Genomic DNA, 72,089 nt, shown 5'->3' on the forward strand with positions numbered 1-72,089 from the left:
AAAACTTATGTCTTGGTAAAAAAATATTTTTTGACCCTTGTATTCCAATGGTTTTTTGTCTTCTCTAATTTTATTCCTTGCCCTCTCCAGTATATTTTCTCTTGTCGTGTTTCTCAGAAATTTTACTAAAATGAATCTTGGTTTTTGTTGTGACTGTGGTTTCGGAGCTAGTGTTCTGTGTGCCCTTTCTATTTCCATTCCTTCCTGTATTTCTGGCATTTCCAGGACCCTTGGGATCCATTCTTTTATAAATTCTTTCATATTTGTGCCTTCTTCATCTTCCTTTAGGCCCACTATCTTTATATTGTTTAGCCAAGAGCTTTCTTTAGGCAGTCCTTGTACCTCTTCTTCGGTGCACCTCTCTCTCGGTGGCCAGTGGAGAGCTCGCCATATAACACGATCTTGGGAAGGCGATGGTCCTCCATTCTGGAGACATGACCTACCCAGCGCAGTTTGATCTTCAGCAGCATGGATTCGATGCTGTCGGCCTCTGCCATCTCGAGAACTTCGATGTTGGAGATGAAGTCGCTCCAATGAATGTTGAGGATGGAGTGGAGACAACACCGGTGGAAGCGTTCTAGGAGCCGTAGATGATGCCGGTAAAGGACCCATGATTCGGAGCCAAACAGGAGTGTGAGTATGACAACGGCTCTGTAATCTTTGTGATGTTTTTCAGTTGGTTGTTTTTCCAGACTCTTTTGTGTAGTCTTCTAAAGGCGCTATTTGACTTGGCGAGTCTGTTGTCTATCTCGTTGTCGATCCTTGCATCCGATGAAATGGTGCAGCCGAGATGGGTAAACTGGCTGACCGTTTTGAGTTTTGTGTGCCCGATGGAGATGTGGGGGTGCTGGTAGTCATGGTGGGGAGCTGGTTGATGGAGGACCTCAGTTTTCTTCAAGCTGACTTCCAGGCCAAACATTTTGGCAGTTTCCGCAAAACAGGACGTCAAGCGCTGAAGAGCTGGCTCTGAATGGGCAACTAAAGCTGCATCGTCTGCAAAGAGTAGTTCACGTACAAGTTGCTCTTGTGTCTTGGTGTGAGCTTGCAGGCACTTCAGATTGAAGAGACTGCCATCCGTGCGGTACCGGATGTAAACAGCGTCTTCATTGTTGAGGTCTTTCATGGCTTGGTTCAGCATCATGCTGAAGATTGAAAAGAGGGTTGGTGCGAGAACACAGCCTTGCTTCATGCCATTGTTAATGGAGAAGGGTTCAGAGAGCTCATTGCTGTATCTGACTCGACCTTGTTGGTTTTCGTGCAGTTGGATAACCATGTTGAGGAACTTTGGGGGCATCCGAGGCGCTCTAGTATTTGCCAAAACCCTTTCCTACTCACGGTGTCGAAGGCTTTGGTGAGGCCAACAAAGGTGATGTAGAGTCCTTTGTTTTGTTCTCTGCACTTTTCTTGGAGCTGTCAGTAGTTCCTCTGTTCGCCTACTATAGTTTTCCATTATGTCCATCTTCTGAGCTAACAGCTCTTGTGACTCTTTAACTTTTTTGTCACTGTCTTCCAATTTTCTTCTTAAGTCATTCACTTCCATTTCTACAGCCATTTCTTGTTCTTCCACATTTTCTAATCTTTTCCCTATTTCTGTCATGACCGGCTCTATTCTACTCACTTTTTCTTCTGTACTTTTCATTTTTCTTTTTATTTCACTAAATTCTAATGTTTTAATTTGTTCTTGAAAATGTTTTTTTCATGTACTGTCCATCCATTTTACCTTCTATTCCTCTGTGCAGAGCTTGGTCTTCTTCTTCCTCTTCTTCTGTGTCTGCACCTGTCTTTGTGTCTTCTACTTCTCTTGCTTGTATCTGTGTCTCTTCTGACTTTCTTGTTGAGTTGCTTGTCTCACTTTGCTGGGCTTCTTCTTGCTTGGCTTCTTGCTGTTGGTCCTCTTCTTCTGGGCTAGTTATCTTTTGGGCCTCCTGTTGCTGTTCTTCTTTCCTATCACTCCCTTTCCTGTCATTTTCCTCTTCTTCCAGCTGAGAGCCCTGGTGTCAGGCATCCCTCAGCTGGATGCACTGAGTTTGCCTGCTCCTCAGCTGGGCCCCCCTCCCGTCGGTGTTTTCTTTTTCCTTAGTGAGCGCACTGCGTGCTTTTGTTTGGCTCAGAGAACCATTTTTGCAGTCCAGTGATCAGGAGGTCGCGACTGTGGGGTCGTCACCAACCTTGGGGAGCGGGCTCTTCTCCACAATGTCTCCCTGTTTCTTCATGCAGGTAAGGCCTTCTCTTTTCTCTTCCCGGCGTCTTTCTTCTTTTTTCCCCATTGTTTTTACTTTTTCCTTCTTGGGTGCCATTTGCTTTCTTTTCTCCACATCTTTTATTTGTTGTTTTGTGTTTCTTGAACTTTGTAATTTCTTCTTTTCTGGAGAGGGCTGGTATTCTCCTACCGGCCACTACTCCATCACGTGACTCCTTGATGGTGGCTATCTTGAAACCCATGGGGACGATGGACTGTTTCGAAGATGTCTGTAAGGACCTCTGTCAGTTGGTCTACCGAGTCCTTCAGTACCCAACCGGGTATGTTATCTGGTCCCTCTGCCTTGTGTGGTTGTACCATGGATAGGTTTCTCCTCATGTCAGCCGGGGTTATGCAGGAGGCTCGTTCATCAAGGGCACACGGAGCTTTCTTCAGCGTCGGCCTGTTCTTCTTGTCAAACCATGCACAGAGGTTCAGTCTGTCCAGAAGGGAGGTGCCATTGTCTTTGACTCTTAGGGTTGACTTTTGCTCTGTTATGGCTTTGATCTCCTGTCACATTTCTGGTATCGCTTATTCCCGTTTTGCCTTCCCCATTGTATGAGAGAGTTCTGTCCTGCCTGATCATAGTGCATCTTGTCTCCTGTCCTGAAGACAGCATCATGAAGTCTGAGAAATGCCCTGACCACTGCATCAGGACAAACTACTGCAGAATGGATCTAATTACACAATTGAAACATCACTTTTTTTATGCACTAACTGCAATTGTAAATTTTTTTTTCATACTGTGAACCACACTGACCAAAATACACATAAACATTTCCCTCTTGAATATAGTGTCATTTTCTCCACTTTCTTCCCCCTCCCTTCTTCCCACCTCCCTCCCCACACACTCAACGTTCAACATATATGATACATTAAACCCATTAAACAATGTCATCACACAATGAAAATAAACAAGAAAATTGTGGCATCGACTTTTACACATTTCGTCATCTTCTCATTCTGTCAATTTAGGCGGTGGAATATTATGTGGTAGGACTTCTCTGTTGTGTTCCATGTACGGTTCCCAAATTTGTTCGAATACTGTGATGTTATTTCTTAAATTATATGGTTTTTTTTCCAATGGAATACATTTATTCATTTATATGTACCATTGCTGTACTCTCAGGCTCTCTTCTGATTTCCAGGTTGACATAATACATTTTTTTGCTACAGCTAAGGCTATCATAATAAATCTTTTTTGTGCTCCATCCAAATCGAGGCCAAATTCTTTATTTATATTACTTAGAAGAAAGATCTCTGGGTTTTTTGGTATGTTGCTTTTTGTGATTTTATTTAATATCTGGTTTAGATCTTCCCAAAACTTTCCTACTTTCTCACATGCCCAAATTGCATGTACTGTTGTTCCCATTTTCTCCTTACAGCAAAAACATCTATCTGATACTGTTGGGTCCCATTTATTTAACTTTTGGGGCGTGGTATATAGCCTGTGTAACCAATTATATTGTATCATGCGTAACCTCATGCATATTATTCTAATTGAATTTTGTAGCTGTGTGCATTACCTATGTTGATTTCAATGGATTTTTTATATTCCTGGGCTAATTGCCTACTTCAGCAATTCAGTAAACTTTCCATGATTTTCATACTTTTTTTTAAACATAACTATAGATAAGGTGGATGTGATTTATCAGGATTTTCAAATCTGCTCTTTCTTTTCTCTTTAACCTTCCCCCCCCCCCACCCCTGCCAGAGGCTCTTTAACATTTCCTCCCCGCTAGAGGGCTCTCCCTCTACCTTTTCTCCTCAGCCCCTCCCCAGTTTCTCTCCTCTATCCACACCCATGATTATTTCCCCTTGATATTCTCAATATCACCTTCCCTTTTCAGACAGGATAAAGGGTCCTCATGTGCGCAATGTTTCGGTCCGCAGAAGTTGCCCAACCTGCAGAGCCCCTCCAGATTCTCATGGTTGAAAAACGATTGTTGGATGCAGGACAGAGGGGAAAATGGGTGCAACTGGCTCCAATCGCGGAAAGAGGGACTTTTATTCGTGCAAGTCATGGATGTAATACCGTCTGGCAATGACAAGGTCAAAGGCTCTAGAACTAGAGACCCAGGATCAGTTGTTGAGGCAAGTAAACGACCCCAGGACTGTCATTTGAGGAAGTTCTCTTTGTACAGCTGCTCCTTGTATGAACCCTTAATCAACATCATGAAAGCCTGTTGAACAAGAAAATCTGCAGACACTGCAATTGCAGTTCAATACATACAAGTGCTGGAGAAACTCACCAGGCCACACAGTGCTCTTTATGTAGCAGACGGCTACAAAACCAATGTTTTGGCCTTAAGCCTTTTGAGGTCGAACAAAAAACAGACAGACACTTGAATAAAATGGTGGGAAGGAGCACAGGCAAGACAACAGACAATAGACAATAGGAGCTGGAGTAGGGCATTTGGCCCGTCGGGCCAGCACCGCCATTTTAGATCATGGCTGATCATTACCATCAGTACCCCTTTCCAGCCTTATCCCCATAACCCTTAACTCCGTTACCACAAGAGTCTTATCTAACTCTCTTTTGAACATAGTCAGCGAATCCGCCTCTACCACCCTCTGTGGCAGAGCATTCCACAGATTCACACTTCTCTGGGTAAAAAAATGCTTTCTCATCTCCGTCCTAAAGGGCCTACCCTGTATTCTTAAACTATGCCCTCTAGTCCTCATCTCCATCATCATTGGGAACAAGTAATCAGACTTCACCTTGTCTATCCCCCTGATGATTTTGTATACCTCAATCATGTCCCCCCTCATCCTTCTAAACTCCAATGGATACAAGTCCAGTTTTTCTAGCCTTGCTGCATATGACAACCCTGCCATCCCTGGAACTAACCTTGTAAATCTGCGCTGCACACCCTCTATAGCTAGTATGTCCTTCCTCAAGTTTGGAGACCAGAACTGGACACAATACTCCAGGTGGGGTCTCACCAGGGCCCTGTATAACTGCAGAAGGGCGTCTCTGTTCTGATACTCCAATCCCCTTTTTATGAAAGCCAACATTCCATTTGACTTCTTCACAGCTTTCTGAACCTGCATGTTAGCCTTCAGTGACCGGTGAACAAGTACACCCAGATCCATTTGCACTTCCCCACTCCCTAGCTTGTCTCCATTTAAATAATACTCAGCTTTCCTATTACTTCCCCCAAAATGAATAACCTCACATTTGTTCACATTGAAATTCATCTTCCATTTAGCCACCCACTCCTCCAGCCTGTCCAAGTCCCTCTGCATTTTCCTTACATCCTCCTCACACCCCACACCGCCACCCAGTTTAGTGTCATCTGCAAATTTGCTCATGTTATTTATAATCCCCTCATCCAAATCATTAACATAAATTACAAACAACTGAGGACCCAACACCGATCCCTGAGGCACTCCACTCGTCACATCCTGCCATTCTGAAAAAGACCCATTTACTCCAACCCTTTGTTTCCTATCTCTTAACCAATTTCCTATCCATGTCAGCACCTTACCTCCAATACCATGCTCCCTGATCTTGCCCACTAGACTCCCGTGCGGTACCTTATCAAAGGCCTTCTGGAAGTCCAAATACACCACATCCACTGGCTCTCCCGAGTCCACCCTCTTTGTCACATCCTCAAAAAATTCCAGAAGGTTAGTCAAGCATGACTTACCCTTAAGGAATCCATGCTGACTAGCCCTTATACTATTATTACTGACTAAGTGTTCCGCTATTTCTCCTTTTATGATGGACTCCAATATCTTCCCCACCACTGATGTCAGGCTAACCGGTCTATAATTTCCCGTTTTCTCCCTCCTTTCTTAAAAAGCGGCACCACATCAGCCACTCTCCAATCCTCAGGGACCTCCCCGGAATCTATGGAACTTTGGAAAATGTCGACCAGTGCCTCCACAATTTCCATAGCCACCTCTTTAAGCACCCTAGGATGCAGCCCATCAGGCCCTGGGGATTTATCAGCCCTCAGTCCCAACAATTTACTCATATCCTCCTGCTTCTGGATCCGGATATCCATTAGATCCCCTACCTCCCCAGTAAAGTTCCCCAAGTCTCTTGGTACCGCATGACCACTACCCCCTAACTGACTATAACCTATATCCTCCTTGGTGAAGACAGTTGCAAAGTATTTGTTAAATTCCTCTGCCATCTCCTTGCTTCCGGTAATAATTTCACCCTTGCCCATTTTCAAAGGGCCAATTTTAGACCGAACCAATTTCTTCCTCTTCACATACTTAAAAAAGCTTTTGCTATCCTCCGCAATATTATCTGCTAATTTCCTCTCGTACTTCATTTTCCCGTCTCTTATGGCTTTCTTAGTTACCCTCTGATGTTCTTTGAAGGTTTCCCAATCCTCTAATTTCCCACTCCGCTTCGCTATCTTATAATTACTCCCTTTAGACTTGATAATGCACTTGATTTCCTTAGTTAGCCAGGGCTGCCATTTGCATCTCCTAGAGCCTTTCCTCCACTTTGGAATAAATTTGTCCTGAATCCTGTGAAAAATGTCCATAAAAACCTGCCATTTTTCCCCAGTTGTCCTCCCAACTAGTGTATCTTCCCATTTTATTTTGGATAGCTCCTCCCTCATAGCTGCAAAATTCCCTTTATTTAACTGAAGTACAGATGCTTCCGACTTCCTTTCCATTTCCCTTTCTAATTGCAGCTTAAAAGTAACCATACCATGGTCACTATTCTCTAATGGCTCTCCTACATCAAGGTCACTTATTAAGTCTGCATCGCTGCACAGCACCCAGTCCAGAATCGACTTCCCCCTGGTAGGTTCCTCCACTAGCTGTTCCAAGAAAGTATCTCGTAGACATTCTATAAACTCGCTCTCTTGTGTTCCTGCCCCCGTCTGATCATCCCAGTCCACCTTCATGTTGAAGTTCCCCATAACTACCGTATTGCTACCACTTTGACATGCCACTCTTAATTCCTGATTTATACAGAGGTGGCTATGAGTGGGAGGGCAGATAGATTTTTAAAAAGCTGGGTAAATCAGTGGGATGGGGTGGTTAACTGGAAAATGAATATTAGGTGTTGTTCCTCCAATTTGCAAGAGATGCTCTATGTGCGAATGGGGCAAGGAATTGAAATGGTTGACCCTTGTAGCAGAGCAAAGGTGCTCAACTGAACGATCTTCCAGCCTGCGTCCAGTCTCCGCAATCTAGAGGAAGCCACAATGGGAGCACCAGATGCAGTAGGAGGCCCCTGCAGACTCACATGTGAAACGTGGCTTCACTTGAAAGAACGGTTAGGGGCCCCAAATGTGGTAAGGGAGGAGGTGTGGGAGCAAGTGGAGAATAATGGCTGTGCTGCCGGAGCCACTGGACGGCAGCGCTGCCACTAGGGCAGACCTAGGGGGAACGAGGAGCGGAGATACAGCACTCCCGCAGGGTCTAACCACCCAGTCAGCTCCACACAGGCTTTGAACGTAGCTGAGAGTAGTTTTGTTTAAAATCCCGCAACCGTGTGGCTCCAGAAGCGAATCTATGGATACTCATTGACTCTGTGGGGGGGGGGGGGGGACTCTCGTTTGCTTCTCTTTCTCGGACTGAAAGAGGCGCTTCAGGAAATTTCTGCCGTTGGCGAATCTGTCGGCCTTACAGCAGGTAAAAGCAATTTCATGTAATATGACAGTTTTATTACAATGGCAATAAATTGAATCTTGAATCTGCGGCCACAGGGGTAGGTCCCAAAGGGTGATCAGTGTAACTTCCAACTGGTTACAGGAGCTAGCCATGTCCAAACTGGCAACCCACATTCCAGTCTGCTCAGCGTTAACACACCTTTTCAGCACCAGCGATTGGGAACAGGGTTTGAATCCTGAGCTGTCTGTAACGAGTTTGTACGTTCTCCCCATGTCTCCCACCATTCAAAACGGACTGGGGTGGGGGGGTGTAAGTTAATTGGGTGTAAATGTGGCGGCATTGACTCATGGGCCGAAATTTAAATTTAGAATCCCCTGCATGTTTGTGAAGAATGTGAGGCATATACCAGTCCTTCCTTGAAAACATTTTATTTCTTAACCCCACCCCAACCCCAACCCTGTGGTGAAAGATGTACCCTGGAGCAAACACAATGAAAAGATTCCAAGAGATTCAATAGCAAAAAAGCAATGGCTTTCATAATCATTTGTTGAGAAATTTCGGCTCTTGTTCTTGAACCAGCCGCGGCGTAGACTCAGCTCTTCTATTCAAACCCACTGAAATAAAAAATGTCAAAAGATCAGGGAACAGCAACATCAAGCGGCAGAGGCTTGGGATGGAGCAATCTCGCACACACCCATAGACAGACCCCCCCCCACAGCTACACACCCATAGACACACCCCCTTCCCCCTCCCATGAACACAACCAGAGACACACAACCTCTCTCTCCCCCCCCCCCCCCCACAGAGACATGCAGACACCCAAAGAGGCACACACACAAACCCAAAGACACACACAGACACGGGGAGAGGAGGTGGCTCTGTGAATCCAGCAAAGGAGATGGAGGATTAGGGTTGGAAAGGAATGTAGAGCGGGGGGGGGGGGGGGGGGGGGAGGGGCAAATGAAAACCAGAGAAGTTGATGTCATCTGTCACTGGGTTAATTTACCTCTGCAAATTGCCCTCCTGGCATATGGGTGAAGGGGTTGGTGGATGAGCATGAGGAGAGATGAAGGGCCTGATTCTGTAGTGTTCCTCTCTGTGACTCCCCACATAAAATAATTTCAGGAGTTACAGCAGTGCAGAAATATTAGCGAGTGTGAGTGTGGAGGGAGTGAACTTCAAGGATGCAGGCGGAAATCGACAGTTTCTGAGTGCCCCTCCTCTGGGGAAGTGGAGTGAACCCCCATGCCATTCCATCGGCTCCTGCAGGACAGCCGAGCCTCATTGCTCTTCCTCGATCTCACGGCTCAGCTGCCACTGTTTGCTGTCACTTACCTTATCATGTGGGCAATCTCCCAGTTGGTGTCAGCCGACAGGGGCCCTTCGATTTCTACGCCAGCCGCCGTAACCGTGGCTAATTGGTACTGCAAGGCAAGGGCAGAATACAAGGTGATCAGTGCGGCTGTGAGAAAAATAGTGTTCAGAGCTAATAGACAGGGGCACATGCAGACAGCGGGATGTCAGTGAATCGAGACGAGGAACCCACACAGGCTGCTGGTGACTTGCAGTCAAAGGACTCACACTAGGCTGCAGCTGCTGGAGAATGGGCTAAACACTGGCTGAAGCTCTGACAGGCATCAGAGCTCGGATGTCCTGTCCTCTCTTTCAGAAGCTGGAGGGGCTTAGCAGGTCAGGCAGTGTCAGTGGAGAGGGACGGACAGCTAACGTTTCAGGTCGGGACCCTTCATGTGTTTACAATTTCTCCTTGTGGGGCTGCCTGACCTATGGGCTTTTCTTGGGTTTACTGCTGTTCTTGCATGCATCACGTTGTCTGAACTTAGCAGGATTCGTTGGAAAATTTAGTTGCATTAGTGGCACCAAAAAATTAAAGGGTTGGGATATCAACAGGAATTGTCTGGAAAATCAAGAAGTTCAGCACTAACTTTGTCTGGAATGTGCCAGACTATCAGAAGTTTAACAAGTAGGGTAAAAACCCTTGTCCAGAATTCAAGCCTCTCCGTTAGTTCGGCAATCATGCAATCTCAAGCAAAATTTCACTTATTCAACATCTATGTGCTGGATACCAGGGATTTTACTGTATATCACTGGCTTGGAGATGCTTTTGGAGGGGAAGCACTAATCCCATTTAAAAATTCTCCCCACACTCCCCCCTATATTCTATCCCACATAAAGGTGGGGGAGGGGTGGGTGGCAAAGATAACTCACAGCAGCCCATTAACCCACGTCAAAGGAGACTTAAAGGAGCAAAGAATGATGACAGGTGACAACTGAGGTCTACAAGATTATAAGGGACGTAGATAAGGTAGACCTTTCCCCTCGCGCGCACCCCCCCCACCCACCCCGTGGCAAATACCAGAGGACATCTGTACAAAATGAGGGAAGGAAGGTTCAAGGATAAGTTGGGGTTTTTTTTTATATACATGCACAGAGACCGAGGGTGCCTGGAATGCCTTGTCAAGAGCGGTGCTGAAGGTTGATAAAATAGGAACATTTATAAGAAAAGAATATGCATGCTTGAAAAAGAGGGAGGTAGATTGTTAAGTAGATTTACATGGGTCAGTTACAACATTGTGGCCCAAAGGGCCTGTTCTATGAAACTGGAGCACCCATGGAAGTGGAGGAGAATCCCAGGGAGAAAATGCAAACTCCACACACAGCACCGAAGGCCAGGAAGGAACGTGGGTTTTAGGAGCCATCAGTCAACGATTCTATACACCCCGTTGAACTGTGCCGCATGTCTGTGCCAGTTGCCAATGTGAGGAATGGGTCCCACCCACCTGGTTATCCAGGATTGTCCGCCTGCCGCCTGCATTAACCCAGGCTGCGCCCATTGACTCTTACCCGGTTATAGGAACGTGCGTCGCGGTAGTACAGGACCTTCAGGCAGCGCTCAATCAGCAGGCGAGCTTCATCCTTCGAAATGAGTGCCTGGCTTTCTGCTACTTCCCTCATCAGGGGCTACATGGGGTGGAAGGAGAACCGAAAGGTCAGCACAGCGGGCAGAAGGGGAGGGGAACCGAAACGTCAGCACAGCGGACAGAGGGGGAGGGGAATCGAAACGTCAGCACAGCGGAGAGAGGGGGAGGGGAACCGAAACGTCAGTACAGCGGACAGAGGGGGAGGGGAACCAAAACGTCAGACAGCTGAGAGAGGGGAGTGGAACCGAAATGTCAGCACAGCGGAGAGAGGGGGAGGGGAACCGAAACGTCAGCACAGCGGACAGAGGGGGATGGGATGTAGGGACAGGGAGGGGAATCATGGGGATGTGTGTGGGGGGGGGGGGAAGAGAAGGAGGAACCACATGAGGGAGAAGGGGACAAGGCCTCACCTGAGCAAGGTACGCACCAAAACCGGTGGCCACTGTGGAAGCCTCGTAGGCGACTCCCAGCTTGTCCACATAGCCAAGGAAGCTGTGGAAAGCTACCAGTATTAATGCTCATTGCCTCTGCCCATCTCAGCAGCTGACTGCTGTCCACTTACCCTACTCCCACCTGCTTGCCCTGCTCTCATCTGGGCCTCAGCACTCCCCTCCTCCCAGAATGGTGAAGCCCCCTCCTCCATCCTGGGTTTTAAACAAAGCGAATCACTGCAATATTCAACTATTTGTCAGTCAACCCCCACCACATTCAAGGTTGCACAATGCCCACAACCTTTTGATTGACTGACAGAAGGTAATTCAATGGTTCCTTTTATTGTCACATATTACAGGTACCCCGACATACATCCAAGCTCCGTTCTGACTGACCGGTCGTATCTCAAAATGGACCAAGTATGTTAGCATGGCAATGTCATCTCCACACTCAGTCTCCATACTCTCCCGACAGCCTGCTATCAGTCCCCACACTGATCCCACTACTCCATACTCTCCCGATAGCCCACTATCAGTCCCCACATTGATCCCACTGCCCAGCGCTCTCCTGACAGCCTGCTATCAGTCCCCCCACCAATCCCACTGCCCCACACTCTTCCGCAGCCTGCTACCTGTCCCCACACAGATCCCACCACCCAGCGCTCTTGCGACAGCCCACTACCTGTCCCCAAACTGCTCCCACTCCCCTGCGTTCTCCATACAGCCCACTGTCAGTACCCACACTGCTCTCACTGCCCCGCGCTCTTCCGACAGCCCGCTGCACCTGTACAACATTCTTTTATCCTGAAAACGGAGAGTGATGATGTACACAATGCTGGGATATTGTCCGATGGTCATTATTGTACGCACACAGCCATTAGCACTGCTGGAAACGTTATGGGGTTCATCTATGGACTACTATACAATTGAAGGTTGGTGTTAATTTGGAATTTTGGCACGATGCTGCCTCTCTCCAAGATTATGCCAGTTTGCATTTTTTTTAAAATTTCCACCTTTAACCTTGCTGAGGGAAGGGGTTTAGAATTTATCTTTTTTGATAGGTTCTATTGTATCATTATGTTTGTGTTCCCATACTTCTGAATTTCTACATGTGATCTCATTATTGCAACTATTTTTACTAGTTCTGCCACACATATATTGGTATTGTTCATTTTTTTTTATTGAATAAATATCAATAAAAATATTTTAAAAAGAAAGCACCGGTGGACGTACGACCAAGCGCAAGTTTTATATTGACATTTTTCTATATATTTTAAATTTATACTGTATTTTATTTCAATCGTATGTACACATGGTCCTAAGTTAGGGAGAGGCTGTATATTCCTATTGTTAGATGCGCTCAGCAATGCTCATGACAAAAGAGAGGCCTTTCAGAGTGACTGAGTGTCCGTGGATTCGCAGACCCACGGATCCCTGTCCAATCCATCAGCAACTCGAGCTCCTGATCCCAACCTCCGGCACAATCGGGAAGCCTTCAGCGTCGAGGCAGTTCAGGGTGCGAGAGGATGCTGAGGGACTCCCGAAGGTGTGTGCGTGCTGAAGACCCTGATCGTTTGGATCTGGAGCTCAGGCTGCTAATGGATCAAACACTCATCTGAACAGCTACAAGAGTGCTGGAGGTGAATGCACAGACACTCAGCGACTCAAGGGGTTCTCTTTTGCTTCTCCTTTTGTACCGTCAGGGGCGCCAGTCAACACTAATGGTGACTGTTGGTCTTACGGCAATTTTGTGTAATATTACATGTTCTGCACCGTTACATGACAATAAAACAAGCCAAATGGAACCTCTTGCTACAACTCAGAACAATCGCTGTGCCTTGGAACTCTCAAATATGTTGTTGGATAGTACACTTCCATTCCCACCTGGCACCAATCCCACTTCTTTTCCAATGGACCAGCTTACCTCTCGCCATTGTTCATTCCACCAATGATTACAGTGTTCCAAAAGGGATTCAACTTGCACCTCCTGGGGTGGGTGGGGGGGAGGGGGGGGGGGGGAGGGAAGAAAAGAAGAGAGGCTTGAATCAAAGCACATTTTAGACTCTCTGAAATTCACTGCCCCACCCCCCCCCTCCAGAAACCGCACTCTCAAGCACTGCAATGTGACTGCAGGCCAAACAGTTAAATTTAGAGTTACAGCATCGATATAAAGTTCCTTAATGTGAATACAACAGACCTATCATGGACCCACAATGCCTCCTCATTAGTCAGGAAGACATAAAAGTGCCTACACTTCCTGAGGAGGGCAAGGCGACAGACCCCTATCTAGACAGTATTCTACCTGGGCACAGTTGAGTGTCCTGTCTGGCTGGATCATTAGGCTTTCAGGTGGCCAGAATTCTACCGCTATGCGGCTCTCGGGGTACCCACCTGAAAGAGCAGGAGGCGCCTCCAAGGCGCACTTTCTAACACTCCTCCGGGAGGGATAGTCGCCGGAGCACTGAAGTCCCCCTAGGCACCTGCATGAAGCCACCTGAAAGCAGCTGCTAAAGGGAGGGCTGACGACATCACACTGAGTTTCTCCAGCATTTTTGTGTAAAGTCAGAACAATGATTTGGCTGCAGTTTTCTGCAACGCTCTCCGTATCTCCAAACGCTTACCTGTTATACATGACTCTCGTCAACCAGGAATGGATTGCTTTCGGACTATAACTGTGACCATCTCCAAGTAATTCTTCATCAATCCTGGGGGTCAAATGCAGCAAAATCAGAGAGATCATAGACCATGAAAGACACTCTTTGAGCCCCCCAGCCCAATGCTTCACTCCACTCCCCTTCACCTCCACAAACCTCAAATGTTATTCAGCTCGTCTTAAATGCCCCCGAGCCAATCTGGTCCCTGAGGAAGGGCATTCCACATTCCTGAGAAAATACAGGGGGATAGACTGGGGGTGTGGGAAATGTGTGTAACCTATGGGGTCAGTGCCCTGGATGGCAGTGCCAGTGCTGGCCAGCATACCACCGTAGGTGGCAGACTCCGGGGGAAGCAGCGGATCGACACAGGGCACCAATAACAGGGAGAACACCCCACCCCTTTCGAGAAGGAGAAGCAGAGGAGACCACCCTAAGCGGCGGAGCAGCGAAGGGACCTGCAAGGGCTATGGGTTGCTGGAGACTTGCTCGTGGTCAAATAGGTTCGAATCCTGTGCTGTCTGTAAGGAGTTTGTACGTTCTCCCCGTGTCTGCGTGGGTTTTCTCCAGGGGACTCTGGTTTCCACCCACACTTCAAAACGTACCGGGATGTAGGTTAATGGGGTGAAATTGGGCAGCACGGACTTGTAGGGCTGAATTGGCCTGTTACAGTGCTGGATGTCTAAATTTAAATTTTTTCTGCAGGAAGAAGCCATTTCCCAGCTTGGCTGTCTTGATTTTGATGCTCCAGTACCTCCTTCCCGATGTTAGTGGTCAAAGATACTGTGAACTGGATGGAAGGGATGTTCTACAATTCCTTGAGCCCTATTTAGACAGTGCTGCCATTACATGGGCGCCATGATTTTAACCACACTGTTACAGCCCCAGTGACCCAGGTTCAAATCTAGCCTGTGTCTGCATGGGTTTACTCCAGGTGATCTGGTTTCCAAAAACGTACAGGGGCTGTGTGAACTGGGCACAACTTGCGGACCAGAAGGGACTGTCACCGTGCTGTATGTTTTAAAAAAAAAATTAATTTAAAATTTGAACGTTATAATTGGAGGAAAGGGAAGCCTCGGCCATTTTGATGATCCTCTGTATCCGATGCTTTGCTGCTATTGCCCCACACGATGCAGCCAGACAGGACGCTCTCAACTGTGCTCCTACAAAATGTCAAGATGGGGGCTGGTAGTCCTGGCCTTCTCAACAGGCATCTTCTGAGGAGAGGTGTTGTGGGAACAGGAAAGGTGGTCGTCATTTATCTGCATCTTCGTTCTCTCTGTTACAGAACCATTCTCACTGCCCTTGGGAAGCTGTTCCTCAGCACACAGCCTGGTGGTGCTGGCTCCGATACTCCTGAATCTTTTCCCGATTGGAGTAGCTGGAAGATGCTGTGTGCGGGTGGTAGGGGTTCTCAATAATTTTGCCCGCCCTCTTGAGATGGGGGTGAGGGACACACGAGTGATCCTCTCTGCCGTTCTTATGGTCCTGTAGGTTGACCTCCAATCCAATGCTCTACAGCAGCCGTACCATTAGGGGGCATTCTCAGGCACTGCGATGTGACGGCAGGCCAGGGCGCTCAAATGAGATGGTTGAAATGATGGCAGCTATTAGCTTCCCCCACCCCCACCCTTAGTCTTCTCAGTAAGTGCAGACACTGTTAAGTGAGGAGATGTGTATCACGGATAAGTCACGTTAAGTGTTACTCAAACAGATGTTCTCTGGTATTTTTGTATAACGATGCACAAGCCAATAAACTCATCTCTACCAAGAATCATGTATTCACAGCCGCAGTTCCCTTACATCATCTGCTCAATGACCTGCTTGAGGTGCTGGTAATCTGCATAGTCGCCAGAAGCCCCCAGCACGGTGGTGTCATTGACTTTCATCAGCCTGGATATGTTGCGGAATCGGGCCAGGGACCCGTACGAGCCCAGCATGTCAGCTGCCAGGATCACTCCTCCATCAAACTTCACCCCCAGCACTGAAGTGCCCGTCACTATGGGGTTCCTGCCGAAAAAGATGACATGAAGGATGGAATCCAAAAAAAAACAAAAACGTGCCTTTCCCTCTCCACTGCCATCAACTCAGCCTTCCCCCGCATCTCTTCTTTCTGCTCGTGCATCCACCCCGAAACATAGCGGGATTCCCCTTGTCCTCTCGTCCCACCCATCAGTCTCCACATCCAACAAGTTATCCTCCGCATTTTCTGCCGCATACAATGGGATCCCACCACCAGGCATATCTTTCCCCCACCCAGCTTTCCAAAGGAACCATTCCCTCCATGACTCCCTCGTCCACTCATTCTTTACCACGAATCGCCCCCTCAGTACTGACCCCTGTGACCGCAAAAAATGACCCTACTACCTCACCACCATTCGAGGCCCAATATCCATAGAACTTTAGAGCACGAAAAACACCCTTTGGCCCTTCTAGTCTGTGCTGAACTATTATTCTGCCTAGTCCCACTGATCTATACCCAGTCCATCCTCTCCCTGCCCAAATTTTTCTTAAATGTTAAAATTGAGCCTGCATTCACCACTTCAGCTGGCAGCTTGTTCCACACTCCCACTACTCTGGGTAAAGAAGTGTCCCCCCCCCCCACCAAATGTTCCCCTTAAATTTTTCCCATTTCACCCTTTATTGATGTCCTCTGGTTTGTATCGCTCTTAATCTCTGTGAAAAAACCTCTATCTATACCTCTTGTAATTTTGTATACATCTATCAAATTCCCCCCCCACCCCCCCCATTCATCTACGTTCCAGGGAAGAAAGTCCTGACCTGTATAACTCAGTTCCTCAACTTGGCAACATCCTTGTAAATATTCTCTGAACCCTTTCAATCTCATTGATATCTTTCTTGTAGTTAGGTGACCCAAACTGCACACAGTGCTCTAAATTTGGCCTCACCAATGTCTTATATAATTTTACCATAACATTACAACTTCTTTTCTTAATACTTTGATTTAAGGAGGCCAATGTGCCAAAAAGATCTTACAGCCCTACTTACCTGTGACACCACTTTCAAGGAATTTGTACCTGTATTCCCAGATCCCTCCTTCTGTTCTACTGCACTCCTCAGTGCCCTACCATTTACCCTGTAGGCCCTGCCTTGGTTTGTCCTCGCAAAGTGCAACATCTCGCACTTGTCAGCATTAAATTACATCTGTTATTTTACATCCCATTTTTCCAGCTGGTCCAGTTCCCTCTACAAGCTTTTTTTTTAAACTTTATTTAAGATTTTATAACATGAATAACATATAGGATTACATTTTAAAAAATTAAGAATAAAATAATAAAATTACAATACAATATCAGTAATCTAAATAAACTATACCCTCCCCAATAATTATTACACATTAATAACCCAACTCAAATTAGTCCAACCCCCCCCTTTCCCCCCAAAATAAAGAGTGAAGAATTAATAAAGTTAATAATATATGTGAGAAAAAAACCCACTTACAAAAAAAAACAAAAACATAACCGATTAAAATACTAACAAAAAGAAAAGTAATTAATACCAAGATATCAGACTTAAAAAACATATTTTCTTTTTGGCTTGGCTTCGCGGACGAAGATTTATGGAGGGGGTAAAAAGTCCACGTCAGCTGCAGGCTCGTTTGTGGCTGACCAGTCCGATGCGGGACAGGCAGACACGATTGCAGCGGTTGCAAGGGAAAATTGGTTGGTTGGGGTTGGGTGTTGGGTTTTTCCTCCTTTGCCTTTTGTCAGTGAGGTGGGCTCTGCGGTCTTCTTCAAAGGAGGCTGCTGCCCGCCAAACTGTGAGGCGCCAAGATGCACGGTTTGAGGCGTTATCAGCCCACTGGCGGTGGTCAATGTGGCAGGCACCAAGAGATTTCTTTAGGCAGTCCTTGTACCTTTTCTTTGGTGCACCTCTGTCACGGTGGCCAGTGGAGAGCTCGCCATATAATACGATCTTGGGAAGGCGATGGTCCTCCATTCTGGAGACGTGACCCATCCAGCGCAGCTGGATCTTCAGCAGCGTGGACTCGATGCTGTCGACCTCTGCCATCTCGAGTACCTCGACGTTAGGGGTGTGAGCGCTCCAATGGATGTTGAGGATGGAGCGGAGACAACGCTGGTGGAAGCGTTCTAGGAGCCGTAGGTGGTGCCGGTAGAGGACCCATGATTCGGAGCCGAACAGGAGTGTGGGTATGACAACGGCTCTGTATACGCTTATCTTTGTGAGGTTTTTCAGTTGGTTGTTTTTCCAGACTCTTTTGTGTAGTCTTCCAAAGGCGCTATTTGCCTTGGCGAGTCTGTTGTCTATCTCATTGTCGATCCTTGCATCTGATGAAATGGTGCAGCCGAGATAGGTAAACTGGTTGACCGTTTTGAGTTTTGTGTGCCCGATGGAGATGTGGGGGGGCTGGTAGTCATGGTGGGGAGCTGGCTGATGGAGGACCTCAGTTTTCTTCAGGCTGACTTCCAGGCCAAACATTTTGGCAGTTTCCGCAAAGCAGGACGTCAAGCGCTGAAGAGCTGGCTCTGAATGGGCAACTAAAGCGGCATCATCTGCAAAGAGTAGTTCACGGACAAGTTTCTCTTGTGTCTTGGTGTGAGCTTGCAGGCGCCTCAGATTGAAGAGACTGCCATCCGTGCGGTACCGGATGTAAACAGCGTCTTCATTGTTGGGGTCTTTCATGGCTTGGTTCAATGCATATATTTAACAAACGGAGTTAAGATTAAACATATATTTAACTCAAACTTAATATAAAAAATTAGTAAAGTTAGTAACATTATCTATCAAAAATTCTTAAACAATAATCAATTCTTTTAAAAAAAATTGTAGCATGAAAAAAAATGAAAAAAAACTCTCTATAGAGATAAACCTTCACCAAATATCAACTAACTTCACATCTATCATCATATTAATCACATAAACCACCATCTTAAAACAAAATTCAAACCTCATTAAGCATTGTACAATTCAATTTTAGTACTCTTCCACCATTTTTCCCTTTTACTCTTGAATAGTTATCCAATAAAAGCTCCAATATCACATTTAAATATCCGTTAAAATATATGTTAAAATTCAGATATCCAAATAATAAAAACACATCTACAACGAAATCTATATCTTCAACAAATGGAGCATAAACCACAAACAAAATTCAAGCCTCATTAAGAATTGTACAATTCAATTCATAACTTTCACCATTATTCCCTTCGTTCTAAAATAACTAAAATAGCAAAATAATGTACACCAGAATTACCACTCCTTTCACCTTAAAGTTAAAGAAAAAATATAAAAAAAACTTATCCATCCCATTCACATTTAAATTTCAGATATTCCTTATCTATTGAATAAACTTTACAAAAAAAACCACATCAATTTTTAGTTTTTTTAAACAATCAAATACTTTCTTATGCTTTTTTAAAAATATTTAAACAAAAAACCCCCTTCACTCTTTAATCTAATAATACAAAAAAAGGAAAAAAAAAAACGGGTAGGAGGTTAAAAATACCCCCTCCCGTCTAAACCACGCGATGCGGTAACTCCCAAAAAAAAATGGGTGTGAGATAACTCACACGTAGCAGATGACTTTCAGTGCCTATCCAGTTCTCTCCCCCAACTCTCACTTCATCTTAAACTAACATCATCATTATTTAATATCACTTTTTTTTTAAAAAAGCAAAAAAAAAGGACATCTCTTCTTTTAATCAGCTCCAACTGCCGAGTCACCATTACAACCATTCCTTCTTGGAGCACGGCTCTTTTCTTCCATCTCTTGTCTCCTTAGAGATCGCTGCGGACTATGTCTCTGTTGAAACTGAGTAATTGGCAGCTCTTGAGCAAATGCTATAGCTTCCTTTGGAGAATCAAAGAACTTTGGTTGGCAACCATCTTGAAAAACCTTCAAAACAGCTGGATATCTAAAGGTTGCCTTGTAACCTTTCTTCCACAACAACTCTTTAGCAGGATTGAATTCCCGTCGTTGGAACATAACTTCTTGACTCAAATCCGCATAGAAGAAAACTCGATTATTTTGAATCATCAAGGGTGATTTTCTCTGTTGTGCATTTCTAATAGCCACTCGTAAAATTATTTCTCTGTCGTAATAATTCAAGCAACGAACCAAAACAGGTCTTGGACTTTGACCTGAAATAGGTCTTCTACGCAAGGCTCTGTGAGCACGTTCCAGTATTATACCTTCCAGGAAATGTTCTTGACCCAGCACCTGCGGAATCCATTCAGTAAAAAATTTTCTTGGGTCTGGTCCCTCCATACCTTCCGGCAAACCAATAATCTTTATATTGTTCCGTCTGGATTGGTTTTCCAAATAATCAATCTTTTTCACCAAATTTTTATTTTGAGTTTGTAAGTCTTCGACCATTTTGGTCACATCAAAAACTTGATCCCGTATTTCGTCTATATCTTCTTCACATGAATTAAATTTATCTCTCACTTCAAGTTTAAAAGCTCCAAACTCAGCCATCTGTTGAAAATGTATTTTCACCAAAGTATTAAACCTAGTACCAAGTTCAGTCATAATCTTGGATAATCCCTGCATTGTATAAGATAGTTTAGATTCAAGATTCACAAAAATCTTTTCAATTGGAAGAGATTTTGGCTCAACAGATTCCTGCTTCTTCTCCAAAGGATCTTCTATTCCTTCCTTTATTCTGGTTGCCTTCCTTGTAGTATGATTGCTTGTGGAAACCCCAGCCACAGCCTCTCCAGCAATGACTGGAGGACACTGGCCGGGGTTTTCCCCAGTCCATAATGTATTAACTTCTCCCAGTACATCAAGTTGTATAGGTTCTTGTATCTCAAGAGATGCAGTTTGCAGCGCCACCTCTACAGTTGACAAATGCCTTTGAGTAACTTTGTTCTAAAGGCTGTTTGGCACCCTCTTTAGGGGGCTCTACCGATGTAACATGGAGCTCTACATCCGAACACTGTACCTCTCTCCTGAGATCCATTTCATGCTGAGTCCCGGTGTCTTTCCTGTAGGTAGGCTCCAAAACTTGAACTTTTGGAAAATGTAGTTTTTTGATGATCTGTTGTCGTTTTTTTTGTTCTTTTCCACCAATTGTACCATCATAAGTTAAATTTACAGCATTGAAATTATCTAAACTTTTAAAGAATTTTAACGGGCATTTCTAGACAAAACAATAAGATAGAGTCAGGAGAGGACTGGAAGGCACGTCTGATCCTTACACCATCTTGCCATGCCCCCCCTCTACAAGCTTTGAAAGACTTCCTCGCTGTCCACTAAAGCTCCAATCTTTGTGTCAACTGCAAACTTGCTGATCCACTTCACTTCTGAATCTGCAGGGGTCATCTACTGCATTCAGAACTTGCGATGTGGCCTCCTCTACCACGGAGAGACTGGGAGATCATTTCGTTGAGCACTCTGTCCCCTGCAATAATGGGGACCACCCAGTGGCCACCCATTTCAATCCCATGCACCATTCCCAAACCGACATGTCTGTCCATGCACTGTCAAAACCATGGCTATCTGCAAATTGGAGGAACTTCTTGTATTCCAACCAGACAGCATTAACATAGACCACACCCCCCAAGTTCTATTAACCCTCTTTCCCAAGTCTATCTCTTTCCCTATCCCTCAGTCTCCCTTTCTCCAAAGTCCCAGTCCCTTGCCTTCTCTCATCAGAGAGTTCCCCTTCTGAGGAGTCACGTGATGGAGTAGTGGCCGGACGGTGAACTCCAGCCCTCTCCAGAAAAGTCGGGAAAAACAAAGGAAAACACAAAGGCACAGAAATAAAAGTTACAGAAAAGTGAGTATAAAGGTGGAAAGAAGATGGCGACAAAAAAAGAAAAATCGAAAGCAACGGTAAGAAGAGAGGAAGAGAAGACAAAGGAGGAAAAAGGTGAAGGCCTTACCTGTCCGAAGAGGCCCGCTGCGGAGAGAGAAACCCGCTCCCTCAGGTCGGTAAATAATGGACTACAAAAATGGCTCGCTGAGCCGAGTAAAAGTGCGCAACCGCGCATGCGCGACATGCGAATGAAAAAAAACACACCGACGGGAGGGGGGACCAGCTGGGGAGTCGATCTCCACAGCCGGCAACGACAGCTGCAGAACACCTGCAGCAAGAAGAGACCACAGAAGACAATAGAAACAAGAAAGAAGAGAAGGAAAGGGCAACAAAGAAACAACAGATGGCCAACCCAGAGGAAGAAGAAGAGGAAGAGGAAGAATACAGTGAAATAGAAGAAGAAAAGAAAGGCAAGATAAAGGATATACTTTCTCTTATTAAAGAATACATGGAGTCATTTAAAGAATGGCAAACACAGGAATTTAATGATTTAAGAAGAAGAATAAACAACACAGAAGAGAAAATGAATAAAATAGATATGACCTTAACAGAAATGGGAAAGAAAATGGACAAGATGGAAGAGCGGGCAGTAGCAGCAGAAATGGAGGTAGAAGACTTAAAAAAGAAATTGGAGGAATCTAATAAAAAAACTAAAGAGACACAAGAACTACTAGCTCAAAAAATAGATACAATGGAAAATTATAACAGAAGAAATAACAAAGATAGTGGGCCTTAAGGAAGATGAAGAAGGCAAGAATATGAGGGAGTTTATAAAAGAGTGGATCCCTAAGACCCTAGGATGTCCAGAACTACAGCAAGAAATGGAAATAGAAAGGGCACATAGAGTATTGGCCTCTAAACCACAACCACAACAAAAACCAAGATCTATTGTAGTAAAATTCCTAAGATATACTACAAGAGAAAAGGTACTGGAGAAGACAATGGAAAAAGTAAGAGAGGGCAACAAACCACTGGAGTATAAAGGGCAAAAAATCTTCATTTATCCAGATACAAGTTTTGAACTCCTAAAGAGAAAAGAGTTCAATACAGCAAAGGCGATTTTATGGAAGAAAGGGTATAAATTTATACTAAAGCATCCAGCGGTATTGAAAATATTTATTCCAGGACAACAAAACAGACTATTCTCGGATCCAGAAGAAGCACGAAAATTTGCAGAACAATTACAAAAATAGACTGAGGGAGGAAGACGGGTAATGAAAGTAAAAATGATCACGATTGATATGTATGTGGGTAAAGACAAAAATAGACTGAGGGTTGAAGACGGGTAATGTGAGTAAAAATGATCACGATTGATATGTATGTGGGTAAAGACAAAAATAGACTGAGGGATGAAGACGGGTAATGAGAGTAAAAATGATCACGATTGATATGTATGCGGGTAAAGACAAAAATAGACTGAGGGATGAAGACGGGTAATGAGAGTAAAAATTATCACGATTGATATGTATGCGGGTAAAGAGGTATAAGAGTGAATAGAGACAATGTGCATACGTGAATGTATCTGTACTTAGAGGAAAATATAGATAGTATAGACAAGAATTAATAAGGGAAGGTAATGGAATAGAGAGAATAAGGAGGGAATTAAAAGAGTGACCTTTGTGACATATGAAAAGTGAAATCTTTTCTGGGGGGGCGTGGTGGGGGGAAATAGCGGTCACTGCAAAATCAGTTGACGCTTGCGAGTGGATTCGCAAATCCAAATGGAGAGGGGAGATGTGGTTGTCCGACAAGGGATAAAGGACAACTCAGGAGGGGAAGTGGAGATTGGGGATAAAGAAGATAGAAATAGGAGAATAAGGAAAATGTTGGATGTTGTAGGAATGTTGTCTTATAAAGAGTGGAAAATAAGAAAACAGAAATGGAAAAGGAGGAAAGGTAATGATGGAAAAACGGAAAGAGAAGATAAACAAAATATAAAAGGGCTACGCTGAACTATACGACTTTAAATATTAATGGAATACATAACCAAATTAAAAGGAAGAAACTACTAAATTTAAATGAATAAATGTATTCCATTAGAAAAAATAACATATAGGTTAAGAAATAATATTGAAATATTCAAACAAGTATAGGAGCCTTACATTAAATACAATAGCGAAAACCTACCGGGGACAAACATTACCTAAGTTGATGGAAGGAGAAGGAAAGAAAAGAATAGACTCAGTAGAATTTCTGGTGTATTTTTGTTGAATGACAACATTGTCTGACTGGCTTAATGCAACCTAGATTGTATACCTAAAATGGATGAGAGGGGGGGGTGGGGGGGGTGGCTTGGGAGGAGGGAGGGGGGAGGGAGGGGGGAGGAGAAAAAGTCACTGTATATGCGTGAAAAAGAAATAGTGTATATCATGGCTAATGTGATTTATGGTGTGAAAAATAAAAAATTAAATAAAAAAAAGAGTTCCCCTTCTAAGCCCTCTGCTATCTCCATTATCAGTTTTTCCCCCCTCTTCTACCCTCCCACATATTCACCTATGAAGTCCTACCTATTAGCCAGTGCTTGTCTCCCTGCACCTTCCTCTCCTCCCCCTCCCACCACCATTCTAGTCAGACGCCTGCTTAACAAGGGCCAGAAACATTGGTTCATTTTTCCTGCCTCTGGATCCTGCGTGACCTACAGTGTTTCCCCAGCAATAATCCATCTCATTTTGGGTGCAAGATTCACTGGCTTTATGTGAAGAAACAACATCCCCAACAAAATTACTCCAAATGAATGGCAGTTAGTGCAGATGGGCAGCGCGGTTAGCGTGATTGTCCACCAGCGACAGTGACCGGAGTTCGAATCTGGCACCGCCTGCAAGGAGTTTCTACATTCTGTGTCAATTGGGTTATCTGGGCTGCACAGACTTGTGGGCCTGAAGAGCCTGTTACAATGCTGTCTGTCTAAATTTGTATACCATCTTTATACAGACACTCCCCGACATACATCAGAGTTCCGTTCTGATGCAAGTATGTTAGCAAGGCATGTGGTCCCCACATTATCAGTTCCCACACTGATCCCACTGCCCCGCGCACTCCTGACAGCCCGCTGTCAGTCCCCACACTGATCCCACTGCCCCGCGCACTCCTGTCAGCCCGCTGTCAGTCCCCACACTGATCCCACTGCCCCGTGCTCTCCTGACACCCCGTTGTACCTGTACAGCATTTTTTACCCTGAAAACTGAGAGATACTATGATGTACACAATGCCGGGATATCGTATGACGGTCACTATCATACACCCACAGCCATTAGCACTGGTGAACGCACGTCCAAGCATAATTGTTATATTTAAATGTATTGTTTCTTTTTTTTTAAATTTAGTTTTTTTTCTGTCATATGTACAGATGCAAGTCACATAGGTCTTAAATCAGGGAGTAGCTGTATTTATCTTGATACTGATGTGATCATTACACACTGTGTTTTTGTGTGTGTTCCACAGTCTGGAGAAACTGTTTTGTCAGGTCATATAGGTACAGTCAGATGATAATAAACTTACTCTAGATGGGTCTGTTTATGTGCTGTGTAAAACATTAGGATTCTAAATTTGAGATATAATTCACTCCTTTGACCCAAATCTTAACAGTTTCTCTCTTATCTACATGATCCTAGTGGCGTTTAGGCTACCCTGCTTTAATTTTACTCTGTCCTCCACCTTGCAAGTGAACTAGAGAACTTTCACAGGCACACTGACAACAATGGAAACAGAGTTTAACCAAAATTCCAAGCAAGACAGAAACAAGCCTTATCATCCTGTGGTTGCTGTGTTTTCACTTTCACTGAGGCTTGTGGTCTACAAGGCAGGAAGTTGGAGAGGGCTCCACCAAACCCCAAGACCAAATATTAAATCTCAACTCTCACTGTGAAGTGGTGTTCATGACTCATCTTCAGCCACCCTCAAAACAGTAGCTAATCCTTATTTAGCAAGGCACAATACGGGGCCAGGCCGGGTTGGGCTGGTCGTGAGAGGAACCCACCTGGTCAGATCCTTCGTGCACAGCCAGAACATCACCCACTATGCACTAAACCTTAATCTATCAATCGATTTAGAAAATCGAAGGGTAATTTCATTTTCAGGATGTTACAAAGAACAGATTGATGAAGTTTAGGGTGCCATTTTAAAATTGGGACTCTGGTTACAGAAAGAACACAAAGACTGATAAATATTTGAAGTGGTGAAGTCCAAGAATCTCACTGCAAGGAGGAACAAATACTGGTGCTACCGTTGTGGACTGGAAGATCGCTTTGTTGAGCACCTTGGCTCTGTCCACCGCGGTAGCGGGGCTCTCCCAATGTCCACCCATTTCGATTCCCCATCCCATTCTTTTGCTGGCATATCTGTCCATAGTCTCATGCAGTGCTAGACTGAGATCACCTGCAAATTGGAGGAGCAAAATCTCATCTCCCGTCTGGCACCTCCAACTGGATAGCATTAACACGGACTTCTCTGGATTCTGTTAAACCCCACCACCATCTTCATCTTCTTTCCACTAGTTTTTTTTCTCACTCTCTCTCTACCCCCCTTCCCTGTCTCCTTTCTCAGCCAAAATCAATTCTCACCTTTCCTGATCCTCCCCTCCAATTCTTCTACCCTCCTCCCGACTGTAATTCAGAAACCTGCCTGCTTTTTACTTATAGCTTGAAGAAAGATTTATACGGAGGAGTCACATCATGGAGTAGTGGCCGGTAGAGGAATACCAGCCCTCTCCAGAAAAGAAGGAAAAAAGTAAAGAAAAAGCAAAGCCACAGACACACAAACCACAACAAATAAAAAATAAAGGTGTGGAGAAAATGGCACCAAAGAAAGAAAAGCCAAAAATAACTGGAAGAAAAGAAGAGAAAGGTGAAGGCCTTACCTGTACGAAGAAGCAGGGACCTGCTGTGGAGAGAGGAGCCCACTCCCTGAGGTCAGTGGAAACCCCAAGGGGATGTGACCCACCGAGCGCAGGACTACAAGGATGGCTCATGGAGCCAAACAGAGGTGTGCAACCACACACGACAAAGACAACACCGACGGAAGGGGGGGGACCAGCTGTGGAGTTGAACTCCACAGCTTGAACAGCTGAGTAAAACCCAACAGCAGGGCTCCCAGTAAGAAGATACAGAAAATAATGGGAACAAGAAGGCGGAGAATGAAAAAAGGAAATCAGAGACTCAACAGATGACCAGCCTAGAGGAAGAGGACCAACATTAAAACACCATTAATAAAAAAAATACCCAGCAAACTGAGACAAACAGCCCAACAAGAAAGTCAGAAGAGACACAGATACAAGGAAGAGAGGTAGAGGATAGAGGTCCTGGAGTGGACTCAGGGGAAAACCAAGATCCATTCAAGTAAAATTCCTGAGATATACGACGAGAGAAAATATACTGGAGAAGGCAATGAAAAAAATAAGAGAATACAAAAAGCCACTGGAATACAAAGGTCAAAATTTTTTTTTTTTTTTTTAAATATACCCAGGCGTAAGTTTTGAGCTCCTGAAGAAGAGGAAGGAGTTTAACGCAGCAAAATCGATCCTATGGAAAAAAGGCTATAAATTTATGTTAAGATATCCAGCGGTGCTTAAAATAGTTATACCGGGGCAGCAAAGGAGACTATTTTCGGATCTGGAGAAAGCACGAGAATTTGCAGAATGCCTGCAAAACAGACAGAGAGATGAAGAGATGTAACAAGAACAAGAATGACGACAAACTACATATAAAGAAGAAGAATAAAGTATAAGAAATAACTAAGAAAGGGAAGAAAGGAAGTAAGGGGGGAATTAAGAGAGTGAGCTTTGTTATATGTGAAGATAAAAGTCTTTTCTGGAGGGGACTGGGTGGGAGGAAATAACAGTCACTGCGAAATCAGTTGATGCCTGCAAGCGGGTTTGCAATCTAAATGGAGAGGGGAGATGTAGTTGCCTGTCAAGGGACAACTCAGAGGGGGGGGGGGGGGGGGGACTTTTGTGCTTAAAGGAATAGTGGAAATATTTTATGTTTTAGAAGTGTTGTCTTACAATGTGTTCAAAAAAAGAAAGCAGAAATGGATAAGGAGAGAAGGTGGTGATGAGGAAGCAGATAGGAAAGGTAAACAAAGTATGAAATGGCCACGTTGAACTATATGACTTTAAATATTAACAGAATACATAACCAAATCAAAAGGAAGAGGCTGTTAAATTTACTGAAGAAAGAAAAAATTGATATAGCATTCTTGCAAGAAACACATCTAACTGAAGTGGAACACAAGAAATTAAAGAGAGATTGGGTAGGGCAGGTAACTGCAGCATCATATAATTCAAAAGCCAGAGGAGAAGGTATATAAATCAATAAAAATGTACCAATCAAAATAGAGGAGGAAATAATAGATCCAGCAGGGAGGAATATAATGATAAAGTGTCAGATATATTCAGAATTTTGGAATTTGCTCAATGTATATGCACCCAATGAAAAAGATCAAAAATTTATGCAAGATATCTTTGAAGATTGCAGATACGCAGGGGAATATACTGATAGCAGGGGACTTTAACCTTAATTTGGACTCAAAGATGGAAAAAAGACTAGCAGAAATAACAAGGTAACCAAATTTATGGTTAAATCGATGCAGGAAACGCAACTTTTGGATATATGGAGGAGACAACTCTCAAAGGAGAAGGAATACTCATATTACTCGGGTAGACATAAAACATACTCAAGGATAGACCTGTTCCTGTTGTCAGCCCACATCCAAGGGAGATTTAGGAAAATGGAATATAAAGCAAGATTGTTATCTGATCACTCACCCCTGTTATTGGCAATAGAGCTGGAGGACATCCCACTGAGAACGCATAGATAGAGATTAAACTCTATGCTACTTAAAAGACAGGAATTTAGAGAATTTAGTGAATGCCAAATTAAAATGTACTTTGAAATAAATACGGAATCAGTGAAAGTTTATACTATGGGATGCAATGAAAGTGTTCATCAGAGGGCAGATAATAAGTTGTGTAACTAAGATGAAGAAGGACTACAATTGGGGAATAGAACAGTTGGAAAGGGAAATAGCAAGTACAGAAAAAGAATTAGCAATAAAGGAAGATACAACAAAAAGAAGAGAATTGGCAGACAAAAAAATAAAATATGAAACACTACAGACATACAAGGTGGAGAAGAACATAATGAAGACAAAACAGAAGTATTATGAGCTAGGAGAAAAAATGCACAAAATACTAGCTTGGCAGCTTAAGACAGAACAAACTAAAAGAACGGTATTGGCATCAAGGAAAAAGGACAAATAAATTACATAAAATCCAACAGAGATCAACGAAAACTTCAAGGAATTCTACAAGCAACTATATCGAACTGAGAACGAAGGGAAAGAAGACAAAATAGATGAATTTCTAGCTAAAATTGAACTACCGAAATTGCAAGAAGAGGAGCAAAATAAAATAATAAAACTACTTGAAATAGAGGAAATACAGGATATATTAAAAAAACTACCGAACTATAAAACGCCGGGAGAGGATGGACTCCCAATAGAATTCTATAAAACATTTAAAGACTTATTAATTCCTCCTCTCCTGGAAGTAATGAACCAGATTGAAGAAACACAAAACATGCCAGATTCATGCAAAACAGCAATAATTACAGTAATACCAAAGACGGGGAAAGATCCACTAACACCAGCATCGTATAGACCAATATCTCTACTTAACACAGATTATAAGATAATAGCTAAACTATTAGCAAACAGATTGGCCGACTGTGTACCAAAAATAGTAAAACTAGATCAAACTGGATTTATTAAGAAAAGACGAACAACGGATAATATCTGTAAGTTCATTAACTTAATCCATGCAGTACAAGGAAACAAGATGCCAACAGTGGTGTTGCTTTAGACGCAGAGAAAGCCTTTGACAGAGTAGAATGGAATTATTTATTCAAAGTACTACAAAAATTCAGCCTACCAGAGAAATATATTAATTGGATTAAAGCATTATATAAGGGGCCATTGGCGAAAGTGACAGTAAATGGATATATATCAAACCAATTTAACTTAAGCAGATCAACTAGGCAGGGATGTCCACTATCTCCCTCACTGTTCGCGTTAGCTATAGAACCACTAGCAGAACTGATAAGAACAGAAAATAAAATAAAAGGGATAAAAATAGAAGACAAGGAATATAAAATCAGTCTATTTGTAGATGACGTTATAATATACTTAACAGAACAAGAAATATCAATAAAAGAATTACATAGGAAATTGAAGGAATATGGAGAAGTATCGGGGTACAAGATCAACGCAAATAAAAGTAAAGCAATGCCAATGAATAATGCGGATTTCACGAAGTTTAAGAAAGAATCACCATTTAGATGGCAAACACAAGCAATTTGATACCTAGGTATACAACTAGATAATAATCTAGGCCATCTATACAAACTAAATTATCAGCCATTAATGAAGAAATTACAAGACAACTTAGAGCATTGGAAAGACTTACCACTAACACTGAGAGGAAGGGTAAATTGTATTAAAATGAATATCTTCCCAAGGATAGAAAACCTATTTCAATCATTACCAATTCACCTAACAGAGAAATTCTTCAAGGAGCTAAAGAAAATAATAAGGAAATTCTTATGGAAAGGGGGGAAACCGAGGATAGCACTAGATAAATTAACAGAATGGTATAAACAAGGAGGCTTACAACTACCAAACTTTAAGAATTATTATAGAGCCGCTGTAAGGTAAAAACATCAAATGAGTTGGGACCGGAGAAGGAGTCACCCAGTACTAAGGAGTAACAGGATGCAGGTGTGACCTTGTACGCTCAAGGTAAGTGTGGCAATAACAAGATGATGTGCAGCAGACTAACTGAGAAGGGTAGCAGCAGCTTATTCATTGGACAATGTAATGGTATGATAATTTACTAAGTGCGTGTCCTGAGGTATAAAAAACACCACTTGCTGATATCGGGAGAATGCGCCTTCTACAACTAACACTGTTAGTTGCAAGAGTTACAATCCGGTAATAAAGAACCTTGATTTCGACTCAGTCTGGTGTCTGACTCACTCATTCTCGAGCAAAGCAGACCTAACAATTTGGTGACCCCGACGTGATGGGTGAGTGGACACTAGACGACGGTTTCTGTTTTTCTTGACAATCATCTCAGCCGGCTGACAAAAAGGTCCAGAGAAGCCTGTTTTAACAAAATTCTCTCTCTTAAAATCTTTTTGATTGTCAGTAAGAACTGGAGATTGGACAAATTAGACGATCATAATTGAAGGTCGTCACCTGCCAGGATTGTAACCCGTAAGTGTTTACAGACAAAACTATAAAAGTCCTTAAGGTGTTTTAGTGACATTTGATAAGTGCTTCGCCGACAAACTACTAGAGTTTAAAAAGTCTTTGTGACGTTAGAGTCCAATAGAGTGAGAAGGTGGTCTAAGAACAATTGGGGACCTGAGTTTTCTGCCCTAAACCGGTTATTAAGAGGAGAAATCTCCCACGTTAAGGTTGTGCTTTGAAAGAAAACGAAGGTTCAGGCTTATTGGTCTCCATTGTACAAGACTTGCTTATAAATGTCCAGTAGGTATGATAATGTCTGTACACTTGAAAACTTAAGAATTTATTTCCCAAATTCGCCGTGGTGGAATACCAGAGTGGACATTAGAGACCTTGAGACGACAAAAAGAGTACTCAGAGATGCCTGCCTGGTGAACAAGGGCGACGACCAAAGACTGCAAAAGCTGTGTCTGGATCAGGTAGGAGATATCAATGAAAAAGTTGACAGAATCTTAACAGACACACGGTTTATTCGAAATATTTTTGACAAGTTAAATGAAGGTATTCCCAGCATCACCAAGGAGATAAAGTTATGTAAATTCATAGATTTCAGGGAAACTGGACAAAAATATAGCCCAAAAACTTGGTTTCCTAGTTGTAACCTAACTTTCAGACCTCTTTGGGAAAACAGAGAGTGGAAGACGAGCAATCAGAGTATACAGGACAGTCTGAGGTCCACCGGAGGACCAGACTTGGAGACTGTTTCACTAAAAAACTTTTGTCATCCGGCCTGCAAGGAGACATTTTTAAGGGCGATTTTTGTTAATATAGATCCTCTAAACGGACAAGAACCTAAATTAAGAGAGGCATTAGGAAGTGACCCCGCAGCAATGGCTGCATAGTTGCCTGCTAAGACCTTTGACCAAGTTATTAGGGAAATTAATCAGGAATTAGAGAAGCGAAATACCAGTAAAGAGGCATTGGAGAAACAAAGAATTCTCCGAAAATGTGTAGATCGCTGGAGGAAGATGGGGTGGTTACCCGGGAGCGCCGAGATGTTCCTGACAGGTGAGGGAAACAAAATTTTAAAGCGTAGGGTCTTAGATAAGCTGGAAGAAACAAAACGAGACATAGAAAGGAAAATCTTTAATCGAGTGTCTGCACAAAAAAAGATGAGAGACAAGGAGATGCGTTACCACGATGTCCTAGCTCTATTCGAGGAATTTAGTCTCCCTGATAACCCACCTATTATGGCCCCTGTAGAAATAGCTTGTAGACCCCCACCCTATGCATACGTTGAGTCACAAGGTACCCCTGACACCCCAGATGGGACCCAGGAGTCACGTCCCTTATATCCAGATATTGAAACACTGGGACATGACGGGAACATCGGGAATGGGGACACGTCAGTCAAGATGCAGGCCCCTTTACTTAAAATAAAAGGGGGATTAATAGACATCGAGACCCCCGCAGGATCCAAGAAAATAGAAGACTTAGAGACACAGAAAAGGAACATGAAAAAGGTTCAGGATAACGTTGAAAACTTAAACAAAGATGTGATTGTGCTAGGGCAGATAAGTAAGGAACAAAAAGAATTAATGGTAGATGTATTGAGAGAAATGGAAAAGATAACTACAACACTGTCAGCAGAACTCCAAGCTGGAGGAATAGTAATAGGGGCAAAGGACGAAAAGTGTAGTACAGATGAGGAAACGAGATACGGCCCACCATGGGAGGGAAGTAGCACAAGAGAACTCGGGAAGAAGAGTAGACATGCCCGCCTGGACATAGTTAGGACGAAAGAGAAAGACGTGAAACCACTAGACAATGGCCGAAGAAATTATCTTAGAGACAAGCGTGAACGATATACCACCGACTCTGAGACATCAGGACAGTAGTGACGAAGAGGTGTCTGAACAGGGAGGACAAAATAGATGTATTCCAAGAGTAAAGATGGAACAGAAATCCCCAAAATTGAGATATCAATGCCCATTGCTGATCACGGGGCAGGGAAATCAAAAGTATGTACTCTGGTCATGAATGGACTTAGAGAGTCTAATGAAAAGACTTCCTCCATTAAGTAATGGGGCTGGTCGGAGGAGTCACGTGATGGAGTAGTGGCCGGACGGTGAACTCCAGCCCTCTCCAGAAAAGTAGGGAAAAACAAGAGAAAATACAAAGGCACAGAAATAAAAGTTAAAGAAAAGTGAGTATAAAGGTGAAAAGAAGATGGAGACAAAAGGAAAAAAATCAAAATCAACGAAAAGAAGAGAGGAAGAGAAGACAACGGAGGAAAAAGGTGAAGGCCTTACCTGTCCGAAGAGGCCCGCTGTGGAGAGAGGAGCCCACTACTTCAGGTCGGTAGAAAAACAACTACAACAATGGCTCACAGAGCCGAGTAAAAGTGCGCAACCGCGCATGAAAAAAAACACACCGACGGGAGGGGGGACCAGCTGGGGAGTCGATCTCCACAGCCGGCAACGACAGCTGCAGAACACCTGCAGCAAGAAGAGACCACAGAAGACAATGGAAACAAGAAAGAGGAGGAGGAAAGGGCATCCAAGAAACAATAGATGGCCAACCCAGAGGAAGAAGAAGAGGAAGAATACAGTGAAATAGATAAAGGGAAAGGCAAGGTAAAGGATATACTTGCTCTTGTTAGAGGATACATGGAGTCATTTAAAGAATGGCAAACACAGGAATTCAATGATTTAAGAAGAATAAACAACACAGAAAAGAAAATAAATAAAATGGATATGACCTTAACAGAAATGGGGAAAAAAATGGACAAGATGGAAGAACGGGCAATAGCAGCAGAAATGGAGGTAGAAGACTTAAAAAAGAAATTGGAGGAATCTAATAAAAAAACTAAAGAGACACAAGAACTACTAGCTCAAAAAATAGATACAATGGAAAATTATAACAGAAGAAATAACATAAAGATAGTGGGCCTTAAGGAAGATGAAGAAGGCAAGAATATGAGGGAGTTTATAAAAGAATGGATCCCTAAGGCCCTAGGATGTCCAGAACTACAGCAAGAAATGGAAATAGAAAGGGCACATAGAGCATTGGCCCCTAAACCACAACCACAACAAAAACCAAGATCTATTGTAGTAAAATTCCTAAGATATACTACAAGAGAAAAGGTACTGGAGAAGACAATGGAAAAAGTAAAAGAGGGCAACAAACCACTGGAGTATAAAGGGCAAAAAATCTTCATATATCCAGATATAAGCTTTGAACTCCTAAAGAAGAGAAAAGAGTTCAATACAGCAAAAGCGATTTTATGGAAGAAAGGATATAAATTTACACTGAAGCATCCTGCGGTATTGAAAATATTTATTCCAGGACAACAAAACAGACTGTTCTCGGATCCAGAAGAAGCACGAAAATTTGCAGAACAATTACAAAAATAGACTGAGGGATGAAGACGGGTAATGAGAGTAAAAATGATCACGATTGATATGTATGTGGGTAAAGACAAAAATAGACTGAGGGATGAAGACGGGTAATGAAGGTAAAAATGACCACGATTGATATGTATGCAGGTAAAGAGGTATAAGAGTGAATAGAGACAATGGGCATACGTGAAAGTATCTGTAATTAGAGGAAAACAGATAGTATAGACAAGAATTAATAAGGGAAGGTAATGGAATAGAGAGAATAAGGAGGGAATTAAAAGAGTGACCTTTGTGACATATGAAAAGTGAAATCTTTTCTGGGGGGGGCTGGGTGGGGGAAAAGAGCGGTCACTGCAAAATCAGTTGACGCTTGCGAGTGGATTCGCAAATCCAAATGGAGAGGGGAGATGTGGTTGTCCGACAAGGGATAAAGGACAACTCAGGAGGGGAAGGGGAGATTGGGGATAAAGAAGATAGAAATAGGAGAATAAGGAAAATGTTGGATGTTGTAGGAATGTTGTCTGGTAAAGAGTTGAAAATAAGAAAACAGAAATGGAAAAGAAGGAAAGGTAATGATGGAAAAACGGAAAGAGAAGATAAACAAAATATAAAATGGCTACGCTGAACTATATGACTTTAAATATTAATGGAATACATAACCAAATTAAAAGGAAGAAACTACTAAATTTACTGAAAAAGGAAAAAATAGATATAGCATTTGTCCAAGAAACACACTTAACTGAATTGGAGCACAAGAAATTAAAGAGAGATTGGGTAGGACATGTAACAGCAGCATCGTATAATTCAAAAGCAAGAGTAGTGGCTATATTAATTAGCAAAAATGTGCCATTTAAAATAGAAGAGGAAATAATAGATCCAGCAGGGAGATATGTTATGATAAAATGTCAGATATATTCGGAGCTTTGGAATCTACTTAATATATATTCACCTAACGAAGAAGATCAAAAGTTTATGCAAGATATCTTTTTGAAGGTAGCTAATATGCAAGGGAACATACTAATAGGAGGGGATTTCAATCTGAATTTGGATCCAAATATGGATAAAACGGGGAAAAAAATTAACAGGAAGAACAAAGTAACCAAATTTATAATTAAATCAATGCAAGAAATGAAACTTGTGGACATATGGAGGAAACAAAACCCAAAAGAAAAGGAATACTCATACTACTCGACTAGACATAAAACATACTCAAGAATAGACCTATTTTTGTTATGAGCTAGTATGCAGGATAGAGTAAGAAAAACAGAATATAAAGCGAGAATGCTATCGGACCATTCACCCTTAATACTGACAGTAAAGCTAGAGGACATCCCTCCAAGAATGTATAGATGGAGATTAAACCCCATGCTACTTAAAAGACAGGATTTAGGAGAATTTATTGAAAAACAATTAAAAATGTACTTTGAAGTAAATACGGAATCAGTGGAAGATAAGTTTATACTATGGGACGCAATGAAAGCATTCATTAGAGGACAAATAATAAGTTATGCAACCAAGATGAAGAAGGACTATAACCAGGAAACAGAGCAGTTGCAAAAGGAAATAGTAAACATAGAAAAAAAATTAGCAATAAAGGAAGATACAACCAAAAGAAGAGAATTGGCGGATAAAAAAATAAAATATGAAACATTACAAACATATAAGGTGGAGAAGAATATAATGAAGACAAAACAGAAATATTATGAACTAGGTGAAAAAACACACAAAATCTTAGCATGGCAGCTTAAGACAGAGCAAACTAAGAAAATGGTATTGGCAACAAGGAAAAAAGACAAACAAATTACATATAATCCAAAAGAAATTAAGGAAAACTTCAGAGAATTCTATGAACAATTATACCGAACTGAAAACGAAGGGAAAGAAGGGAAAATAGATGAATTTTTGACTAAAATTGAACTACCAAAACTACAAATAGAGGAACAAAATAAATTAACAGAACCATTTGGAACAGTAGAAATACAAGAGATAATAAAAAAATTACCAAATAATAAGACACCAGGAGAGGATGGACTCCCAATAGAATTCTACAAAACATTTAAAGATCTAAAAATACCGCCCCTCCTGGATGTAATCAACCAGATTGATGAGACACAAAACTTACCAGATTCATGTAAAACAGCAATAATTACAGTGATACTAAAACAAGGGAAAGATCCACTCTCACCAGCGTCATATAGACCAATATCTCTGCTAAACACAGATTATAAGATAATAGCTAAACTATTAGCAAACAGATTAGCAGAACAGGTACCGAAAATGGTAAATTTAGACCAAACTGGATTTATCAAAAAAAGACGCACAACAGACAATATTTGTAAATTTATTAACTTAATTCATGCAGTAGAAGGAAATAAAGCACCGGCAGTAGCAGTTGCTTTAGACGCAGAGAAGGCCTTCGACAGAGTAGAATGGAATTACTTGTTCAAAGTATTGCAAAAATTCAGTTTACCGGAGAAGTATATTAATTGGATTAAAGCATTATATAAGGGACCGTTAGCGAAAGTGACAGTAAATGGACATGTATCAAAGCAATTTAACTTAAGCAGGTCAACGCGGCAGGGATGCCCACTATCACCATTATTGTTTGCGCTAGCTATAGAACCACTAGCAGAATCGATAAGAATAGATAATAATATAAAAGGAATAAAAATAAAAGACAGGGAATATAAAATCAGTCTATTTGCGGATGATGTGATAGTGTACTTAACAGAACCAGAACTATCAATAAAAGAACTATATAAGAAATTGAAGGAATATGGAGAAGTGTCGGGATACAAGATAAACATAAATAAAAGTGAAGCAATGCCTATGAATAACGCGGATTTCTCAAAATTTAAGGAGGAATCCCCATTCAGATGGCAAATGCAGGCAATAAGATACCTAGGTGTGCAAATAAACAAAAATTTTGGCCAATTATATAAACTCAATTACAATCCACTAATGAAAAAATTACAGGACGATTTAGAGCATTGGAAAGAGCTACCACTAACACTGATAGGAAGGATAAACTGTATTAAAATGAACATTTTTCCAAGGATACTATACTTATTTCAGGCATTGCCAATACAACTGACAGAAAAATTCTTCAAAGAGTTAAAGAAAATAATAAGGAGATTTTTATGGAGAGGGGGGAAACCGAGGATAGCACTAGATAAATTAACAGAATGGTATAAACAAGGAGGCTTACAATTGCCAAACTTCAAAAATTATTATAGAGCCGCACAATTAAGGTACCTATCAGATTTTTATCAAACAAGGGAAAAACCAGACTGGACGAGACTAGAATTAGATAAAATAGGGGAAAAGATACCTGAACACATATTATATAAATGGGACGAAAAATTGGTACAACATAGAACTTCTCCAGTATTACACCATCTCCTCAATATATGGAAGAAGATTCATGTAGAAAGAAATAAAACAAATTATCAAATACCAAAACTAATATTGACGCAAAATAAGCTACTCCCTTTTACAATAGACAACCTTTCCTTTAGAAAATGGGAAAAAAAAGGGATTAAAAGAATAGAAAATTGTTTTTCAGGAAGTAGATTCTTATCCTTTGAACAAATGAGAGATAAGTACAATATAACTGGAGATACAGCGCTGGCATATTACCAACTGAGATCCTACTTGAAAGATAAATTAGGAAGCAATTTGAGTTTACCAGAGGGAAGTAACCTTGAATATGTGATTACAGATACAATGTTAATCAAAAGATTTATAACAAATATGTATATTAAACTCCAAGAAAAGGAGAATGAGGAAACAAATGGTAAAACTAAACAAAAATGGGAACAAGATTTAAATATAAAGATAAAAAAGGAAACATGGGAGAAATTATGTTCTGGAACGATGAGAAATACAATAAATACGAGACTGCGTATGATACAATATAATTGGTTACACAGACTATACATTACACCACAAAAGTTAAATAAATGGGACCCAACAGTATCTGATAGATGTTTTCGATGTAAAAAAGAAAGGGGAACAACAATTCATGCAATCTGGACATGTGAGAGAGTAGAAAAATTTTGGGATGATCTCAATCAGATATTAAATAAAATAACAGAAAACAATATACCAAAGAATCCAGATATCTTTCTCCTAAGTAACATAAAAAATAAAGAATTTGGAATCGACTTGGAAGATGCACAAAAAAGATTTGTTAAGATAGCCCTAGCCGTAGCAAAAAAATGTATTATGTCAACCTGGAAATTGGAAGATAATTTGAAAATACAACAATGGTATATAGAAATGAATAAATGTATTCCATTAGAAAAAATAACATAGTTTAAGAAATGATATTGAAATATTCGAACAAGTATGGGAGCCTTACATTAAATACAATAGCGAAAACCTACCGGGAACAAACATTACCTAAGTTGATGGAAGGAGAAGAAAAGAAAAGAATGGACTCAGTAGAATTTCTGGTGTATTTTTGTTGAATGACAACATTGTCTGACTGAATTAATGCAACCTAGATTGTATACCTAAAATGGATGAGGGGGGGGTGGGGGGGTGGCTTGGGAGGAGGGAGGGGGGGGAGAAAAAGTCACTGTAAATGTGTGAAAAAGAAAAAGTGTATATCATGGCTATTGTGATTTATGGTGTGAAAAATAAAAAATTTAAAAAATTAAAAAAAAAGTAATGGGGCTGGTCCATGGATTTCTTGTTTCGAGCGAGAAACCTGTCAGGAACAATTAGCACTTGCAGATGTCAGAACTATCATGATAAAAATGAAGGCAGAAGGAGCCCTGAAGCAAATAGAGAGAACACTCAAAAGCGGAAAATTGGGGGATGGCAGAGTGATCAACAAGTACAGGCACCCCAGTATGACGACTATATTTGGGAAGGTGCTGAATTAGATTATTGACGGGGCCCTGGAGAATCAAAAATCACGCCTCCCTGGGAGCCACCGAAAATTTGGGGGACGGTGAATGGAGAAAAAATTGAATTTATGATTGACACAGGGGCAGCAGTAACAACCGTAATTAAACAACCCCCAGGGAGCACATATTCGGGCAAAACATTATCTACAATAGGATTCTCCGGGATAAGGGAAACACAGCCCTATACCGACAACATCGACATGACATTTGGACAACAAAGGGTCAGAGCAACTGTCCTAGTTGTGCCAAGCTGCCCCATTAATTTATTGGCAAGGGACGTTCTTACTAAACTGGGGATAACCATACAATGTTCTGAGAAGGGCCTTCGGTTAACATGCCCAGGGGACACAATACAGAGAGAAGGACAGTTTGTACTAATGACCCCAACCAATGCTTCAGAAGACTCTGTGGAGGTTATTATTTTCTGGAGTCGACTACTGTATGACGAACCAGGCCCAGGTCTGATTAAACAGTATTTTTGAGTGGAGGGCCAGTATTCCCCAGTATGGGGAGTACCAATACCCACTGGATCCCATGCATGTAACATTAAACTATACCATCCACCCGGACCTGGAGTATGAGGAGAGGTGGGACTCTCTAAAAGAAGGAAAGACAGAAATGATACATTGTCCATTTATCTTTGTGGGAAAGGAGGGAATAGCTGCTATGGTTATCTTGTCGGAAGAACAAATGGAGTGGTTCCACATTGATCTGGCAAACGCATTCTTTTGCTAAGTGTACCGCATGTAACCTTGGGAATTGCCAAAGATCACCACGCCCGACAGTTGGGACCGATGGTGAAGGAGGCAATGGGGTGTGAATGCAGGCAGACGGAAGTCCCGGGATATTCCACCTCGGAGGGAGGGAAATTTGTCAGACTGAATATTGAAGCATGGGACCGGGTAGTAAATGAGAAAGTAGAAAGAGACCGACCCATAAAAGGAGAAAATATTGATCACGGGGACTCAGACAAATATCTTTCTGATCTGAGCCCACAGATATGGACAACGGGGCCTTACGATGTGGGAGCAATAAAAGGGGAGGTATTTCTGGAATTAGCTAACCCCAGGCAGAAACCGATATGGAAAAAACAATACAGTTTGTCGCCTAGCCAGGAGGAGGGTATTAGGGGAACAAAAGGAGGGTTAATGGAGACGGGGCTTTTAAGGGCGGCACCAGACAGCATGTGGAACACGCCCATCATGCCTGTCCCAAAACCAGGTAGAAAAGACTGGAGGATGGTACACGACCTCCGGGAAATTAACTCTGCTACCAAGACCATCGGAAGTCCAGTCCCAGACCCATACGTTGCACTTAGGGCTCTGAGTCCAGATCACGAATGTCATTGATCTGGCAAACGCATTCTTTTGCTTAAAATTAGCCGAGGAATGCCAAGACTGGTTCGCTTTCACTTACCAAAAGAATCGGTACACATATACTAGATTACCTCAGGGTTATAAGGACAGTCAGGACTGTTCAATCAGGCCCTTAGTGAAATCCTAGTGAAATTGAAGCTCCCAGAAGATGTTACGCTGATTCAGTATGTAGATGACCTGCTATTAGCAGGAAGAACGGCACATGGGTGCCTAATGAGGACAGCAGTTTTACTCAGGGGCCTAGGTGAGGCAGGGTTTAAAGTAAAGAGGTCGAAATGTCAGATTGGAAGGAGGGTGGTAACTTTCCTAGGAAGACTCAACGGTAAAAATGGTACGGCCATGTCCGAGACACATCGGGAAACGATACTAGGTTATCGAAAACAGACAACAGTACAAGACATGTTAGCATTTTTAGGGCTCTGTGGATACAGTCGAACTTATGTCCCAGGATATGTGAGTTTGACCCAGGGTTTGAGGGAAATGGTCACGGAGATAGGTCACCGAAGGCTTAAGGAACCAGTCAGGTGGAATGTAGAACGCGAGGCGGTTTTCCTGCGTGTTAAATAGGAATTGGGGAAAACGATCAGCCTGGCTAATCCACATTATAGTAAAGAATTCCACTTGGACGTGGCTGAAACTGGGGGCATTGTTAGCTCAGTACTGTATCAGAAGGATAGAGGCCGAAGGAAGGTATTGAGTTACTATAGTTGCAGACTAGACAATGTAGAAAGAGGAAAGGCCCCATGTCTCCGATATCTCGCAGCAGTAGCTAGAACGATACAAAAAAACTGCACATATTGTCCTCTGTCATCCCCTGGTTATTAATACAGACCACAGTGTCTCAGCCCTTTTAATGTCTAGTGCCTTCAGCTTCTCAGCCAACAGATCTATTAAGACCCTTAAGGGTCCTCACATCACCTTCAGGTCGCCAAGGGACAACTATTCCAACATGGCTAGAGGATTGAACTCGGGATTTATGGAGACGCATGACTGTGTAGCAAGAGTCAAGATAGATTCCAAGCTGAGGGAGAAGCTATTTGAGGAACCCATGGAGGAGGTGGATTGGGAGTTACTTACAGACGGAAGTTGCCATAAAAGTTCAGAGGGTAATGTGGCGGGATATGCAGTCTAGTAGAGTCCTCTATCATCTCCCAACCGGCATCAGCACAATTGGCAGAAGTGATAGGGCTCATAAGAGGATTGTAGCTGAGCGAAGGTAAATCGGTTAACATTTATACTGACTCTGCGTATGCTTGGAGTGCAGTCCATATTGAAGCACCAGGCTGGATAAGAAGGGACTTTCGGACTGCAGCCGGACAAAACGTCCGACATGATCTGATTTTACGGAGACTTGTCAGGGCAGTCATGCTTCCCCGGGCTCTAAGCCTAATTAAGGTGGCAGGCCATTCCCTACAAAACACAAAGGAAGGGAAAGGAAACACGGTGGCTGACAGAGCAGCCAAACAGGTTACTGGATATCAAGAACCTATACAGGGGATGATTCTGAGGTCCCATGGCAAAAAAGAAGAATTAGAGAGAAGAGAAAATAGTAGTAAGTTGAGTGACCAAAAAGAGAAGGAGGGAGAGGGACCCCCACCAAATATTGAACACCTGATAGAAATACAGGAAAAAGCTAGCCCAAGTGAGAAAAAGGAATGGATGAAACGGGGTGCTACACGACAGATCATCTATGACAATCGGACAGTACATGTCTGGCGCTCCCCAATAGGTACGATAGTTGCCCCCCGCCAATTACTTCCGCTATTATTTGAAGAAGCACATGGGCCGACTCACATTAGCGCCACCAAAACTTATAATACACTTAAACAACATTGGTGGAATCCCCACTTACGCGAGCACATTGACAACTTTAAAGCTGAATGTACTATCTGCAATGGGCATAACCAAAGGATCACCTTACCCCACCCGCTTTTACGATTTCAAAGTACCGACAGCCCCATAGAAAGAGATCTATATTGACTATACAGATATGGGTACTGACCTTAGGACAAAGGAAAGATACCGATATCTCTTAGTGGCGGTAGATAGGTTCTCACGGTGGGTGGAGGCTGTCCCAATGAAGAGGGAGGATGCGGATAGTGTAATAGGCTGGCTGACGCGAGAGTTGATACGCCGCTACGGGGTCCCCAGCAGAATATGCTCTGATAATGGGTTCCACTTTAAGAATGAGCTGATCCGACAGGTTGAAGAATACTTAGGGATCAAACACCGTTTCGGTAGTGTCTATAGGCCTGAGAGCCAGGGGCTAGTAGAAAGGGCAAACAGGACGATAAAATCCAAATTAGGAAAGGTTTTGGGTGGGACCAGGTTGAATTGGGTCGAGGCATTGCCATTAGTACTGATGTCTATACGACAAGAGAAGGCCAAAGATACCTTCCTGTCACCACACGAGATTCTAACGGGTCGACCCATGCCCGGTCCAAAGACTGATCCAGCCTGGGTAAAGAATTGGGAAGAAAGGGAAGTGGAACTGGACCATTATATGCAGATGCTGGGTAATATGGTTGCTTTAGTTTCACAACAGGTGGCGAATGCAAATAAGGAGAACCCGGACACTGAAGGAGTTCCAGTGAAGGAGGGAGACCTGGTTTATATCCGTAAACCAGGGAAGGTACATTGGACTGAAATTAGATGGACTGGACCATACACTGTTACCGCCGTGACAGATAGGTCGGTAAGAATTGACAAACCAGGGGATAATAATTGGCATCATTTTGCCTTTTGCTCCAAGGCAAAACAACAAGTAGCGAGTATTAGAAAATATGATGAGACTCATGTGGACAATGCCGAGGGCCCTATGGGCATTCCTGCTGATGGGTTGCCAAACAAGCCAACAGAGTAGTTCGGATCCATGCGGGGCCAAAGTTATTCTGAAGATAAAGACAAGGATAGCACCTTCCAGTTCAATCTATGCAGTGTAATAGCGTGTGGTAGGAATGAGGCGTCCTGGAGAGGATATGATGTTTACATGTAACTTTCAGAGAGGATATCCGGAGTGGGGCCTACATGTATGTCCGTCCTGGGGTGAGGTTTGGTGGTGGACAGGACCCGACACTAGATGGATAAGAAAGCCCCTTAACAAAGGGTCCAGCAGACCCCTTTATAATTTTTTTCACTAAGGTCTCCCTGATACGTGGTGCCGTTACCCATACTATGAAAGGCAAAAATCCCCTGATTTTGGCAGTAAAAGCGGGGCTGAACAACCCGTGGAATATGAAGGGATGGAGCTCTAAGACATGTGAGGGGGGCACAGGGAGAGAACCTGGAGTCGGAGATCTCCTCTACCCAATGATTCGAGTGTCTGCAAGTGGAAAAGACCCTTGGGGAGTGGTGAGGTTTGACTTACAAACCTACACAAAGGACATACCCAAACCCACTTCTACAGAGGAGGTAGTGCGAAAATTTGATAGTAAGAAGCTGTCCAGGGGAGAGAAGATAGCAAATGAGACAGGTATAGATGAGACAAACTCCTGGATAGAACAGATGGGTAAATATGTGGATCAGGCAAGGTATGGAAACTGCTGGATCTGTGCCTGGGGAAGGCCAACGTTACGGATGAGCAGATCGATTTTTGAGGAGACAGATGCTATGGACTGCGCCTTGAACCTAATGTCAGAGTCTAACCCACTGAATAGGTGTCTGACATGGGAACAGGCATTTCCCATAGTTCCGGCCAATGTGAACCCCCCCCCCCTATCTTTAGATCCACGGGCATAAGTAATGTTACTTGCTTCGCCAATAACAACACAGCGGCACACGCTTTCCACATGGGTTGGCTACCCAGTGACTTGTGCAGGACTCATGTTGATCTCACGGGCAGCAGAAATGCTACCGGATTGACCCAGGCTAGGGCAGATATTTGGTGGTTTTGCGAAGGTAGAGTGCTGTATAACTGGCTCCCCTCTAACTGGAATGGTCGGTGTGCTTTAGTAACGCTTAATGCGCCAGTCCTGATTGTGGAAAGGCAGGAGGGGGATGAGGATGCCCTAGATCTACACCACACAGGGGGTTGGATGTGGAGAAGAAGAAGGAGTGTTGGACTCCTGGGGCCAGAAGGAAGGAACCCTGACGGGGTGTGGATTGATGCAATTGGCCAAGCCCAGAATATACCGGACGAATTTAAACTAGCTGATGAGATTGCAGCTGGGTTTGAAAACTTTCCTATATTTAGTGCAATCTTTCCCATCACAGCAAATAAAAACGTAAATAGGATCAACCTAATTCACTATAATGTCCAGTGCCTTACAAATTTGATCAGGGACGTTGTTGAGGCAGTACACCAACAACTGTCAGAAACTTCCCTTATGACGCTTCAGAATAGGATAGCGATTGATATGGTCCTGGCGGAAAAAGGCGGAGTGTGTGCCATGTTTGGAGATCTATGCTGCACTTCTATCTCTAATAACACAGGGCCAGATGGGTCACTCACTAAGGGGCTGACAAAACTTAAGGCATTGGCGAAGGAATTAAAAGCCCAATCTGGAGTTTCTAACCCGGTTTTGTCCTGGTTACATGGAGTGTTTGGGAAATGGGGCACAATGTTGGGACAACTTTTCCTAGGATTGTTCATTTCTGTATCCATTTTTATCACTTGTGGCTGTTGTTGTTTTCCATGCATTTGAACACAGGTCACGAGGACCATTGAGAGAGCCTTTGCCAACCGCGATGAGCTGCCTCCAAAATATCAAGCTCTACAAGCGACGGAGTGGGACTATCTCGTGTCACAGGAGGCGTCAAAAGGATTTAAAGAAAATAATAAGGAAGTTTTTATGGAAAGGGGGGAAACCGAGGATAGCACTAGATAAATTAACAGAATGGTATAAACAAGGAGGCTTACAACTACCAAACTTTAAGAATTATTATAGAGCCGCTGTAAGGTAAAAACATCAAATGAGTTGGGACCGGAGAAGGAGTCACCCAGTACTAAGGAGTAACAGGATGCAGGTGTGACCTTATACGCTCAAGGTAAGTGTGGCAATAACAAGATGATGTGCAGCAGACTAACTGAGAAGGGTAGCAACAGCTTATTCATTGGACAATGTAATGGTATGATAATTTACTAAGTGCGTGTCCTGAGGTATAAAAAACACCATTTGCTGATATCAGGAGAATGCGCCTTCTCCAACTAACACTGTTAGTTGCAAGAGTTACAATCCGGTAATAAAGAACCTTGATTTCGACTCAGTCTGGTGTCTGACTCACTCATTCTCGAACAAAGCAGACCTAACACCGCACAATTAAGATACCTATCAGATTTTTATCAAACAAGGGAAAAACCAGATTGGACCAGATTAGAGCTAGATAAAATAGGGGAGAAGGTACCTGAACATATACTATATAAGTGGGATGAAAAGCTAGTGCAACATAGGAATTCACCAGTACTGCACCATCTGCTCAACATTTGGAAGAAGCTTCACATAGAAAGGAATAAAACAAATTATCAATTACCAAAATTAATATTGACGCAAAATCAACTAAACCCTTTCACAATAGATAACCTTTCCTTTAGCGAATGGGAGAGAAAAGGGATCAAAAGAATAGAAAATTGTTCTTCAGGAAATAAATTATTATCTTTTGAACAAATGAAGGACAAATATGGTATAACTCACGGTACAATGTTTGCATACCACCAACTGAAAACCTACTTGAAGAACAAATTGGGAAGCAGTCTGAGCTTACCAGAAGGAAACAATTTTGAATATGTGATTACAGACACAATGACAATTAAAAGATTTATAACAATCATGTACATCAAACTGCAAGAAGAGAACAAGGAAACAAGCTGTAAACCTAAACAAAAATGGGAACAAGATCTAAACATAAAGATAAAGAATGAAACATGGGAAAAGCTATGCTCCGGAACTATGAGAAATACAATAAACACGAGGTTATGCACGATACAATATAATTGGTTACACAGGCTATATACCACACCCCAAAATTTAAATAAATGGGACCCAACAGAATCAGATAGATGTTTTCGCTGTAAGGAGGACACAGGAACAACAGTACATGCAATTTGGGCATGTGAGAAAGTGGAAAAGTTTTTGGAAGATCTAAATCAGGTATTAAATAAGATCACAAAAAGCAACATACCAAAAAAATCCAGAGATCTTTCTTCTAAGTAATATAAGAAGTAAAGAACTTGGACTTGAGCTGGATGGAGCACAAAAAAGTATTATGTCAACCTGGAAATGAGAAGATAGCTGAGAATACAGCAATGGTGCATAGAAATGAATAAATGTATTCCATTGGAAAAAACATAATTTAAGAAATAATATCACAGTATTTGAACAAATTTGGGAACCGTACATGGAACACAATAGAGAAGTCCTACTGCGGACCTCCACCGCCTAAAATGACAGAAGGAGAAGACGAAATAAACTGACACAGTATATATCGTTTATTTTCATTGTGTGACGACATTGTTTAATGGATTTAATGTATCATATAGGTTGAATGTTGAGTGAGTGGGGGGGGGGTGAGGAAGGGAGGGAAAGGGGGGGGAAAGGGGAGAAAATGACACTGTGTATATTCAAGAGGGAAATGTCTGTGTGTATGGTTCATAGTGTGAAAAATTTTAAATTTTTTAAAAAGAAAAATTTAAACCCAAAATGTTGGTAATATATTTTTGCCTTCTATGGACACAATGAGACCTGCTGAGTTCCTCCAGCAGTTCTGTGTGGTTTTACAATTGCAGACTATCATGTTTCACTCAATACTCTGAGTGACTCTCTGTCAAGACTGAAGGCAATTTTATTTAATATTATATTCCTGTTTTGTTACATGACACTAAATAGTATATGATTTTATATTCTGTGACTGTAATTTACACAAGAAAACATGGTATATTCCAAGTGCAGCCTTCTGCTGGTCAATACATCAGGGTTCAGACATCACCAACATCATCCTAGAGGCAATGTGCGAACATCTCGGCACCATCCTTTACTTGCCCAGACATCACCTGCTGGTGAGTGGAGCAACTGCAGGGCTCAGACTCCCCAGACACATCTAATCTACAGGTCAGTGGAGCAACTCCCAAGGCATCACCACCTGCTGGTGAATAGAGCAACTGCAGGACTCAGACTCCCCAGGCCTTTACCTGCTGGGGAGTGGAGTCACTGCAGGGCTCAGATACCCTCGGCATCACCACCTGATGGACAGTCTAGGGAAACAACAGGGACAGACTCCCACCATCATTGCCTCCTCAGAGTAAAACATGAAAGTCTGCAGAAACTGTGAATGAAGTAAAAAGACACTGCTGGAACAACTCAGCAAGTCACTCAGCGTACATCATATAGCAAAGATAAAGATACACAAACAACATTTTGAAGCCCGAGCCCTTCATCAAGATGTGAGAAAAATGCAGGCTTGCACCTGAACAAAGTGGTAAGGGGGAGGAGGAGCACAATCCAACAGGCAGGAGGTAATAGGAAGTGAACACCAGCAAACAGGAAGATTGCTCTGTCAATGGAGTGGGTAGGGGTAAGAGAGCAGGAGAAAAGAAAGAGGAAGGGGGAAGAGAGGGAGAACGGGGAGTAGGCTAGCAGAAATCACAAGTTGACGTTAATGCCATCTGGTTAGAGATGGAAATTATATAGATGTTCCTTGCGGCGGCTCGCCCACTCAACAGGTGAATTGGCTCATGGAGTTGCGGGCAAGTCCACGGCAGATCTGACTGTGAGAGCTCCGGGTGCAGGGCAAGCCCACAGCCTAGCGGCTGATGTAATAAAGGTCTTGGGAGTCGCAAGCGTCAATGGGTTCCGAGGGATTTAAGCACGTGTAAGAGTTCTATTAAAGTCCATGGTTTCAACTCACTTTTTGCTCCACTTGGTTCTGTCGCTCGCTATGTGCCTAGGGCAGCTACATTGGTGACCCTGACAGTCCAAACGGTATTTGGACCCAACGATGACCAACTCAAGCACACAGAATGCAGTTTCACTGAAACTGCCGACGTCCTGGACCTCACAGCCGCAGGTCTGAACAGGCCGAAGCCCAATTCCATGTCAGGCAAATTGTCTCAGACGCTGCAAAGGCGTGGTCAGTTCACTCGACCAGGAAACAGCAGGCCACATCGTCAACTTCCAACACCAGCCACCAGTTGTGGACAGGTATGAAACAATCAAAGCGCTCCTGATCCATACTTTTTGCCTCTCGCACCATGAGTGTGCAGCGCAGTTGCTCTACATGGACGGCCTAGGCAACCGTGCACCGTAGGCCTCAATGAATGAGATGCTAGCAATAGCAGACGGCCATAAGCCATGTTTACTGTTTGAACAAATCTTTCTCGAACTGATGCCAGAAGATATCTGTCTCCTCATCGCTGACATCGATTTCAGTGACCCACGCAAAGTAGCAGCTTGTGGAGATATCCTGTGGCACACCAAGCAGCATGCCAGGGCCTCCATCAATAAAGTTGCTGTATCACGCCCTCAGGCCCGGCCCTTCCCCACACCACCAATGAAGCAGGTGATGCCCACAGCAGGGAGTGACGCCAGTTCTGGCCCTTGGTGTTTTTACCACCAAAAGTGGGGTTCAGGAGCCCACCTTTGCCTCCCACCCTGTTCTTTTCTGAGAAATTCATGGCTACAGCAGCTGGACACTGTGATAGTCATGGGACTGACACTCTGGGCAAAAGTTCCTTGTAGACACAGGGTCAGAGGTTAGCGTCTTTCCCCCATCAAGCCTCGACAACCACGCCAGAAAGTCAGGACCGGAGCTCACCACTGCCAACAGCAGCAGTATTCACATATATGGCACGCGAACCATCCGAGAACCGTTCGGTTCCAGACGTTTCACCTGGTTGTTTACACTGGCAGCAGTGTCGCAGCCTTTACTGGGTGCAGATTTCCCCAGGCACACTGCCTCCTCGTGGACCTTAAGGGACGGTGCCAAGTGAATGTTAAGAACTTGTCGTACGGCGAAGCCAAGTTACCAGCCCCACTCTTTTGTCAGGCAACAAATTTGACTGAGTACTTACAGTTCCTGTCCATTATTATGCTGCAGTTCTCCACACGCCCCCAAGCATGGTGTAAAGCACCACATTCCCACTCAAGGACCACCACTACACGCCAAGGTACGCAGGCTCCCGCCCGACAAACTCCACCTCGCCAAAGAGTTCAGGAAAATGGAGGAAATGGGGATCGTCTGGCACTCAGACAGCCCACGAGTCTCTCCACTGTACATGGTGCCCAAGTCAGCTGGAGGCCATGTGGCGACGACAGAAGCCTCAATGACACCACCATGGCGGACCGCTACCCAGTGCCCCGCATTCAGGACTTTACGGCCTATTTGCACGGGACACACATCCTCTCCTATCACCAGATTCCCGTCCACGCCAGCAATGTCCCCAAGACAGCCCTCGTCACCCCATTTAAGTTCCTGTGGATACCTTTCAGACTCAAGAACATAGCACAGACCTTCCAGCAGCTCATGGACTTGGTGGGGCATGGCTTGGATTTTGTCTTCATCTATTTAGATGATATCCTGATTGCTAGCTGCTTGCACGAAGAGCATTTGACGCACCTGCGGCATCTCTGCCACCACCTGAGTGAATACAGCCTGGCCATCAACCCCACGAAGCGCCAATTCATCGTTGGCCATTGGTTTCCTTGGGCATCACATCGATCGGCATGGAGCGGTTCCCTTGCCGGCAAAAGTCGAGGCCATACGCCATTTTGCCAGGCCCAGTACAGTCAAAGGCCCACAGGAGTTCGTGGGCATGATCAACTTTTACCACTGATTCCTATTGTCAGCGACCCGAATCATGTTCAGGCTGCTGTCCAGCAAGGCCAAGGAAATCAACTGGGACATGGAGTCAGCAGTGGCTTTCAAGCAGGCCAAAGACGCCCTTGCAAACGCCACCCTCCTGGTGCACCCGCGGGTGGATGTGCCCACAGCCCTCGTGGTTGACGCTTCCAACTCGGCAGTCGGCGGTGGGCTGGAACAACTAATCGAGGGTCAGTGGAAACCACTCGGGTTCTTCAGCCAGTGAAATACAGCATCTTTGACAGGAAGCCCCTCTACCTTGCCAAACGGCACTTTTGGTATTTCTTGGAGGGGTTGGAGTTCACGGTCTTCATGAGCCACAAACCCCTCACCTTCACATTCGCCAAAGTGTCGGATCCAGGGTCAGCAAAGCAGCAACGCCACCGGTCATACATCTCAGAGTATACAGCCATCATCAAACACATCTCCGGGACAAACGACGTCATGATCGACACACTGTCACGCACCTCCATACACACGGTGCATTCCCTGTTCCCAGGGTTGGACGACACAGCGCTCACTGAGGCACGAAGAAATGCTGGCCTACCACACCAGTGTCTGGCCTGCAACCCGAGGACATCCCCGTCGGCCGAACAGGCAGCAAGCTCCTCTGGGACATGTCCACTGGGACATGTCCACTGGCCAATCCCAGCCCACTGTTCCAGCTGCTTGGAGGTGTTGCGTTTTTGTTCCACTACATGGTTTGGCCCACATGTCCATTCGGGCAACCATCCCACTTTCGCCAGATAGATTGGCTTGGCACAGCCTACGAAAGCAGGTCGGGCACTGGGCCAGGAGATGCATACACTGTCAGACCTCCAAAGTCCAAAGGCATGTGAAGGACCCCCCCCCCCCCCACCACCCTTCCAGCCGACGCACAGGAGGTTTGAGCATGACCACGAGAAACATTGTTGGTCTGCTGCTGGTCTCCCGGGGGATGGGGGGGAAGGTACTCCCGGGGCGGAGTTTGACAGGTTCACCAGGTGGCTAGAAGCCGCACCACTCACCGACACTTCCACGGAGTTCTGTGCCAGAGCCCTCATTGCAAAATGAGTTGCATGTTCCAGCCTGCCTGCCAGCACCACCTCAGACCGGGGTGGGGGAGAAGAGGGGGGCGGTGGTGTCGCAGATCTCGTCCAGCCTATGGTTAGCACTGGCACAGCTACTTGGAACCCAGCTGCACCACTCCACAGCCTACCATCCACAATCCAATATCCTGGTACAGCATTTCCACCGGCACCTGAAGTCAGCCTTAAGGGCCAGATTGGGTGGACAAGCTTCCCATGGGTGCTTCTTGACATCCGCATGGCTCCCAAAGACTTAGCCACTTCTTCGGCAGAGTTGGTACACAGCACCTCATTGACGATTCCTGGTGAGTTTGTGCCAGCAAGAGGAGACAACCGCGGCAGTGCTCATAAGACGCTGAGAGAAGGTAGGAACACTAGCTCCTGTCCCAATCTTGAGCCACGGCCCGACTCCTTCCTTTGTCTCCAAGGACCTCCGAGACTGCAACTACATTTTCATCTATAGGGGCATGCACCAGACTCCATTCTAGCTGCCATTAGAGGACGGGCAGGGGAGCAGGACCACAGTCTCCTTATTTGAGGAAGGATGTACTGGCTTTGGAGGCAGTGCAGTGGTTGATTCCAGAGATGAGGGGGTTAGGCTAAAGGCAGAGATTGAATCGTCTGGGTCTGTACTAGAATTTAGATGAATGATAGGGGATCTTATAGAAACATAAAATTATGATATACAAGATAGAGGTAGGCAAGTTGTTTCCATTGATGCGGGAGAGCAGGACAAAGGGACATAGCCTCAAGATTCAGAGTAGTAGATTTAATAGACAATAAGTGCTGGAGTAGGCCATTCGGCCCATCAAGCCACTCATTTAGATTATGGCTGATCTTCCACTATCAGTATCCTGTCCCTGCCTTCTCCCCATAACCCTCAATTCCCCTGTCCACAAGAACCTTATCTACTCCCTCTTGAACTTATCCAGAGAACCCATCTCTACCACTCTCTGCATTCCACAGACCCACAACTCTCTGGGTTAAAAAAAAAATTCTCTCATATCTGTCCTAAAGGGCCTTCCGTTATATTCTTAAGATATGGCCTATAGTCCTAATCTTCCCCCAACATCGGGAACATGTAATCAGTTCCTACCATGTTCAATCCCTTAATAATCTTATATACCTCAATCATATCTCCCCTCATCCTTCTAAATTCCAACATATTCCAACCCTAGTTTACCCAACCTTTCATCAATCCCGCCATCCCAGGAACTAACCTTGTGAATCCACGCTGCACTGCTTCAATAGCGAGAATGTCCTTCCTCAAGTTAGGAGGCCAGAAAAGGACACAATACTCCAGATGTGGTCTTACCAGGGCCCTGTTCAACTGCAGGACATCTTTACTTCTATACTCTATTCCCCTTTTTATGATGGCTGCCATGCCATTTGCCTTTTTCACAGCTTGTTGAACCTGCAGGCTGGTTTTTAGTGACAAGTGCACCTCGATCACGTTCCACTTCCCCACTCCCTAACTTGACTAATAATCTGCCTTCCTGTTCCTGCCACCAAAGTGGATAATCTCACATTAAATTGCATCTTCCATGCATCCGCCCGCTTACCCAATCTGTCCAAGGCCCCCTGCATTTTCCTAGCATCCACCTCACACTGCCACCCGGGACAGAGACGAGGAGGAACTGCTTCTCCCAGGATGGGGAATCTGTGGAATTCGCTGCCCGATGAAGCAGTGGAGGCGGCCACAGTAGATATATTTAAGATAAGGTTGCGATGGGGTGAATAGCCTACTCTTATGTCCTTGAGTCTCCAACCCTCGACATTTATTCCCCATTCTCACCCCCCTCCGCCCCCCACCCCACCCCCATTCTCCAGTGCCCGACCTTCACCCCGTGTCCCCCTCCCTCCCGTCTTCGGCCTTCACTCCCCCTCCCACTCCGGGGCCGATGAGACAGCATCCCATCCGTTCCGGCCGCGGCCTCCCCACCCTCACGGCTGCCCGCCGGCCCTCACATTGACTACTCACATCGTCCGCTTGATTGGGCCCGCGGCGGCGCCGGGCACGGAGTAGAAGCGGCCGGGAGACGGCCCGCTCGCCCACATCCCCGTCCACAGATCCCTCACCGCCGCCATCTTGCGCCGACTGAGGCGAGAGCCAGGCCGGGCAACGGCACTGTCAGCAGCGGGGGGTGGGTGGGGAAGTGTGGCTCTGCATATAACGCCCACAATATCCTCAACAAAACAATACCAGACCCTTCTTGTCTGAAATAACCTATCAATTAATTGAGACTCACATTTATTTCTCAATTTTTATTGCTGAGCTTCTATTTGCTTTATCCTTAATGATTAATCCCACCCCCCCAGCGTTGAAGTGGCAGGGGCCGTTGTCAATCAAAGCCGGTGAGTGGGACTCTCCACTGCTGAGGGAGGGATTCCTGGATCCAGGCTGGGTCGCCCAACGAGGTCCGCGCTCTTCCTGGCTCCCCACGGGTATTACAGTACGGTTATCCGATGTTAAATAAAACACGGGTGAGGACACGGCCTCCACTTTCATTTCAGTGTTTGCGGCCAACCCTGTCTTCCCCTGCAACTCTGTGGCACGGTCCGGCTTGGGTCACGTGGATTGCGGCCGGCCCTGTCTTCTCCCACAACCTCGTGGCACGTGGGTTGCAGCCGACCCTGTCTCCGGCGTGGGTCACGTGGGTTGTGGCCGGCCCTGTCTCTCCGCCCCCGCAACTCAGTGGCTCAGTCCAGGAGAATTTCCGCGCCTGCATGAAATGGGCCACTCAGCCCATCGAGGCTACCCCCGCCACATTGTAATAAGCCAATTAGGCCCTACCAGCCCAATTCACACCCTGTGGCTAACCTCAACCACACGAGACTGAGCGCTGCTTTTAACAGACTAATATATTATCACCTACAGCTCCTAGAACGCTTCAATCAGCGTTGTCTCCGCTCCATCCTCAACATTCATTGGAACGACTTCATCTCCAACATCGAAGTACTCGAGATGGCAGAGGCCGACAGCATCGAATCCACGCTGCTGAAGATCCAACTGCGCTGGGTAGGTCACGTCTCAAGAATGGAGGACCATCACCTTCCCAAGATCATGTTATATGGCGAGCTCTCCACTGGCTACCGTGACAGAGGTGGACCAAAGAAGAGGTACAAGGACTGCCTAAAGAAATCTCTTTGTGCCTGCCACATTGACCACCGCCAGTGGGCTGATATCGCCTCAAACCGTGCATCTTGGCGCCTCACAGTTCGGCAGGCAGCAACCTCCTTTGAAGAAGACCGCAGAGCCCACCTCACTGACAAAAGACAAAGGAGGGAAACCCAACACCCAACCCCAACCAACCAATTTTCCCTTGCAACCGCTGCAACCGTGTCTGCCTGTCCCGCATCAGACTTGTCAGCCACAAACGAGCCTGCAGCTGACGTGGACATTACCCCTCCATAAATCTTCGTCCGCGAAGCCAAGCCAAAGAGATATACACAGCCAAGTCTTACCTTTGCGCAAGGCTAGGTCAGAATGGAGGAGCCTAGCTCTGGTCAGTTTTATATACAAGGTGGTGGCCCCCTGGTGTAATAGCGCATCACCACACACCCCAATGACATGCACCCCATTAACATACACCTCGGCGTGTTTTTGAAGGATGGGAGGAAACCAAACTCCCCAGAGGAAGCCCACACAGACAGGGGAAGAATGTACAAACGGACAGGGCTAGACTCTAACTAGGGTGGACATTTAGAAATTTCCATAAAGGAGGTGTAATGATATGGATTGTATGTACTCAATGGCCAGTAAAGGCTGGAGCTGGCCCGCCTCCTGATGATACTCCTCCCTGTAACCCAGGCCATGAAGGTCGAGCCATCTCTCCCTTCCCTGCACTTCCCGAGCTTGGATCTGGGCCAGCACAAGTCTTATGTACAATAAAGCCTATCGTTCCCCTCAGTCTTTGGCCTTGTGATTATTGGGGCAACTGGTAGTGCCCAACAGGAGGACATGGTGATAGGTTACCATGTGCGCACATGCATGTACACATACACACACACACGTGTTTAAAAAAAATTAATATTTTAAAATAAAATTTACAAATGCAGAAACAACAAATGCAAGCACATTGATATGTATGTATATCTAGTATCTATGACTATATCATAGCCACCCTAATTCTAACCCTGGTCCAGTCACAGTCGCTGGCGCCATAAAGGTCTAGTCCCAATCATTGGCGCCATAAAGGCATTATGCTGACCGTGCCGCCCTCATGATCCGATCCATTTTCCCACTCACCTCCCCACTGCCTGCCCTTCTCCCCATCACCTTTGATGGCCTGGCTAATCAAGAACCTATCAATCTGTGCCTTAAATACACCCAATGACTTGGCCTCCACGACCGGCAGAGAGACAAGATGTTGATTGGAAGGTGGGGAAACTGGTAGTAGGAGTTTAAATGTATTTGCCACAAAATACCTTTGTTATCTGGATACGAGGAGATGGCGGAGGAGCTAAATGAGTATTTTCCAACAGTCTTCACTGTGGACGACACTAGCAGTGAACCAGATGTTGAAGGGTTTCAGTGAAGGAAAGTGAATTTCAAGGGAGAAGATGCTTTCACGCAATTTGGGCATATGCAAAAGTGAATACTTTTTGGAAAGAGGTCCAAAATCAAAGCAAAATCACAAAAAAACAATATATCAAAAAAACAGAAATTTTTGTTTTAAATAATATAAGAGGTAAAGAACTAGGTCTCACATTGGATAGAGCCCAAAAAATATTCATTATGATAGCCTTAGCAGTAGCAAAAAAATGTATAATGACTACTTGGAAAATGGAAGAGAGCCTGAGAATACAACAATGGTACATGGAAATGAATAAGTGTATTCCAATGGAAAAAATTACATATAATTTAAAAGACAAATATACATTGTTCAAACAAATTTGGGAGCCATATATGAAATATAACAGAAAATGCCGGCCTCGGACCTCCATCTCCTAAAGTGATAAGAAGATAAACATGATTAGATTCAATGTGCAAAAGTAGACGACACGACTTTCTTTTTTGTTTTTCTTTCGTGTGAAGATGATTTTTTGTATTTTGTAGGTTTAATATTTATTGGCTTTGGAGGAAGGTGGGAAGGAGGAGAGAGGGTAAGGGGGAGAAAAGAGGGAAAATGTCACTGTGTATATTTAATGAGAAACATTTGTACATATTTTCGTTGATATGGTTCATAGTGCAATAAATAAAAAGTTACAAAAAAAAGGGAGAAGATGCTCAGAAAGCTGAATGGTCTAAGGAGGGCTAAGTCTCCCAGATCAGATGGATTGTACCCTCAGGTCGTGAAAGAAGTAGCGGTAGATATTGTGCAGGCATTGGTAATGATCTTCGCTGAAGAAATACCTCTGCATCTCTGTTCTAAGCAGACAACCTTCAATCTTGAATTTGTGCCCTCTTGTCCTCGACCCTCCCACCATGGGAAACAACCTTTCTACACCTACTCTGTCCAGGCCTTACAACATTCAAAATGTTTCAATGAGATTCCCCCTCATTCTCCTAAATTCCATCAAATACAGACCAAGAGGAGAGGAGTCACGTGATGGAGTAGTGGCCGGTCGTGGAACTCCAGCCCTCTCCAGAAAAGTTTAAAAAAAAACAGAGAAAAAAACAAAGGCACAAACACAAAAACTAAAATAAAGTGAAAATAAAGGTGTGGAGAAAATGGCAGCGAAGAAAGAAAAGCCAAAAGCAACGGGAAGAAGAGAAGAAGAAAAGATGTCGGAAGAAGAAGGTGAAGGCCTTACCTGTCCAAGGAGGCCCGCCGCAGAGAGAGAAGCCCGCTCCCTCACGTCAGTTGAAGTCCCGAGCTCGGGACTACAAAAATGGCTCGCGGAGCCAAGCAAAAGTGCGCAATGGCGCATGCGCGAGGAGTCGCGCATGCGCGATGCGCAAGACAAAAATAACACTGATGGGAGGGGGGACCAGCTGAGGAGTCGATCTCCACAGCTGAAATTGACAACCACAACAAAGCAGCAAGAGGAGAACATAGAAAATAATGAGAACAAGAAAGAAGAGAGTAAAAAGAAATCAAAGAAACAACAGATGACCAACCCAGAGGAAGAAGACCAGCAGCAAGACACTTCTAATAAAAATAAGAAAACCAAAAATACTCAACAAGATAAAACAAACAACCCAACAAGAAAACCAGAAGAGACAGAGGTAAATGACACAGATCCTGGAGTGGACTCAGAAGAAGAAGAGGAAGAACACAGAGAAAGGGAAGAAGAAGGGAAGGGCAAGACAATGGATATATTTTTTGTTAAAGAATATATGGAATCAATAAAAGAATGGCAATCACAAGAATTCAGTGAAATAAAAAGAAGAGTAAAAAGTACAGAAGAAAAAATGAATAGATGAGAGATTATCATGTCAGATATAGGAAAAAGAGTGGACAAGGTGGAAGAACGAGAAACAGCCATAGAAATGGAAGTAGAGGACTTAAAAAAGAAATTAGAAGAATCTAATAAAAAAGTTAAAGAGACACAAGACCTGTTAGCTCAGAAGATAGATATAATGGAAAATTATAATAGAAGAAACAATATAAAGATAGTGGGCCTTAAGGAAGATGAAGAAGGCAAGAATATGAGAGAATTTATAAAAGATTGGATCCCCAGGGTCCTAGGAAGACCAGAATTACAGGAAGAAATGGAAATAGAAAGGGCACATAGAACATTAGCCCCAAAACCACAGCCACAACAAAAACCAAGATCTATTCTAGTAAAATTCCTAAGATATACAACAAGAGAAAATATATTGGAGAAAGCAATGAGGAAAATAAGAGAAGACAAAAAACCACTGGAATACAAAGGTCAAAAATTTTTTTTCTATCCAGATATAAGTTTTGAACTCCTGAAGAAGAGGAAGGAGTTTAATACAACAAAACCGATCCTATGGAAAAAAGGATATAAATTTATGCTAAAGTACCCAGCGGTACTTAAAATAGTTATTTCAGGGCAGCAAAACAGACTATTCTTGGATTCGGAGGAAGCACAAAAATTTGCAGAACAACTACAAAACAGACAGAGAGATGAAGACATGTAAGGAGAACAAAAATGACCACAAACTCTATGTATGTGTGTACATGGGTATAATATATATGTATGTATATATGTGTTCTGTTTTTCAGAATATATATTTTTCAGAATATATATATTCTGTTAAAAAACTGCCAAAATGTTTGGCCTGGAAGTCAGCCTGAAGAAAACTGAGGTCCTCCATCAGCCAGCTCCCCACCATGATTACCAGCCCCCCCCACATCTCCATCGGGCACACAAAACTCAAAACGGTCAACCAGTTTACCTATCTCAGCTGCACCATTTCATCAGATGCAAGGATCGACAATGAGATAGACAACAGACTCGCCAAGGCAAATAGCGCCTTTGGAAGACTACACAAAAGAGTCTGGAAAAACAACCAACTGAAAAACCTCACAAAGATAAGCGTATACAGAGCCGTTGTCATACCCACACTCCTGTTCGGCTCCGAATCATGGGTCCTCTACCGGCACCACCTACGGCTCCTAGAACGCTTCCACCAGCGTTGTCTCCGCTCCATCCTCAACATCCATTGGAGCGCTTACATCCCTAACGTCGAAGTACTCGAGATGGCAGAGGTCGACAGCATCGAGTCCACGCTGCTGAAGATCCAGCTGCGCTGGATGGGTCACGTCTCCAGAATGGAGGACCATCGCCTTCCCAAGATCGTGTTATATGGCGAGCTCTCCACTGGCCACCGTGACAGAGGTGCACCAAAGAAAAGGTACAAGGACTGCCTAAAGAAATCTCTTGGTGCCTGCCACATTGACCACCGCCAGTGGGCTGATATCGCCTCAAACCGTGCATCTTGGCGCCTCACAGTTTGGCGGGCAGCAACCTCCTTTGAAGAAGACCGCAGAGCCTACCTCACTGACAAAAGGCAAAGGAGGAAAAACCCAACACCCATCCCCAACCAACCAATTTTCCCCTGCAACCGCTGCAATCGTGTCTGCCTGTCCCGCATCGGACTTGTCAGCCACAAACGAGTCTGCAGCTGACGTGGACTTTTTACCCCCTCCATAAATCTTCGTCCGCGAAGCCAAGCCAAAGAAAAAAAAGAAAAAAAAGAAATGTATATATGTGTGTATATGTGTGTATGTATATTTAAAAAAAAATAGAGTATAGATAAGAACTAAGAAGGGAAAGTAAGGGAAGAAAGGAAGTATGGGGGTAATTAAGAGAGTGACCTTTGTTATATATGAAGATTAAAATCTTTTCTGGGGGGTGCTGGGTGGGGAAGAATTACGGACACTGCGAAATCAGTTGACGCTTGCGAGTGAATTCGCAAATCCAAATGGAGAGGGGAGATGTGGTTGCCCGACAAGGGACAAAGGGCAACTCAGGAAGGGGAGGGGATAGTGGGGTTAAAGGAATTTTAGATAGGAAAATAATGGAAATATTTTATGTTTTAGAAATGTTGTCTTATAATGTGTTCAAAAAAAGAAAGCAGAAATGGATAAGAAGGAAAGTTTTTTTTTAAATTTTTTATTTTTCACACCATAAATCACATTAGCCATGCTATACACTTTTTCTTTTTCACACATATACAGTGACTTTTTCTCCCCCCCCCCTCCCTCCTCCCAGGCCACCCCCCCACCCCCCCCATCCATTTTAGGTATACAATCTAGGTTACATTAAACCAGTCAGATAATGTTGTCATTCAACAAAAATACACCAGAAATTCTACTGAGTCCATTCTTTTCTTTCCTTCTCCTTCCATCAACTTAGGTAATGATTGTCCCCGGTAGGTTTTCGCTATTGTATTTAATGTAAGGCTCCCATATTTGTTCAAATATTTCAATATTATTTCTTAAACTATATGTAATTTTTTCTAATGGAATACATTTATTCATTTCTATATACCATTGTTGTATTTTCAGATTATCTTCCAATTTCCAGGTTGACATAATATATTTTTTTGCTACGGCTAGGGCTATCTTAACAAATCTTTTTTGTGCATCCTCCAAATCAATTCCAAATTCTTTGTTTTTTATGTTACTTAGAAGAAAGATCTCTGGATTCTTTGGTATATTGTTTTCTGTTATTTTATTTAATATCTGATTGAGATCTTCCCAAAATTTTTCTACTTTCTCATATGTCCAGATTTCATGAATTGTTGTTCCCATTTCTTTTTTACATCGAAAACATCTATCAGATACTGTTGGGTCCCATTTATTTAACTTTTGAGGTGTAATGTATAGTCTGTGTAGCCAGTTATATTGTATCATACGTAGCCTCGTATTTATTGTATTTCTCATCATTCCAGAACATAATTTCTCCCATGTTTCCTTTTTTATCTTTATATTTAAATCTTGTTCCCATTTTTGTTTAGTTTTACCATTTGTTTCCTCATTCTCTTTTTCTTGCAGTTTAATATACATATTTGTTATAAATCTTTTGATTAACATTGTATCTGTAATCACATATTCAAGGTTACTTCCCTCTGGCAAACTCAAATTGCTTCCTAATTTATCTTTCAAGTAGGATCTCAGTTGGTAATATGCCAGCGCTGTATCTCCAGTTATATTGTACTTATCTCTCATTTGTTCAAAGGATAAGAATCTACTTCCTGAAAAACAATTCTCTATTCTTTTAATCCCTTTTTTTTCCCATTCTCTAAAGGAAAGGTTATCTATTGTAAAAGGGAGTAGCTTATTTTGCGTCAATATTAGTTTTGGTAATTGATAATTTGTTTTATTTCTTTCTACATGAATCTTCTTCCAAATATTGAGGAGATGATGTAATACTGGAGAAGTTCTATGTTGTACCAATTTTTCATCCCATTTATATAATATGTGTTCAGGTATCTTTTCCCCTATTTTATCTAATTCTAATCTCGTCCAGTCTGGTTTTTCCCTTGTTTGATAAAAATCTGATAGGTATCTTAATTGTGCGGCTCTATAATAATTTTTAAAGTTTGGCAATTGTAAGCCTCCTTGTTTATACCATTCTGTTAATTTATCCAGTGCTATCCTCGGTTTCCCCCCTCTCCATAAAAATTTCCTTATTATTTTCTTTAACTCTCTGAAGAATTTTTCTGTCAGTATTGGCAATGCCTGAAATAAGTATAATATCCTTGGAAAAATGTTCATTTTAATACAGTTTATCCTTCCTATTAGTGTTAGTGGTAGATCTTTCCAATGCTCTAAATCGACCTGTAATTTTTTTCATTAGTGGATAATAATTGAGTTTGTATAATTGGCCGAGATTTTTGTTTATTTGTACACCTAGGTATCTTATTGCCTGCATTTGCCATCTAAATGGAGATTCCTTCTTAAATTTTGAGAAATCCGCATTATTCATAGGCATTGCTTCACTTTTATTTACGTTTATCTTGTAACCCGACACTTCTCCATATTCCTTCAATTTCTTATATAATTCTTTTATTGATAGTTCTGGTTCTGTTAAGTACACTATAACATCGTCCGCAAATAGACTGATTTTATATTCCTTGTCTTTTATTTTTATTCCTTTTATATTATTATCTATTCTTATCAATTCTGCTAGTGGTTCTATAGCTAACGCAAACAATAAAGGTGATAGTGGGCATCCCTGCCGCGTTGACCTGCTTAAGTTAAATTGTTTTGATACATGTACATTTACTGTCACTTTCGCTAACGGTCCCTTATATAATGCTTTAATCCAATTAATATACTTCTCCGGTAAACTGAATTTTTGCAATACTTTGAACAAGTAATTCCATTCTACTCTGTCGAAGGCCTTCTCTGCGTCTAAAGCAACTGCTACTGCAGGTGCTTTATTTCCTTCTACTGCATGAATTAAGTTAATAAATTTACAAATATTGTCTGTTGTGCGTCTTTTTTTGATAAATCCAGTTTGTCTAAATTTACCATTTTCGGTACCTGCTCTGCTAATCTGTTTGCTAATAGTTTAGCTATTATCTTATAATTTGTGTTTAGTAAAGATATTGGTCTATATGACGCTGGTGAGAGTGGATCTTTCCCTTGTTTTAGTATTACTGTAATTATTGCTGTTTTACATGAATCTGGTAAGCTTTGTGTTTCATCAATCTGGTTGATTACATCCAGGAGGGGCGGAATTAATAGGTCTTTAAATGTTTTGTAGAATTCATATGTCACTGAGAGCGACATAGCCGCTCTCAGTGAAGTCCGCCTGGCAGATGTAGGCAGCCTCCAAGAACGCGGCGCGGGCTACACACTCTACTGGTCTGGCAAGCCTTCGGATGAACGATGCCTATCTGGTGTAGGCTTCATGGTCAAGAGCTTCATTGCCTCCAAACTCGAAAACCTTCCGACAGGCCTCTCGGACCGAATCATGTCCATGCGACTCCCCCTTCAGAACAAGCGTCACATCACCCTCATCAGTGTCTATGCTCCAACCCTCCAGGCGGAACCAGCAGAAAAGGACAAGTTCTACACCGACCTGCGCAACCTCACCCAACGCACCCCTACAGCCGACAAGGTTGTCATCCTGGGCGACTTCAACGCTCGTGTCGGCAAAGACTCAGAAACCTGGCCAGGAATCCTGGGCAAGCATGGCGTCGGCAAGTGCAACGACAATGGGCGCCTCCTGTTGGAGCTCTGCGCAGAACAGCGGCTTGTCATTACAAACACCCTTTTTCAGCAGAGGGACAGCCTTAAGACCACCTGGATGCATCCCCGATCCAAACACTGGCACCTCCTGGACTACATCCTGGTGCGAGAAAGTGACAAACGAGATGTGCTCCACACCAGGGTCATGCCTAGCGCGGAATGCCACACTGACCACCGGCTGGTTCGCTGCAAGCTCAACCTTCACTTCAGACCAAAGCCCAGGAACAATAAAGCCCCCAGAAAGAGGTTCAATGTTGGAAACCTGCAGTCAGACGAAGCGAGAGGAAACTTCCAGGCAAACCTCAAAGCAAAGCTCGACGATGCAACCCGCCTCACGGACCCGTCCCCTGAAACCCTCTGGGATCAGTTGAAGACTACCATACTGCAATCCACTGAAGAGGTACTGGGCTTCTCCTCCAGGAAAAACAAGGACTGGTTTGACGAAAACAGCCAGGAAATCCAGGAGCTGCTGGCAAAGAAGCGAGCTGCCCACCAGGCTCACCTTACAAAGCCGTCCTGTCCAGAGAAGAAACAAGCCTTCCGTCGCGCATGCAGCCATCTTCAGCGCAAACTCCGGGAGATCCAAAATGAGTGGTGGACTAGCCTCGCCAAACGAACCCAGCTCAGTGCGGACATTGGCGACTTCAGGGGTTTCTACGAGGCTCTAAAGGCTGTGTACGGCCCCTCACCCCAAGTCCAAAGCCCGCTGCGCAGCTCAGACGGCAAAGTCCTCCTCAGCGACAAGTTCTCCATCCTCAACCGATGGTCAGAACACTTCCAATCTCTTTTCAGTGCCAACCGCTCAGTCCAAGATTCCGCCCTGCTCCAGCTCCCTCAACAGCCCCTAAGGCTAGAGCTGGATGAGGTTCCCACCCTGGATGAGACATATAAGGCAATCGAACAACTGAAAAGTGGCAAAGCAGCAGGTATGGATGGAATCCCCCCAGAAGTCTGGAAGGCTGGCGGCAAAACTCTGCATGCCAAACTGCATGAGTTTTTCAAGCTTTGTTGGGACCAAGGTAAACTGCCTCAGGATCTTCGTGATGCCACCATCATCACCCTGTACAAAAACAAAGGTGAGAAATCAGACTGCTCAAACTACAGGGGAATCACGTTGCTCTCCATTGCAGGCAAAATCTTCGCTAGGATTCTACTAAATAGAATAATACCTAGTGTCGCTGAGAATATTCTCCCAGAATCACAGTGCGGCTTTCGCGCAAACAGAGGAACCACTGACATGGTCTTTGCCCTCAGACAGCTCCAAGAAAAGTGCAGAGAACAAAACAAAGGACTCTACATCACCTTTGTTGACCTCACCAAAGCCTTCGACACCGTGAGCAGGAAAGGGCTTTGGCAAATACTAGAGCGCATCGGATGTCCCCCAAAGTTCCTCAACATGATTATCCAACTGCACGAAAACCAACAAGGTCGGGTCAGATACAGCAATGAGCTCTCTGAACCCTTCTCCATTAACAATGGCGTGAAGCAAGGCTGTGTTCTGGCACCAACCCTCTTTTCAATCTTCTTCAGCATGATGCTGAACCAAGCCATGAAAGACCCCAACAATGAAGACGCTGTTTACATCCGGTACCGCACGGATGGCAGTCTCTTCAATCTGAGGCGCCTGCAAGCTCACACCAAGACACAAGAGAAACTTGTCCGTGAACTACTCTTTGCAGAAGATGCCGCTTTAGTTGCCCATTCAGAGCCAGCTCTTCAGCGCTTGACGTCCTGCTTTGCGGAAACTGCCAAAATGTTTGGCCTGGAAGTCAGCCTGAAGAAAGCTGAGGTCCTCCATCAGCCAGCTCCCCACCATGATTACCAGCCCCCCCACATCTCCATCGGGCACACAAAACTCAAAACGGTCAACCAGTTTACCTATCTCGGCTGCACCATTTCATCAGATGCAAGGATCGACAATGAGATAGACAACAGACTCGCCAAGGCAAATAGTGCCTTTGGAAGACTACACAAAAGAGTTTGGAAAAACAACCAACTGAAAAACCTCACAAAGATAAGCGTATACAGAGCCGTTGTCATACCCACACTCCTGTTCGGCTCCGAATCATGGGTCCTCTACCGGCACCACCTACGGCTCCTAGAACGCTTCCACCAGCGTTGTCTCCGCTCCATCCTCAACATCCATTGGAGCGCTTACATCCCTAACGTCGAAGTACTCGAGATGGCAGAGGTCGACAGCATCGAGTCCACGCTGCTGAAGATCCAGCTGCGCTGGATGGGTCACGTCTCCAGAATGGAGGACCATCGCCTTCCCAAGATCGTGTTATATGGCGAGCTCTCCACTGGCCACCGTGACAGAGGTGCACCAAAGAAAAGGTACAAGGACTGCCTAAAGAAATCTCTTGGTGCCTGCCACATTGACCACCGCCAGTGGGCTGATATCGCCTCAAACCGTGCATCTTGGCGCCTCACAGTTTGGCGGGCAGCAACCTCCTTTGAAGAAGACCGCAGAGCCTACCTCACTGACAAAAGGCAAAGGAGGAAAAACCCAACACCCAACCCCAACCAACCAATTTTCCCCTGCAACCGCTGCAATCGTGTCTGCCTGTCCCGCATCGGATTTGTCAGCCACAAACGAGCCTGCAGCTGACGTGGACTTTTTACCCCCTCCATAAATCTTCGTCCGCGAAGCCAAGCCAAAGAAGACATGAATCTGGTAAGCTTTGTGTTTCATCAATCTGGTTGATTACATCCAGGAGGGGCGGAATTAATAGGTCTTTAAATGTTTTGTAGAATTCTATTGGGAGTCCATCCTCTCCTGGTGTCTTATTATTTGGTAATTTTTTTATTATCTCTTGTATTTCTACTGTTCCAAATGGTTCTGTTAATTTATTTTGTTCCTCTATTTGTAGTTTTGGTAGTTCAATTTTAGTCAAAAATTCATCTATTTTCCCTTCTTTCCCTTCGTTTTCAGTTCGGTATAATTGTTCATAGAATTCTCTGAAGTTTTCCTTAATTTCTTTTGGATTATATGTAATTTGTTTGTCTTTTTTCCTTGATGCCAATACCATTTTCTTAGCTTGTTCTGTCTTAAGCTGCCATGCTAGAATTTTGTGCATTTTTTCACCCAGTTCATAATATTTCTGTTTTGTCTTCATTATATTCTTCTCTACCTTATATGTTTGTAATGTTTCATATTTTATTTTTTTATCCGCCAATTCTCTTCTTTTGGTTGTATCTTCCTTTATTGCTAATTTTTTTTCTATGTTTATTATTTCCCTTTCCAACTGCTCTGTTTCCTGATTATAGTCCTTCTTCATCTTGGTTACATAACTTATTATTTGCCCTCTAATGAATGCTTTCATTGCATCCCATAGTATAAACTTATCTTCCACTGATTCCGTATTTATTTCAAAATACATTTTTAATTGTTTTTCAATAAATTCTCTAAAATCCTGCCTTTTAAGTAGCATGGGGTTTAATCTCCATCTATACATTCTTGGAGGGATGTCCTCTAGCTTTACTGTCAATATTAAGGGTGAATAGTCCGATAGTATTCTAGCTTTATATTCTGTTTTTCTTACTCTATCTTGCATACTAGCTGATAACAAAAATAGGTCTATTCTTGAGTATGTTTTATGTCTACCCGAGTAATATGAATATTCCTTTTCATTTGGGTGTTGTTTCATCAATATATCCAAAAGTTGCATTTCTTCCATCGATTTAATTATAAATTTGGTTAATTTGTTCTTTCTGTTAATTTTTTTCCCAGTTTTATCCATATTTGAATCCAAATTCAGGTTGAAATCCCCTCCTATTAGTATGTTCCCTTGCGTATTAGCTACCTTCAAAAAGATATCTTGCATAAACTTTTGATCTTCTTCATTAGGTGAATATACATTAAGTAGATTCCAAAACTCCGAATATATCTGACATTTTATCATTACATATCTCCCTGCTGGATCTATTATTTCCTCTTCTATTTTAAATGGCACATTTTTACTAATTAATATAGCCGCTCCTCTTGCTTTTGAATTATACGATGCTGCTGTTACATGTCCTACCCAATCTCTCTTTAATTTCTTGTGCTCCAATTCAGTTAAGTGTGTTTCTTGGACAAATGCTATATCAATTTTTTCTTTTTTCAGTAAATTTAGCAGTTTCTTCCTTTTAATTTGGTTGTGTATTCCATTAATATTTAAAGTCATATAGTTCAACGTAGCCATTTTATACTTTGTTTATCTTCCCTTTCCGTTTTTCCATCATTACCTTTCCTCCTTTTCCATTTCTGTTTTCTTATTTTAAACCCTTTATAAGACAACATTCCTAAAACATTAAACATTTTCCTTATTCTCCTATTTATAACTTCTTTAGCCCCAATCTCCCCTTCCCCTCCTGAGTTGTCCTTTATCCCTTGTCAGACAACCACATCTCCCCTCTCCATTTGGGTTTGCGAATTCACTCGCAAGCGTCAACTGATTTTGCAGTGACCGCTATTCCCCCCCACCCAGCCCCCCCAAGAAAATATTTCACTTTTCATATGTAACAAAGGTCACTCTTTTAATTCCCTCCTTATTCTCTCTATTCCATTACCTTCCCTTATTAATTCTTGTCTATACTATCTATATTTTCCTCTAAGTACCGATACATTCACGTATGCACATTATACCTATACACTCTTATACCTCTTTACCCACATACATATCAATCGTAATCATTTTTACTCTCATTACACGTCTTCATCTCTCCATCTATTTTGTAGTTGTTCTGCAAATTTTCGTGCTTCTTCTGGATCCGAGAATAGTCTGTTTTGTTTTCCTGGAATAAATATTTTCAATACCGCTGGATGCTTTAGTATAAATTTATACCCTTTCTTCCATAAAATCGCCTTTGCTGTATTGAACTCCTTTCTCTTCTTTAGGAGTTCAAAACTTATATCTGGATAAATGAAGATTTTTTGCCCTTTATACTCCAGTGGCTTGTTGCCCTCTCTTACTTTTTCCATTGTCTTCTCCAGTATCTTTTCTCTTGTAGTATATCTTAGGAATTTTACTAAAATAAATCTTGGTTTTTGTTGTGGTTGTGGTTTAAAGGCCAATGCTCTATGTGCCCTTTCTATTTCCATTTCTTGCTGTAGTTCTGGACATCCTAGGATCCTAGGGATCCAATCTTTTATAAACTCCCTCATATTCTTGCCTTCTTCATCTTCCTTAAGGCCCACTATCTTTATGTTATTTCTTCTGTTATAATTTTCCATTATATCTATTTTCTGAGCTAACAGTTCTTGTGTCTCTATAGCTTTTTTATTAGATTCCTCCAATTTCTTTTTTAAGTCCTCTACCTCCATTTCTGCTGCTACTGCCCGCTCTTCCATCTTGTCCATTTTCTTTCCCATTTCTGTTAAGGTCATATCTATTTTGTTCATTTTCTCTTCTGTGTTGTTTATTCTTCTTCTTAAATCATTAAATTCCTGTGTCTGCCATTCTTTAAATGACTCCATGTATCCTTTAACAAGAGAAAGTATATCCTTTATCTTGCCTTTCCCTTCTTCTTCTATTTCACTGTACTCTTCCTCTTCTTCTTCCTCTGGGTTGGCCATCTGTTGTTTCTTTGTTGCCCTTTTCTTCTCTTCTTTCTTGTTTCCATTGTCTTCTGTGTTCTCTTCTTGCTGCAGGTGTTCTGCAGCTGTCGTTGCTGGCTGTGGAGATCGACTCCCCAGCTGGTCCCCCCTCCCGTCGGTGTGTTTTTTTTCATGCGCATCGCACTTTTACTCGGCTCAGCGAGCCATTTTTGTAGTCCAATTTCTACCGACCTGAGGAAGCGGGTTTCTCTCTCCACAGCGGGCCTCTTCGAACAGGTAAGGCCTTCTCCTTCTTCCTCCGTTATCTTCTCTTCCTCTCTTCTTACCGTTGATTTTGATTTTTCTTTTTTTGTCGCCATCTTCTTTCCACCTTTATACTCACTTTTCTTTAACTTTTATTTCTGTGCCTTTGTGTTTTCCTTTGTTTTTTCCGACTTTTCTGGAGAGGGCTGGAGTTCACCGTCCGGCCACTACTCCATCACGTGACTCCTCTAGAAGGAAAGTTGATGTTAAGAAAACGGAAAGGAAAGATAAACAAAGTATGAAATAGCTACGTTGAACTATATGACTTTAAATATTAATGGAATACATAACCAAATCAAAAGTAAGAAACTGTTAAATTTACTGAAAAAAGAAAAAATTGATATAGCATTCATGCAAGAGACACACTTAACTGAAGTGGAACACAAGAAATTAAAGAGAGATTGGATAGGACATGTAACAGCAGCATCATATAATTCAAAAGCTAGAGGAGTAGCTATATTAATCAGTAAAAATGTACCAATCAAAATAGAAGAGGAAATAATAGATCCAGCAGGGAGATATGTATGATAAAATGTCAGATATATTCAGAGTTTTGGAATTTACTCAATGTATATTCACCTAATGAAGAAGATCAAAAATTTATGCAAGATATCTTTTTGAAGATAGCAGACATGCATGGGAACATACTAATAGGAGGGGATTTCAATCTTAATTTGGATTCAAACTTGGATAAAACTGGAAAAAAAATTAATAGAAAGAACAAAGTAACCAAATTTATAATTAAATCGATGCAAGAAATGCAACTTTTGGATATATGGAAGAAACAACACCCAAAGGAAAAGGAATATTCATATTATTCGGGCAGACATAAAACATACTCAAGAATAGACCTATTCCTGTTATCAGCTCACATGCAAGAGAGAGTTAGGAAAACGGAATATAAAACTAGACTATTATCGGACCACTCACCCCTGTTATTGACAATAGAGTTAGAGGACATCCCACCAAGAATGTATGGATGGAGATTAAACTCCATGCTACTTAAAAGGCAGGATTTTAGAGAATTCATTGAACCACAAATTAAAATGTACTTTGAAATAAATACGGAATCAGTGAAAGATAAGTTTATACTATGGGACGCAACGAAAGTGTTCATCAGAGGGCAAATAATAAGTTATGTAACTAAGATGAAGAAGGACTATAACCAGGAAACAGAACAGTTGGAAAGGGAAATAGCAAATATAGAAAAAGAATTAGCAATGAAGGAAGACACTACTAAAAGAAGAGAATTGGCAGATAAAAAAATAAAATATGAAACACTACAAACATATAAGGTGGAGAAGAACATAATGAAGACAAAACAGAAATATTATGAACTAGGTGAAAAAACGCACAAAATTCTAGCGTGGAAGCTTAAGACAGAACAAGCTAAGAGAATGGTATTGGCATTAAGGAAAAAAGACAAGCAAATCACATATGATCCAACGGAGATTAATGAAAACTTCAGAGAATTCTACGAACAACTATATCAAACTGAAAACGAAGGGAAAGAAGATAAAATAGATGAATTTTTAACTAAAATTGAACTACTGAAATTAGAAACAGAGGAACAAAATAAATTGACAAAACCATTTGAAATAGAAGAAATACAGGAGATAATAAAAAAACTACCGAACAATAAAACACCAGGAGAGGATGGATTCCCAATAGAATTCTATAAAACATTTAAAGATTTATTAATTCCTCCCCTTCTGGAAGTAATCAACCAGACTGATAAAACAAAAAGCTTACCAGAGTCATGTAAAACAGCAATAATTACAGTAATACCAAAAACAGGGAAAGATCCACTTACACCAGCGTCATATAGACCAATATCTTTACTAAACACAGATTATAAGATAATAGCTAAACTATTAGCAAACAGATTAGCCGACTATGTACCAAAAATAGTAAATTTAGACCAAACTGGAGTTATTAAAAAAAGACGAACAACAGACAATATCTGTAAATTTATTAACTTAATTCATGCAGTAGAAGGAAATAAAACTCCAACAGTAGCGGTTGCTTTAGACACAGAGAAGGCCTTTGACAGAGTAGAATGGAATTATTTATTCAAAGTACTACAAAAATTCAGCTTACCAGAGAAATATATTAATTGGATTAAAGCATTATATAAGGGGCCATTGGCGAAAGTGACAGTAAATGGATATATATCAAAACAATTTAACTTAAGCAGATCAACAAGGCAGGGATGCCCACTATCTCCTTTATTGTTCGCATTAGCCATAGAACCACTAGCAGAACTGATAAGAACAGAAAATAAAATAAAAGGGATAAAAATAAAAGACAAGGAATATAAAATCAGTCTATTTGCAGATGACGTTATAATATACTTAGCAGAAACAGAAATATCAATAAAAGAATTATATAGGAAATTGAAGGAATATGGAGAAGTGTCGGGGTACAAGATTAATGCAAATAAAAGTGAAGCAATGCCAATGAATAATGCGGATTTCTCAAAATTTAAGAAAGAATCACCTTTCAGATGGCAAACACAAGCAATGCGATATCTAGGTATACAAAAAATAAAAACCTCGGCCATCTATATAAACTCAATTATTATCCACTAATGAAAAAAATTACAAGACGACTTAAAGCATTGGAAAGATTTACCACTAACACTGATAGGAAGGATAAACTGTATTAAAATGAACATTTTCCCAAGGATACAATACCTATTGCAGACATTACCAATACGCTCAACAGAGAAATTTTTCAAGGATTTAAAGAAAATAATAAGGAAGTTTTTATGGAAAGGGGGGAAACCGAGGATAGCACTAGATAAATTAACAGAATGGTATAAACAAGGAGGCTTACAACTACCAAACTTTAAGAATTATTATAGAGCTGCACAATTAAGATACCTATCAGATTTTTATCAAACAAGGGAAAAACCAGATTGGACTAGATTAGAACTAGATAAAATAGGGGAGAAGATATCTGAACATATTATATAAATGGGATGAAAAATTGGTACAACGTAGGAATTCTCCAGTATTGCATCATCTGCTCAACATTTGGAAGAAGATTCATGTAGAAAGGAATAAAACAAATTACCAACTACCAAAACTAATACTGACGCAAAATCAGCTAATCCCTTTTACAATAGATAACCTTTCCTTTAGAGAATGGGAGAAAAAAGGGATCAAAAGAATAGAA

At 42.9% G+C, this 72,089-nt stretch overlaps 1 protein-coding gene across 1 annotated transcript; it reads right to left on the reverse strand.

Moving 5' to 3' along the window:
• Positions 1 to 8,240: 8,240 nt before the first annotated feature.
• On the reverse strand, positions 8,241 to 53,557 carry psmb4 (proteasome 20S subunit beta 4). Its single transcript, XM_069940194.1, has 8 exons — positions 53,425 to 53,557; positions 15,653 to 15,859; positions 13,820 to 13,903; positions 13,123 to 13,185; positions 11,178 to 11,259; positions 10,691 to 10,807; positions 9,164 to 9,252; positions 8,241 to 8,442 (listed from the first exon to the last, which is right to left on the reverse strand). The coding sequence occupies exons 1-8, from the start codon at positions 53,529 to 53,531 to the stop codon at positions 8,430 to 8,432; spliced, it is 762 nt and encodes a 253-aa protein (XP_069796295.1). The 5' UTR covers positions 53,532 to 53,557; the 3' UTR covers positions 8,241 to 8,429.
• Between the last annotated feature and the right edge of the window lie 18,532 nt (positions 53,558 to 72,089).

This window comes from Narcine bancroftii, chromosome 5 (genome assembly GCF_036971445.1).
Source record: "Narcine bancroftii isolate sNarBan1 chromosome 5, sNarBan1.hap1, whole genome shotgun sequence".
NCBI classification, from domain to species: domain Eukaryota; kingdom Metazoa; phylum Chordata; class Chondrichthyes; order Torpediniformes; family Narcinidae; genus Narcine; species Narcine bancroftii.

Excerpts from the sequence above, each read along its gene's own strand:
- psmb4 (XM_069940194.1), bottom strand. The coding sequence starts at position 53,531 with ATGGCGGCGGTGAGGGATCTGTGGACGGGGATGTGGGCGAGCGGGCCG. Across the intron at positions 13,904-15,652 it reads CAGGTCATTGAGCAGATGAT|GATTGATGAAGAATTACTTG; the intron begins GTAAGGGAACTG and ends TTTGACCCCCAG. Across the intron at positions 13,186-13,819 it reads ACGAGAGTCATGTATAACAG|GAGGTGCAAGTTGAATCCCT; the intron begins GTAAGCGTTTGG and ends CACCCACCCCAG.